General features: G+C 41.1%; 1 protein-coding gene across 1 annotated transcript; it reads left to right on the plus strand.

The window, feature by feature from the left end:
- The first annotated feature begins 2719 nt into the window (after positions 1-2719).
- On the plus strand, positions 2720-52467 carry usp12a (ubiquitin specific peptidase 12a). The gene is made up of 9 exons (XM_067986014.1): positions 2720-2823; positions 16450-16530; positions 23541-23754; positions 31110-31345; positions 31880-31956; positions 32172-32255; positions 40962-41159; positions 49147-49225; positions 51242-52467. Exons 1-9 carry the CDS (start codon positions 2755-2757, stop codon positions 51341-51343), a joined length of 1140 nt encoding a protein of 379 aa, XP_067842115.1. The 5' UTR covers positions 2720-2754; the 3' UTR covers positions 51344-52467.
- Positions 52468-72089: the final 19622 nt, after the last annotated feature.

Raw genomic sequence — 72089 nt, forward strand, 5'->3', positions numbered from 1 at the left:
CTGTACTCTACCACGACCTTAGAAAGCATTGTAAATTCCTGTATAACTCAAAGCCATTCTGTTCTATTCCCCACCAGAAACTCCGCACCCTAATCCTGGATTCTTTCCCCCTCCCTACTTACTTGCTCAGGCTGAACCTGATGATGCGCAACCTCGATGTTCTGTTTGACTCTAAGCTGACGATCAAACCCCATATCACATCGATTTACATTTCTATAACATTTCCCGCCTTTGTCCCTACCTCACCCTTCACCTGAAACTTTCATCCACACTTTGGGCACCTTCAGGTTTAACTTCTCCAGGGTCTGATCATGAGTCTCCTGTGCACAAATCCCACTTTGTGTTTCCTTCTTCTGACCTGGACCTGATAACGTACAAGCATCTGCAAACTCCTTTCACCAGCGATAGTGACCTCTTAAGTGACTTAGAATTTACAGCAATTATACTTTTTGGCCTTAAAGGGACAGGCTAGTTCAAACACAACTCCACTTTAACAGCAGAATTACATTGTGTAGTACATGGTGTGATGCTCCTATTATTATAAAACAACGTATGATCTGATTTACTGCGGGAGATCTGAGTATACATAACTTCCTATTCCTAGCTATATTTAAAAGTTGATGCCACCTATTACTTTTAAATTCATTCTCAGGATGTGGGTGTCACTGGCAAAGTTGGTATTTATTGCCCTAGTTGCCCTTGAGAAGATGGTTGTTGGCCTTCTTTTTAAACCGCTGCAGTCCATGTGGCGATGGTGCTCCCATAATGCTGTTAGGTAGGGAGTTCCAGGATTTTGATCCAGCAATGATGAACAGTGATATATGTCCCAAGTCAGAATGGTGTGTGGCTTGGAGGGGAACTTAGAGGTGATGGTGTTTCATCAATTGAGTTACTGCTAGCCATTATCCCATAATTAATACTTTAGAAGTTGAGTCACACAGTATATTACATTCTTGGTAATTCTGTGCTTGTAAATACATTGCTTTGTCAGACATTGTTTGCTCTTTTGCTTTTTGAGTTCAGTCTCTCTGTGTTTCTGTTGATGTATATTTTAAATGTGTGTATTTATATGTATGTAAAATATGTGTGTATGCATTCATGTATTTTCATAGGCATGTAAATAAATATACATGTATATGTGGGCATAAGTTTATACATATGAATGTGTAAATATGTATGTCTATATAAGTTAATTTGCGGTTTAAATATATATGGGAAATGTATGAATGTTTGTAATCTATTTGTATTTGAATATATACATGTATAATTTAAGAATCCATCCAAGTTCAAGTGCATGTATATAAAGTATTTGCACAAGTATATACTAGTTCTAGTTCATATACATGAGTTACTGTAAATGTATATAAGCATGCATTTATAAATACATATACATATTTGTTATTGTTAGTGTAAATGCATATATGCACACATGTATGCATGTACAAGTTGGTGCATATATTATCTATATATGTATATGTACATAAATACATCATAGTATCATAGTAGGTACAGCACAGGAGGAGGCCATTCGGCTCATCGTACCTGTGCTGGATCTTTGAAAGTGCTATCCAATTAGTCCCATTCCCCTGCTCTTTCTCCATAGCTCTGTAAATTTTTTCCCTTCAAATATTTATCCAATTCCTTTTTGAAAGTTACTATTGAATCTGCTTCCACCACCCTTTCAGGCAGTGCATTCATTGCGTAATAAAATGTTTCCTCATGTCACCTCTGGCTCTTTTGCTGATCACCTTAAATCTGTGTCTTCTGGTTACCGTCCCTTCTGCCACTGAGTTTCTCCTTATTTACTCTATCAAAACCGTTCATAATTTTGAACACCTCTATCAAATCTCCCCTTAATCTTCTCTGTTCTAAGGAGAACAACCCCAGCACCTCCAATCTCTCCACATAACCGAAGTCCCACATCACTGGCACATTCTAGTAAATTTCTTCTGCTTTGACATCCTTCCGAAAGTATAGTGCCCAGAATTGAACACAGTACTCCAGCTGAGGCCTGAACAGTGTTTTATAAAAGTTTAGCATAGCTTCCTTGCTTTTGTACTCTGTCTCTATTAATAAAGCCCAGGGTCCTATATGCTTTTTTAACAGCCTTCTCAACTTGTCCTGCCACCTTCAAAGATTTGTGTATGGGCAGGTCTCTCTGTTCCTGCACCCCCTTTAAAATTGTGCCATTTAGTTTATATTGCCTCTCCTCATTCTTCCTACCAAAATGTATCACTTCACATTTGTACATGTTAGTGTAAGTATATGTGTGATGCTTGCATGTATATTTCACTGTTTGGGTATATGCATTTGTATATCGGTGTAGGTGGAATCAAAGAAATTTCAGCATAGGAGACTAGTCAGTTCATCATGCCTGGGCTAGTATTTGCTCCATATTGAAGCTATATAATCTAATTCCCTTGCTTTCCCCACACATCTTTTAATATTTTCTTCAATGTTCATCTAATTCCTTCTTAAGTGCTGGAAATACTCCGTTGGTCCACATCCTGACACCTGTCTTTTCTGTTTACAGATTTCAACAAAACCTGCCATGTATTTCTAACATTTTCTGTTTTTTTTCACATCCATAAATGCATATACAAATGTGTGTGTGTGTTTAGTGAATGTGTGTGTACACGTTAGTGTTTGTGTGTACAGTAGGTAGGGCATTAGTCTATGCGGGCGCTAGGACCCCGCGGTCTCAGCGTCGGCCGCTCCGCCCCCGCCCACCCCCAATCGGTGCTGAGTGAGCGGATGAAACATGGCGCTGGACGGATGGAAATACTAATGACAGTCGGGAAACTCGCTTCCATTTGTACCATGGTAGGTGTTCAGAGGGAAGGCCCGCGGCCTGGGGATCACTCGCTTTCCGTTCTGCAACCGTCGCAGCGGCGGCTTGTTAGCGGTTTCCCTGTGTAGAGCGGAACCGGAACTAAGCCGCCCGTCCCTGCCGCTGGGTCACCACTTTACTCCCAGTCCCGGGCTCCTCTCAGGCCTGGGCCTGGTGCTGCTGTCAGGCCGAGGGAAAAAATGAGGTGAAACTATTCATTAAAATTAGATGAAGGGGCGAGGCCTCCGCCTCCTGGAGCCGGGCTCCCGCACACGCACCCCCTCCTTCCCACTCCTCTCCTCCCGCTGCAGTGGTGGCTAGAGCGGGCCTTCCCTGTGCCCGGTGGCAGCGTTACCCGAGGCGGAGAGGCAGGTGCAGTAAAAGGGCGCAGAGCAGCGCGGTGTGTTGTGTGCAACCCCGGGAAATCTTCGCCTCCTCCCCCCCGAGAGTCTCGTTGCTCCTTCTGTGTGCGACTCTCGTGGTTTAATCTCCAGTGTGGTGTATTTCATGTATTTGGTCTTAATTCATCCAAGGGTCGTTTAAAAATTGCATGGTATTTCTCTCACGGATTAGTGAAATGCAGATGCTTGTCTCACACAGGAGCTATGTGCCACTTTGTCCAAGGAAACATCCCAATCTATCCTCTCTTGAAGTTTTATTTTTGTATTGAGGTTAATAAAACCTTGAGGTTTAATTGGAAACTACCTGTGATAGTTTTTGTGTTTTCACATTAGATGAAAATCACAGTATGTTGCATATTGGGATTAACAAATGAAATTCACGTTTAATTTTACAGATATCACGTTTATTATTATAAAATCCGGTATGAATTGCGATCTTGTCAAAAGATGACTTTTTCACTAATTGACCTGTGGTCGTGCCCCCGCCTTCAATTTTTGTAATGAGAATTCAATCGGTGGCAAACTCACCTTGTAAGATAGAATAGCTTTGTGTAAAAGAAAAATCTCCCCAAAGTGGCCAGAGTGTATAGATCTGTAACTATCTGCTCTGTTTGTGGGTTTCAAAAACTGTATTAGAAGATAATATGATGAATGGGTGGTTTTAACAATGTATTGTGTCATGCTAGGGCAAATGGTTTGCTGTGGTTAAATTCACAGGATGTGTCCTGGATGTTAATCATTACAGTATAACATTTCCTCTTAGCGAACAGAAAAACTGACACTTCAGATTTAATCAGCAGCATGTTTTAAGGAATCAGTATTGTGTTTCAGCCCATCTAAAAGTGAAGCAATTTCCAGTTGGTTACTATAATAGCAGATTGTATATTTGGTACATGCTTCCCACACCAGCACTATAATTCAAACTCTGATTTTAAACAGTGTTTGTGAGCTGAGTGCTAGCGGACTCCACAAGGAGCTGTTAAAGTAACCAACTGGAAAGTTGTTACACTCCTTTTTTTAAAAAAAGGTGAGAGGAACAGAACACCAGTGTTTTCAGACATGCTGCTGATGAAAATTAAAATGTAAAATAAGGGGAAAAGTTGGCAGGGAATGCAAGAACAGTATCCCTCATAGCTGCTTGCAATAATAAATATTTCTCCTGCAACTGCTTTGTAATTTTCAGCAATTTTATTATGCCAAATCACTTACCTAGCTACTGAGTAGGATGTGACCTCATGACTGGTTTCTTATTTTGTCTGAGTAAGGCTGCCCACTTCTTGGAGGAAAAGCAAATGGGCATGTAAGTTGCCTTCATCCACTGTTTACTAATCCTAGTGGCCAATTATGGTTTGGTATTGGTTAAAAACCTGTTGGTGTCCATTCGCTTAGCTATGAAATGGTGTGTGGCATTTGAAACTTAAAAAGGGTGGAAAATGTAACAAGTAAAATTGGGAGTGGGGATGGGTTGGGACAATATGAAATAAGTTTTATCAAATTGATGCTCTAAAGGCCACCTCAACCATCTTTTAAGCATACAACAAATCCATTTATAATTTTATACATTTTCAAACCAATATTTTTGAGAATTTTTATATCAATTTTTATAGAAATATATTTTACTGAAGGAAAGAGAATTTCCATTTACGTAGCATCTTTCATGTCCTCATCAGTGACCTAAAATGTTTTACGGCCAATGAATTAGTTTTGAAGAGTAATCACTGTTGTTACGGAGGCAAACGCAGCAGCCGCTTTGGGTAAAGCAAGATCCCACAAAGAGCAAATGAGATAAATGACCAGTTAATCTGTTATAATTGTGTTGGTTGAGGGATAAATGACAGCCAGGACACTGGGAGAACTCCCTGTTCTGTTTCAAATAATGCCATGGAATCTCTTATCCGCCTGAACTGGTAGACAAGGCGTTGGTTTAATGTCTTCTTTGAAAGATAGCACCTCTGACAATGGAGCGCACCCTCAGTACTAAGTGCCATCCTAGATTATGTGCTGGACCGGTGCTTGAACCCACAACCTTCTGACTCAGAGTTGAAAGTGCTACCACTAAGCCAAGCTAACATTTATGTTTAAATATATGTACACACTTCCTGCAATTATCTCCCTACCTGCTGTGCTTATTTCTGTCACGCCTATCAACCTTTCTGACACAATTAAACTAGCCTCTTCATTTTGCTTATCACTGAATTCTCACATGACATTATTACTTACCCTGTGAGATCTCCCACTTGTGTCTCCAAGTTAAGTGGTGTTGTTACATTGGGCTAGTGGCTCGATGCTGACTATATCCCTTTTGCTGTTACCTTTTGTGGCTGCTGTTTCCTCCCCCTCCGCCCTGTCATTCAAACCCTGAACCCCACCTCACCAGTTGGACAGAACTATTATGACTGGACCCAGGACTCCATCTATGCTCCCTATAGCTGCGTTCTGGCCATTGTTGGGAACGGGTTTAAAGTTCCTGAATTGCATTTGCAGCCATTTTAAAATGTAAAATAGTTGAGAAAACACTGCAGGATCTTATGGTGGTTTTCAGGTGCCCACTTTTGGGAGTGTATGTGTGAGCTTGGTAAGTGGCAGCAGCAGGAGGAGGTCCAGTCATTTGGGGGAGGGGTGAACTTAGTAGTTTTCAGCAGCAGTGACCTGGGGAAACTTGCATTATATTTAAAATAAATACTCAGCTAAATTTCAAATAATATCTGTATCACCAGGTCACTGATGGGAGAACACTTTTAAGAAATCCCACCAGCACCAAGCTCTCATACCTCCTTATTCTGCCACCTCCCACCAAACCCACCCCCCATGCTGAGCACCAATACTTTTCCCTGCTGCCAATATGTGCTTTTATCAGTAACACCCTGAAGTCCCCTTCCCAGTATTCCCATGTCTTGCAATTCCCCCTTCCCAATGCTTCCACACATCCCATTACCATCCCAGTGCTGTCACCACAACCGAGCCCTTCTCCCATCACTGTTAATTCAAGCATCCTGCTCCCATGATCTCTTCTCACTTCTACCAGATCCTGATACCTTCTTTCCAGTCTTCCTGAACACTGATTACCCCTAACAGTCTTACCATATTTTGCTAACTCTTTGCTCCCCTATTCTCCTCCACCCCCCTCCTCCTCCTCCCCCCCCCCCCCCCCCCTCCCCGCTAGCCCGTTCTCTCAGACTCTTAACAGCTCAAGCTCCCAAATCTCAGACCACCTTCCTAATGTGATGGACGCACATGGCTATAACCGTTGCTATGCAGGCAGATGCAAAAAGCAGAATGAACAAACAGAACAAATTTTATTATAATTATAATTGAAAAAGTATTCATTGCAAATGTAATTAGACCGTTAAATATACACATTTTGCTTAGGGATGTAGAATAACAATGTTCTCCACTTTTGTGTTCCTTTATAACAATGTCTTCATGCTTTGTACAATGGGGACATGAAGGCAGTCGCTTCATTTGGAATGCTCCTGTATAAATCCCTAACAAATTTATATGGCTAATGTTTCATTTTGTCAGAAGAAATGCAGGTACTTTGTCATTACTTTGTTTCTAGTTTTGAAAGTTTTGTAATTGTAAATGTACAGTAAGATTTAAAGGGCTTACAATTGCAAATGCTTTCAATAACTTGGCACATATATTAGTACCACAGTAATTGCCTGTTTATACTACATGCATTACAAATATTTTTGTTTCTCTCTTAAATTGTACCTTTGTTTTTTCCAGTTGTGCCATTATTACTGGCTTTGATGTTTGGCTTGTAAATATTTCCTCCACAATATTTTAGTACTGTACCTGCGTTGATGTATGTGACTACATGTTGGTAGCATGCAAGTTTGCTGCTGTAATTTCCGTACTCAGTAAACATCTCAGCTATATTGTGGAGGAATGGTGAGGCATTTATCTGGAATGGAGGAAAGGAAAATCTGGACGGCACAACAACTCATGCACTTCTGCCAGTTTAATTAAGGGCAATGCTGAATATTCCTCAGTTTATCATCTATCAAACACTTCGGTCCAGTTTTCTTGAAGGGAATTAGATTAATTCCTCATTCAGCAAAGAGGGCTGTGATTTTTTTTGGCATGATTTGTTTTTAAAAAGAAAGAACTATTACTTTCAAAATGCAGTTTGATCCATACAAAGAACTGATTTGCAAAGCTGAAATCTTGTACTTCAAAACTATTAGATTTTAATAGATTCGTTTTTTGCTGTGGTTATCCTATGAACTAGGTTGGAGGTATTTTTCCTTTCTGTAAATTGATGATATTACACTCCAGTAAGATGAGACAGATGATGTCCTGACTATGTCTGGAACCAATTTTTCTCTTTCCTTGTATAAGGAAAGGGAGGGGTAAAAATAACAGTTACAGCGTGACACTACTCCAGCTGTACCATCTGTCAAAGCTATCCAGGCATCTCACACTCCTTTGCCTTGTGCTACAGCTTCAAGTTTAAAGCTACAGTAAAATCAATTGCCTCTGTATTATCCTCCTGGGTGTACCCTTAAATAAAGTGGCAGAGGTGCATTCATACTCCAAGAAAAGTAGAAACTGACTTTTCACCAGAAGATCCACAAAAAAATGAACTCCCCGGAAAAACTTTTATCTTTTGAGATTTTAGTACTTTTAGCATTTTGAGGTAAGCTAATGTAACTTACTTGATTGAATTATCATGTCACATACCTGTTTTTAAAAAAAGATAAAACACTATTTCAGCAGCTTTTCTTCTGCATAATGTCCTGTTTCTAAAATTAATATTTAAAATATCAAATTTTGCAGTGAGTTAAAAGCCATAACTTTATCTCAGAATTTAGGTGACATTCACATTTGTGGTATATGAAATTATTTTAATCCTTCTGAGTTTACAGCCTTATAATCCAGTCCTGTTATTTGGTTAATATAATTTCAGAAATGGATTGTTACTAAAATGCAAAAAGCAGTACTGCACAGAGAAATTAAAGTTATGCTCTCTTGATTTATATAATTCCTGTATCTGTTTCAAGGCACACAGGTAAGGGTGACATTGACCACATCATATCATTAACTTTGCCTTGTTTTACTCTACTTTAAAAAATGATCATTAATACTGTGAAAATAGCTCATGGGAATACTGAATATCTATTATGTATACATGGCGCATGCAAGGTTCTTTAAAACATCTTAACTTCCTTGAGAGGCATCTTAACTTGTTATTTAAGGCTAAGCATGAAGATGATGCATGTCTGACAGAATATTGAAATGGTTTTGGGGAACGTTCTGTCTTTCTGCAAACTTTTTTTTAAAAAAAAACCTTTACAAATGTGAAATAAGTGGTCTGAAATGCCGATGCTGAATGTGGCTTAAATTGAATATCTTCCATTTCTTCATGTGATGACAGAAATTGTTCATTTCTGGCCAGACCCCCTTGACCCTCTAAAAGTACTAGCAGATTTGAGGCTGGCTGGAATATTTTCTGTAACTCATGGTCTTAGTGCATTTGCTTTGGAACAAAAATTGATTCTAAATTTTTATCTAATAAAAATAATTTTGCAAAGTATTTACTGTGACCCTAGATAGCAGAATATCAGATTTCACCTTCAGAATTCTACCTATTTTGCAAAGTTTTTTTAGGACTTTTTAGACAACTGGAGCAGAAAAATTAGGTATATTTTTCTTTGTAAACATTTCCACTCGGTATATGTAAATAACTTGACATCTAAACTGTTTTATAAATAAGCTTAAAAGTAGCTAAAACAGTAGCTGTTATCTAAGATGTGGCTAACTTTAAAAAGAGTACAATATTTTCAAAAATGCAACATTTGCCACTATTTGAATTCACAGTGCAACTACCAGACACTGAGGCATGCTAGAATATCATTTCTGAATATTGCAGTTTGATAAATCAGTAAACATTTAACACTGTAACCGTATTTCCCCTCAATGTACATTAGAAAGGAAGTAACCTGCACCTCCTAGGGGCCTCCTTGCCCAGTCACATGATGCACTGTGCCATTTGTGTTTCAGTATGAGTCAGAGAATGTTTCAGCTTTTTTTTAATGAAACCTAATTTGGGTTTGGCAGTTCAGCTCTATACTGCTTGCATAGTTTATTGGCTAGTTCTGTTCACTGCTAAGCTCTTTGTATTCATATTAACATGAGCATTGGCTGGTGTGAATTTGACTTTTATGTTTGACTTTTGAGCACATATATATTTGTATGTCATCTTTTATCATATATATTTACATATCATCTTTTCCCATCTTTAGGTTTTCCTAAGGTATTCAATATGCCAGCCAAGAGGGCAGGTAGGCAGGTGACCTCTGTGTATATACACTGGTGTCTAGGAGGTGTGCAAGAGTGGCCCAGGATGATTCACTTTTTTAAAACCCTCTTTTCACATGAGAAAGCACCCAGTCTCTGCTCAGCACTTCCCCCTATCGCAGTGACTCCGATCAGATAGATCTTGTATTTTTAATTCAAGTTTCACGTGGGTATTTTGTTCCAACAGAGGGAAAAAAAGCTAGCAAAGAGAGACCAAGATAAAGCAGAACAGCATTTTTCATCTAGTCTGGCTATTTTAAATAAATAATATTACACATTTTCTTTGAGGATTGTAAATCAAAAATCTGGAAATTAAAAAAAAAGCTGGTATCAGTAAAGGTGACCATTAAGCTGTTCTTGTCATAAAAACCCAACTGGTTCACTAATGCCATCCTTACCCAGTTTGGCCTATAGATCACTCCAGTCCCACACCAACCTGGTTGACTCTTAACTACCCTCTGAAGTGGCCTAGCAAGCCATTTAGATATATCAAATTGGTACAATGCAATGGTTCAAGAAGACAGCCCACCACCATTACCTTAAAGGCAACTAGGGATGGGCAATAAATGCTGGCCTTGCTAGCGATGCACACATCCTAAGAATGATTTTTTTAAAAATTGAAATGAGAAAAAAATGAAGTATTCTGTCAATGGAATGGCTGAACAATGGTTTAATTCCCCATATGATGGCCTGACTTTGGGGATGGAAGGCTGTGAGTCAAATCACCTCAGGGTGAGAGGGGAATAAAAACAGAAAATGCTGGAAAAGTCAGGCAGCATTTGTAAAGAAAGGAAAGATGTTGATGTTTGAGACAACCCTTAAAAGGGGGGAGGGGGGAGGTGGCAATATTGGTTAAAGAAACAATTACAGCTGTGAAGAGGGATTATATGTTAGAAGGATCATCAAATGAGGTCATATGGATTGAGCTAAAGAACAAAAAAGGGGCAGTCACACTGCTGGGAGTGTACTATAGACCCCCAAACAGTCAGAGAGAGATAGAGGGGCAAATATGCAAGCAAATTTCTGAGAAGTGCAATAACAATAGGGCAGTAATAGTGGGGGATTTCAACTACCCTAATATTAACTGGGATACAATCAGTGTAAAAGGTATAGAGGGTGCAGAATTCTTAAATTGCATTCAGGAGAGCTTTTTTAGCCAGTACATAGTAAGCCCAACAAGAGGGAGGCAGTTCTGGACTTAGTTATAGGAAATGAAGCTGGGCAGGTGGAAGGAGTATCAGTGGGAGAGCATTTTGCTGGTAAGTGATCATAATTCAGTCAGATTTAGCATAGTTATGGAAAAGAACAAAGATAGAACAGGAGTAAAAGTTCTCAATTGGGGAAAGGCCAATTTTACTAAGCTGAGAAGTGAGTTTACAAAAGTGGACTTGAAACAGTTACTTGAAGGTAAATCAGTGTCAGAAAAGTGGGAGGCATTCAAAGGAGTGAGGGTTCAGAATAAGCATGTTCTCACAAAGAAAAAGGGTGGGACTGTCAAATTAAGAGCCCGCTGGATAACAAGGAGCATACAGGGTAAGATCCAGTAAAAAAGGGCAGCTTATGTCAGATACCGCGAGCTCAATACTGCAGAAAGCCTAGAGGAATATAGAAAGTGCAGGGGTGAAATTAAAAAGAAAATTAGGAACGCAAAGAGAGGGCATGAAAAAATACTGGCAAGTAAAATCAAGGAAAACCCAAAGATGTTTTATAAATACATAAAGAACAAGAGGATAACTAAGGAAAGAGTAGGGCCTATTAGAAACCAAAAAGGTAACCTATGTGTGGAGGCAGAAGAGGTGGGTACGGTTCTGAATGAATACTTTGCGTCTGTCTCCACATAAGAGGGGGACGATGCAGAGATTGTAGTTAAGGGAGTGTGTGAAATATTGGATGAGTGACAGAGGAAGTATTAAAGGGTTTAGCATCTTTTGAAAGTAGATAAATCCGGATGAAATGTATCCCAGGCTGTTGAGAAGCAAGAGAGGAAATAGGGGAGGCTCTGACCATCCCTATCCTCCTGGCTACAGGCGTGGTGCCAGAGGATTGGAGGACGTTGTACTGTTGTTTAAAAAGGGATAGACTGAGTAATTATAAGCCAGTCAGCCTAACCTCGGTGGTGGGCAAATTGTTGGAATCGATTCTGAGGGACAGCATGAATCATCATTTAGAAAGGCGCGGGTTAATCTCTGTACTCAAGCTGTGGCCTAACTAGTGTTTTATACAGTTCGAGCATAACCTCCCTGCTCTTCTATTCTGTGCTTTGACTAATAAAGGAAAGTATCCCAGTGTGCCTTAACCACCTTATCTACCTGTCCTGCTACCTTCAGGGATCTGTGGACATGCACTCCGAGGTCCCTCTGTTCCTCTACACTTCTCAGTATGGATTTTTTAAGGGAAGGTCATGTCTGACGAACTTGATTGAATTTTTTGAGGAGGTTACAAGGAGGTAGATGAGGATAATGCGTTTGATGTCATCTAAATGGATTTTAGCAAGGCTTTTGACAAGGTCCCATGTGGCAGACTGGTCAAAAAAGGAAAAGCTCATTGGATCCAAGGGAAAGTGGCAAGTTGGATCCAAAATTGGCTCAGTGGCAGGAAGCAAAGGGTAATGGTTGACGGGTTTTTTTGTGACTGGAAGGCTATTTCTTTTGGGGTTCTGCAGGGTTCAGTACTAGGTCCCTTGCTTTTTGTGGTATGTATTAATGATTTGAACTTGAATGTAGGGGGCATGATCAAGAAGTTTGCAGATGATACAAGAATTGGCTGTGTGGTTGATAGTGAGGAGGAAAGCTGTAGACTGCAGGAAGATATCAGTGGACTGGTCATGTGGGCAGAAAAGTGGCAAATGGAATTCAATCTGGAGAAATGTGAGGTGATACATTTGGGGAGGGCAAACAAGGCAAAGGAATACACAATAAATGGAAGGATACTGAGAAGTGTTAGAGGAACAGAGGGACCTTGGAGTGCATGTCCACAGATCCCTGAAGGTAGCAGGACAGGTAGATAAGGTGGTTAAGAAGGCATACGGGATACTTTCCTTTATTAGTCGAAGCACAGAATATAAGAGCAGGGAGGTTATGCTCGAACTGTATAAAACACTAGTTAGGCCACAGCTTGAGTACCGCGTACAGTTCTGGTCACCACATTACAGGAAAGATATGATTGCACTAGAGAGGGTACAGAGGAGATTTACAAGGATGTTGCCAGGGCTGGAGAATTTTAGCTATGAGAAAAGATTGGCTAGGTGGGGGTGGTTTTCTTTGGAACAGAGGAGGCTGAGGGGAGATTTAATTGAGGTGTACAAAATTATGAGGGGTCCAGAGTGGATAGGGAGGACCCATTTCCCTTAGCAGAGGGTTTAGTGACCAGGGGGTATAGATTTAAAGTAATTGGTAAAAGGGTTAAGGGGAGCTGAGGAGAATTTTTTCACCCAGAGGGTGGTGGGGGTCTGGAACTCATTACCTGAAAGGGTGGGCGAGGCAAAAACCCTTAACTCGTTTAAGAAGTACTTGGATGAGCACTTGAAGTGCCGTAACCTACTGGGCTACGGACCAAGTGCTGGAAAGTGGAATTAAGCTGAATAGCTCTTTTTCGACCAGCACAGACTCCATGGGCCAAATGGCCTCCTTCTGTGCAGTAACTTGCTATGATTCTATGATATTACAGATGAACAGCTGATTAAATTGAACAGAGCAAGGGAAAGGGAGAAGGGGGAAACACACAAGAAAAGAGAAAAGAATGACCTGAAAAGTGATTAGGTGAACTGGTTAAATGACAGAAATGATAATAGTGTAATATGAGATGAGGTACAGTAAATGTGTGGATATTTAAAGCAGGATAAATTGGAGAAGGAAGAATTAAAAACTGGCAAAACGGAGCAGGCTCTGTGACCCAGGAGTCTGGTGGAAGAGCAAGGCTGGTTGACACATGGGATGCAGACCATGCTGCAGTGTACTGAGGGGATCCTCGTCCCAAGCAGCAAGCAGCAACCCGCTGTGTCCCCCATCCTCGGAAGCATTAGTACACCCATCCTAATTACCAGCACCTCCTGTCAGGGAAAATGGGAGCTGTGACTATGTTTTGAAGTTGTTGAAGTCAATATTCAGATCAGATGACTGAAAATTGCCTAATAGAAAGATGTGCTGTTCCTTAAGGAAAAATTGACTGAGTTACCTCTCTTTGTGAACCTGATGGCAGTTAAAGTGACATTGTCACAATGGAATGTGGGTGCTGCATGTGACCTAAAGGGGGTATAAATAAATAAAAGCAGTAAGCTTATTTTGCACCTCACACCAAACATCATGAGTAAGGATTGTGACAATATCCTACCTCAGGTGGTAACTATTTCTAATACTCATGGGTGATGTTTTACATTCTTCTTTATGTATAACAGTACCTCTGTATAAAGGAGCAATGTGCTATTTTATCTCTGGTGTAATTAACTGCTTATCTGAATTTAAACTTTCACTTGTTTTACTAGTGGTGCAGCAGGCTTAAAGGTTCTTCTACAATCACTGTCTCAATCAGACATCAGTAGATTGCTTTGTCAGTTGACGGTTCAGTTTATTTTACTTTTTTGTTCTCATTTTCCAGAGCTTTCGCTTAAAAAGGTTGCTTAAAAAGCTAACTTTAATTTTGTGCAAACTGTGTTCCCTTTTAAAAATGCTGTGAGGAAGAATTCAAAATGGATGGAGAACCATAATTTCAAATGAGACAGTGGAAAGAGTTGGGGAAAGCAGGAAAACAAATGTGTAAGGAGGGGGAAAAGGAAGTAGAGACACTTTGGGGTTTAGCTACACAAATCTTTAAAAGTAGGACAAATTAATAAAGCTTTTTTTTAAAAAAACAAGAACATGGGTTCGTAGGCTTTATAAATAGACGTATTGAGTAGAAAAGCAAAGAAGTAATGCTAAACCTATACACATCATTGGTTAAGTCACGGTTAGAATATTGTCTTCAGTTTTGGGGGACCTACTTTAGGAAGGACGTCAAGGTCATGTAGAGGATGCAAAAGAAAACCACGGTTGAAAGGTTTTAATTATGAGGAGAAACTAGAGAAACTGGGGCTATTTTAATTAGAACAAAGAAGGTTAAGAGGAAATCTGATAATGGTGTTCAAAGTGAGTGGTTTTGATCAGATAAATCGTGAAAAACTTTTTCCACTGATCAGTGAGTTGGTAACTAGAGGGCATAATTTTAAGATCACCAAAAGAATAAAGGGAGAGGTTAGAAGAATGTTGTTTTGCAGAGGGTCATGAGGACTTGGAATGCCCTTCCAAAAGCAGTGGTGGAAGCAGAATCTATAATAGCTTTTAAAAGGGAAGTGGATAAATATTTGAAAAAGAAAAATTTCAAAGGGGCTGTAAAATTCCATGATTCTGTGTGATGAGAGAAAACTGCAATGGTGGGGAGAGGCAAGGAGCCATGTCAGATAAACAAGAAAGAGATTTGAACGGATAAACAAAGTAGTGATTAAAAATGGTTAGTAGTCGAACCTGAGCAAGATAGAACCTGATATATGCAGTTAAGGAATTGGACAGTATGAAGAGATGGAGGGAAAATAAAAGCATAGTTGGAGACTGTATGGAGCAGATCCTGGCAAGTAAAAACAAAGACAAGGATGGAGTGAACTAAGGAGATTTTGAATTAGAATTACACAAGAAAACATGTCATGTTTTGATTTCACACAAATTAAAACATATATTGGAACTGCAAGGATTTTTTGGTTGGCAACAGAATAAATCTTTTATAATGTGGTACAAATGGCTGCTTCTAATTCCACCCATGTCTTTCCTATTCCAAAATGCTGCCAACTGATGTTAACATCTGGGGTGACATCAATGTCATTCTGTTCTGTTTTTGTGGCCAACGCGGTCATAGAATTTTGGAACTCTGATTATCTATTGTATATGACTAACAATTGGAAGAACATGCAGAAAGTGGTGGTAAAAATCAAGAACAGAAATAAGCGAAGGCAGAAAAATAGCAAAGTGCCATTAGAGTCATGGATAGAAATATCAAAGGCACAACTTATGATGGGTTTTTTAAAAAAAATGTGGAAGGAAGGAAGGATGGCCATGAATTATGGAAAATATTCCAGCATTTCACTGCCAATGCTTCTTTTGTTCCCCTTTGGGAAGTACAGCATTGTTTTATTTTGAACAACATTTTGTTTTGCATATGTTTGAGTCCACATGAGAAAAGTGTTGAACAAAATGGTACACAGCTGGTAGCATAATCCCCAAAGAGAAAAGGTCTTTCACTGTAGAATGCTTCCAGAGCAGTTCATGTGAAAAGCGGTAGAAAAATGGGGATCAGTTACTACATATGAATAGGGAGTTAATGCCACAGGAGCAAAATTATATATAAAAATCAATGATATTTATTATGTTTAAACCATACAGTTGGACTGAAACTGTTTTGGGCGCTGTACTTGCCAAGTAATGCTTCAAAAACTTTCACTCGCTTCGGTTGAGAAAATAGTTAACATTTGATCAGCTTGATTATTCATGATAAAAATCTTTCAAGGACTGAGTTTGGCAGTTATGTAAACGAATAATCACTGGCCGCTTATTCTTCTTGTAGACTCTAAGTAGCTCCAGCACCTACTTAAGCCTTAGAGTAAAGTCCTGTGCAGTAATGATAAAAGAAGGTTCACAAGGAAGTGCACATACTATCAATTTAATGGGCCAGCATGACTCTAATGGTATAGCAGGAACCTGAAGGCTCTGCTCAGACTGAACCCTGGACTTCAGATTCTGTGAAGATACCAGCAGAGGGTTACAAATTCTGTGTTAACTGTTACAGCTTTGTATGTGAAACATAGACTGCTTACATTTTCCTTTTCAGCTTCACCATTGTTTACAACAGATGAGTAAAAATCATTTAAATTATTTCCCCCTTTTTTTTTATCAGGGCATCAATGCCTCTGCTTTGGAGAAAGAGATTGGGCCAGAACAGTTTCCAGTCAATGAGCATTACTTTGGTTTAGTCAATGTAAGTACCTGAAATTTCAAAATGGCACCAACAAATCAATGTTGATTAGATTGTTATGATTTAAATATTTTTTAAAGCAATTTGCTGACTAGAATTTTAGAAATGGCTAAATAATGAGTTCTTAAAATATTTGATTTCATTCATTACAACATTTTACATTGCTCATAATTGATGTTGGAGGATTAATAAGCAAAGTCTTTGACATAGAGAGGAAATGTAATTCACTTACTTGGAAGTTTGCAACTTTTTTTAAAACAAAGTTACATTTTAAAATACAGATCTGGAGGAAATAAAGGGCAGGCTAAAAGTTGGCAGTCCAGTGAGTTTTGAGTAGAGCTGCGGAACTACATATCCAGCATTCTGTAAAGGAACTACTGTTGTGAAGGAGTGTGCACCTTGCAGTAGACAAAGAAGTTATGAGTATGAGAAGTACTAGCACATCTCTTTTAGAGAGTATGAAAAGAAACTTGCAAGGGATATCAAAACCAATACGAAGAACTTTTATTGTTATATTAGGAGAAAGAGGGTGGTCAGGAGCAGTGTTGGCCCCTTAAAAACTGAAAGTGGGGATATTGTCATTGACAATGGGGAAATGGCAGAGATGTTGAATGATTACTTTGCGTCAGTATTTACAGTAGAAAAAGAGGATAGCATGCCGGAAACCCCAAGAAAACTAATATTGAATCAGGTCAGGGACTCAATAAAATTAACATAAGTAAAACAACAGTAATGAAGAAAATAATAGCACTAAAGAGTGACAAATCCCCAGGACCAGATGGTTTCCATCCCAGGGTTTTAAATGAAGTAGGTGAGCACATTGCAGATGCCCTAACTATAATCTTTCAAAGTTCTCTAGATTCAGGAACTGTCCCTCTAGATTGGAAAATTGCACATGTCACTCTGCTTTTTAAGAAAGGAGAGAGAGGGAAGCCAGGGAATTATAGACCAGTTCGCCTAACATCTGTTGTGGGGAAAATGCTGGAGTCTATAATTAAGGATAGGGTGACTGAACACCTCGAGAATTTTCAGTTAATCAGAGAGAGCCAGCATGGATTTGTGAAAGGTAGGTCGTGCCTGACAAACCTGATTGAATTTTTTGAAGATGTGACTAAAGTAATGGACAGGGGAATGTCAATAGATGTTATTTATATGGACTTCCAGAAGGCATTTGATAAAGTCCCACATAAGAGACTGTTAGCCAAGATAGAAGCCATGGAATCGAGGGAAAAGTACAGACTTGGTTAGGAAGTTGGCTGAGCGAAAGGCGACACAGAGTAGGGATAATGGGAAGGTACTCACATTGGCAGGATGTGACTAGTGGAGTCCCGCAGGGATCTGTCTTGGGGCCTCAATTATTCACTATTTATTAACAACTTAGGTGAAGGCATAGAAAGTCTCATATCTAAGTTTGCCGATGACACAAAGATTGGTGGCATTGTAAGCAGTGTAAATGAAAACATAAAATTACAAAGGGATATTGATAGATTAGATAAACTGTGGCAAATTGAAGTCAATGGGAATCAGGGGGAAAACTCTCCAGTGGCTGGAGTCAAACTTAGCATAAAGGAAGATGGTAGTGGTTGTTGGAGGCCAATCATCTCAGCCCCAGGGCATTGCTGCAGGAGTTCCTCAGGGCAGTGTCCTAGGCCCAACCATCTTCAGCTGCTTCATCAATGACCTTCCCTCCATCATAAGGTCAGAAATGGGGATGTTCGCTGATGACTGCACAGTGTTCAGTTCCATTCGCAACCCCTCAGATAATGAAGCAGTCCGAGCCTGCATGCAGCAAGACCTGGACAACATCCAGGCTTGGGCTGATAAGTGGCAAGTAACATTCGCGCCAGATAAGTGCCAGGCAATGACCATCTCCAACAAGAGAGAGTCTAACCACCTCCCCCTGACATTCAACGGCATTACCATCGCCGAATCCCCCACCATCAACATCCTGGGGGTCACCATTGACCAGAAACTTAACTGGACCAGCCATATAAATACTGTGGCTACGAGAGCAGGTCAGAGGCTGGGTATTCTGCGGTGAGTGACTCACCTCCTGACTCCCCAAAGCCTTTTCACCATCTACAAGGCACAAGTCAGAAGTGTGATGGAATACTCTCCACTTGCCTGGATGAGTGCAGCTCCAACAACACTCAAGAAGCTCGACACCATCCAAGATAAAGCAGCCCGCTTGATTGGCACCCCATCCACCACCCTAAACATTCACTCCCTTCACCACCGGCGCACTGTGGCTGCAGTGTGCACCATCCACAGGATGCACTGCAGCAACTCGCCAAGGCTTCTTCGACAGCACCTCCCAAACCCGCGACCTCTACCACCTAGAAGGACAAGGGCAGCAGGCGCATGGGAACAACACCACCTGCACGTTCCCCTCCAAGTCACACACCATCCCGACTTGGAAATATATCGCCGTTCCTTCATTGTCGCTGGGTCAAAATCCTGGAACTCCCTTCCTAACAGCACTGTGGGAGAACCGTCACCACACGGACTGCAGCGGTTCAAGAAGGCGGCTCACCACCACCTTCTCGAGGGCAATTAGGGATGGGCAATAAATGCCGGCCTTGCCAGCGACGCCCACATCCCGTGAACGAATAAAACAAAAAATGGAATTCAATGTAGACAAATGTGAGTTCATCCATTTTGGATCAAAAAAGGATAGAACAGGGTACTTTCTAAATGGTTAAAAACAGTGGATGTCCAAAGGGACTTAGGGTTCAGGCACATAGATCATTGAAGTGTCATGAACATGTGCAGAAAATAATCAATAAGGCAAATGGAATGCTGGCCTTTATATCTAGAGGACTAGAGTACAAGGGGGCAGAAGTTATGCTGCAGCTATACAAAACCCTGGTTAGACTGCACCTGGAGTACTGTGAGCAGTTCTGGGCACCGCACCTATGCAAGGACATATTGGCCTTGGAGAGAGTGCAGCTTAGGTTTACTGGAATGATACCTGGACTTCAAGGGTTAAGTTACGAGGAGAGATTACACAAATTGGGGTTGTATTCTCTAGAGTTTCGAAGGTTATGGGGTGATCTGATCGAAGTTTATAAGATATTAAGGGGAACAGATAGGGTGGATAGAGAGAAACTATTTCCGCTGGTTGGAGATTCTCGGAGTAGGGGGCACAGTCTAAAAATTAGAGCCAGACCTTTCAGGAGTGAGATTAGAAAACATTTCTACACACAAAGGGTTGTAGAAGTTTGGAACTCTCTTCTGCAAACGGCAATTGATACTAGCTCAATTGCTAAATTTAAATCTGAGATAGATAGCTTTCTGGCAACCAAAGGTATTGAGATATGGGCCAAAGGCAGGTATATGGAATTAGATCACAGATCAGCCATGATCTTATCAAATGGTGGAGCAGGCTCGAGGGGCTGAATGGCCTACTCCTGTTCCTATGTTCCTATTTGAAAATAAATGATCCAGTAGAGATGATATTTTAATAGCATATTTTCAGTCTTCTCTAGGTTTGCCATTTCAGACTTCTTCTCTTGTGTCACAATGATTTGTTTATTTTTTTTGGAGCAGAACTTTAGACTGGCCTGAAGGTGCCCCACCCTTTAGAAATTACTGCCTGCTAGATTTTGCTGTGTACTTAAGTAGTGATTTTCCTAGGATTGGTTGGCTCTATATTGGTCTCCATAGTGTCCAAAGTGCTAGACCCTAGCAAAAATCAAATGGAGCAACTGCAGGGCATTCTGGCTACACCTCCCCATCCACATAGCACGTCATTAGAGTGGATTATGAGGAGAGCAGATCTCCGAAATGAGTCTCCATGAGGCCAAAAATATACTACTAGAATGAGGACATCTAACAGGTAGAAGATATCTTGTTGGGGCTTTGGAAGGAATCATCATCATCTTCCCTTCTGAAGGCAGTTACTTGTGCCATGATACAGTTCAACAAGTGCCTGCAACCCTGAAGAACTTTCCCCAAGTGCCCATTTTTCACGTGGAGTAAGATGGCGACTGTTTGACTACACAGGCAAAACAGCAGAACCTCTTCTGTCCTCCTCTGACAATCACTGTTACACTTTAACCATTGATCTCTGGATTGTGATCTGCAGCAGGAACTCTGGCTTATTCCTCCCCTGACCCAGGGATGCTGTGGTCAATTCCAGAGCCCCCATCATTGCCATAGCTGAGATCAGTACAGACCAGGGATCAAACCTGGGACCTTCCTGGTCTGTATAGCTAAGTACTGTACGATTGAGCCATCAAGGAAGCCTTGTTAAATTTTGTTTGAATGGAGGGAGATGGGGGACTACTTCATACAGAAAACACTTCCCTAACCTTTCTTCCCTTAAAACGTGGTTTGTATTTTGATCCATCTGTTGAATACAATCAAACCCTAGTAAGAACAACTCATATTTTTCTAATAAATCTACACTCTTAAATAGACTATGATACTAAAAGAATGAATACTGTGATATGGAAAAATGAAAATATCCAGTATAATTCACTAACACTCTGTGGCAACTATTACATTTGTAACAAAATGTAAATAAGCATCATGGAGGTTTAGGTCTTGTTACCATTCTCCTATTTGAGTACAGTAATATGGGGACAACTGTCATGTTTTACAGCCGACAAACTGCTTGCATCTTTTCAACTTTGGTTGGGCATGCCTTACTGAATGAATGCTAAATTCGTTTTAATTTATTCTTGTAGGCTCTGTTTTAATTTAATTTTAATTTAACATTTTAGCATGATATGATTTATTGTCCAAAAATCTGCTACATTAATATATATCATTAAAATAAAATTTCTTGTGCATCTAGTCTGCTGCCCATCATGACCATCGGTTAACTATTGGTTAATTTTCCCCCCCTCATTGGCTAAGCATTTTCTTTGGTTATTTTGTACTTTGGTGAATAATGAAAATTTAACAAATCATATTATGCAGAATCTTCCTCCCCAATTGTGTTCTGCCAAAATAAATTGTACCCTTTTTTTAATGCTGATCTTTATTCAGGATCTTTCATATACCCTGAAGGGTGAAGAATTTTGTGCCTTTGTACCAGAACATGTAAGAAATGTTCTTTGAGAATTCAGTCAACACAGGCATAACGTAGAGCAGACTGATTTCTAAATATCTCTAAAAGGGACTGAATCATTAAAGGCGTTTTTATGTGTATTGTGCACTTAACGGTGAGGGATAATGGTGCTGGCATGGGGAGTTAGCTATTTTTCCTCTTGTCAAGCTGTGGCAGCATTTAGTCCATCCAGGTCAGCTGGATGAGATGCAAGAGATGTAGAGCTCCTTTTTGTTGTCCTGACAACATGTTTAATATATCATATTCTGAACAACAGTGTCTGTGTACCTGTTACATTTCTTACCCTATCTATCCTTATAGTTGGTCTGAGTAAGATTGCCATATTAGCATCAATAGTATATTTTAGTGCACTCTCATATTGTGCATATCTTGGAAACAAGTTGAGTGTCAGCTACTCAAATGTAGTTTGCTCAAGACCTTTAATAGCCATTTGAAAGAGATTTTCTCCAACTAGGAGAATCAGTTTTACAGGCAGTTTTTCTTTCTGCCTTTTCCTCCCCATAGCCATTGCCAATTGTTAAAATATAGCAAATTATGTGGACACTGGGATAGGGGCGGGGGGAGGATGGAAGCTCATGGTCAGTCTTGAATTGACAAATGATCAGGAGCAGAAGTACTGGAAAAAGTGATCGCTGGCTTACATAATCCAAGTATCTGCATCACTGTTTAAGAATGAAATGGAAATTATACAAACATTTAAAAAAGTAATAATTTTTTTCCTAAGGCAAACAAGGTGGTTTATGATAAGTACATAATATTTATCTATAGAGCTGATTTTGCTTTTAATTGGTTCCAGACTGAAAAATCAATAGTTGTACTGAATGGCCAGAGAATTCATGTAAAGGTTCAGCATAACTATGGTGTAAGACCAGAGTTTCACCATTTGCTTGCAGGAAATTCAAGTGTAACTGATTTATGCCGAAACAACACTACGCGCAAATTTTCACGATCGTTTGCGCTGCCCCCGAGATACGCCTGCCAAAACCCTCTGCCTTCATTTACATAGCTCTGCTCTCATGCAAAAGACCAACTCGTGCGAGGGTCTTAGGTTTACACGAATAATGTGCTGGTGTAGATTTACACGCAAATGTTTAGGTGCAGCACGGCCTGAAGTCACCTGATATCAGCGTAACTGAGATTTCTTGAGTTTGATGGCAATTTTTTATGCAGTCTTTAAAAAATTGTTTTTTAAATTCATACTGAAACCTGCACTATACTTAACCAAAGAGCTGTCAGTCTCCATGCAGCTGAAATTCTACAGACCTCCCCACCATGTGTTCAGAAGGACTGAGCAACTTGAGTTGCCTTCCCATTGGGCATACCCCAGTTTTGCATTATAATGGCAGAGGAGCAGCAGAGGCAAAAGGCTCTGAGAATGAGTTGCAATGGCAGATGACACAGGCCAATATTTCTCTTATTGATGGCACTGCATTTGCACTCGTTTTACGCTGATTTTTACATTCCAATATAAGCAAATAAGGTCCATAGGAAATTTGGGCATAAATTCCCGTCAGCAACATCAGCGCAGAAACTAGCCTAAATTTTGGTGCCATTTCTGTGTAAGTTAGAGCCCGGAAATTCTGGCCCAATGTTTTAATATTTTAAAATAATTCTGAAACTTACAACATTGAAGAACTTTTTGATTAAATATTTTGTGTATGTATACATAGTAATATGTAACAGTACCTCATTATAGTTATTTTAAAACAAGAGTAACCTTTTTTTTGTGCCCTAATGCTACAACAAAAAATTACGGGATAACATTTCGCTTAAGAATAGATTAAAATATCTGTTAAAATTGGCATCACTTCAGAATGACTAGGGATATCTGATTATTTATTCATACAACTGTGTAAAGAGTTTTATTTTTCTGAACTATTTTTGGATCTAGCTTGTGACTGACTTGGACTTGTTTTGTCCTCTCTTGTGTTATTAGTTTGGGAATACCTGCTACTGTAATTCAGTCCTTCAGGCACTTTATTTTTGCCGTCCATTTCGAGAGAAAGTTCTAGCCTACAAGAATCAGCCCAGGAGAAAGGAAAACCTACTCACGTGCTTGGCAGATCTCTTCCACAACATAGCTACACAAAAGAAGAAAGTTGGTGTAATACCTCCCAAAAAGTTTATAACAAGACTACGAAAAGAAAATGGTAAGATTGTTAAACAAGGGAAATAAGGCCAGTCTAAATTGTGAACAAATGTCATGGATATAAACAGTCTGACAACACCTTTGTAATTTTAAAGTCTGACTCTAGGGCTTATTAACAAAATGAGTGGTGATGGTTGATCGTTATAAGGTAGGTAAATGTTGGGCAAGTCAACATGGAGAAAGCTAACAATTTGTCCATTTTTGCCTTGCAATAATATCCTGGCTAGATTTTAATATTTGGATCGCACAATAATTGGAAAATAAATCACAGCATATACAGATTATCTGAATATTGTGTGGAATGCCATTACTGTAATTCTTTAATGGAAAAACAGTATGGCTATCTTGGTATAATTAACAAAGTTTCATTTTTTTTCAGTTTTGGCAATTTTCTTTTGTTTTCTCTCCTCCACCTTTCCTTAAGTTGTTAACTTAGCATCCTATTCAAACTTGAGCTGAGTTTCCGATCCCATATCCTCTCCATTACAAAGACTGCCTACTTCTATTTCTGTAACATTGCCAGTCTTCAATTGCTCCCAAAACTCTCATCCATGTCTTTCTCACCTCCAGACTTGACTATTCTAATGCTCTGCTGCCCATATCCTAACTCGCACAAAGTCCTGCTCACCCATCAACGTTGTCGTTGTTGACCTACGTTGGATCCTGGTCCCCCAGCAGCTCAAATTTAAAATGATCATCCCCATGTTTAAATCTCTTCATGCCCTCGTCCCTCCTCTCCTCCAGCCCTACTACCCCCCAAACTCTCCGGTCTTCTGACCTCTTGTGCTTTCTCACCTCCCTTCGCCCCACCGTTGGCAGCCATGCAGTCACCCTCTTAGGCCTTTCCTTAAACCCCTTCAACTCACTACCTCCCACTCCTCCTTTAAGACCCTCACTAAAAGCCACTTCTGTGACCAAGCCCTCCTAATATATCCTCCTTTGACTCTGTCACTTTTTGATTATGCCTCTGTGAAGCACTTTAGAATTCCTTTACATTAAAGGTGATATATATATATATATATATATTGCAAGTTATTGCTGTGTACGGTTTCCTGGGTGCCAGTTATCCTCCAGTTTCCAGCCCAAATGATCATTCATCATGTGCGGACCTAGATGATGAGTGTTGACTGTCTGTTAATGGGTGTGTTACACTGAATCTGATCCTGATCCTTTCTTCACTTGATGTCCATGTATGTGCACTTTCTAACAGATTGCTGGATTGCAATCAGGAGTGAGCGCCAAAGGTGTTAAAGCTAATTGTAATGTCTATTGCCACCTTGCCTAAGATCATTTAACTCAGCGCAGCCATAGGGGGAGTTTACTATGATGGCCCTAACTAATATTCTGTTGTTTTATGCAGTAATTATGATATTTATCATAGAGGGGAAAAAAGATACAATTACCATAGGTTTTTTGTGTCAACAAGTGTGTGGATATCATAGCATTCTTGTTCCTGATAGTGAACTTATGTTCAATTTAGTATTAACATTGAGCACCCCCTTTTTTTTTTAACTGGAGGATAATATAGATGACACCCCTCCATTGGTTGGGAAGAGGGTTAAACTAATGAAGGAAGATGGTATTTTTTTTAATGTGTAAGGGAGCAGTTTATTTTAATGTGTAAGGGAGCAGTTTATTTTGAATGTAACAATGGGAGATTGATATACTCATTACAGTTATTTGTGTGAACATAAACTTGATTTGGAGCATTTGGTACCAACTTCAAAATAAATTAAACACTGAAGCTGTGAACATTAGGGTTACCTCACATGTATGGTCTCCCTACCTTTCTCATACAGGTGTTAGAAAAGTGTTCAATCATATGAGACACGCGCTTCTCTTTTATTTGTTTTCTAACGTGTAATGGTCAGGATTATGTTGATGATCGAACACGCCTGCCTATATTATTTATTATTGAACTGCTTCAGGAGGCCCTATTTACATTTCAAGGTGGTTTTAATAGCAGCCAGGGTAGAATAATAGAAAGTTATGGCACAGAAGGAGGCCATTCGGCCCATCGTATCCACGCCAGCCGAAAAAGAGCTATCCAGCTTAATCCTACTTTCCAGCACTTGGTCCGTAGCCCTGAAGGTTCAACGGCCCAACCATGGCTAACAAAAGAAATGAAGGATGGTATTAGATCCAAAGAGGAATCATATAAAGTTGCCAGAAAAAGTAGCAAGCCTGAGGAATGGGAGCAATTTAGAATTAGCAAAAAAGGACCAAGAGATTGATCAAGAGGGGAAAAATAGAGTATGAGAGTAAGCTTGCAAGGAACATAAAAGTGGACTGTAAAAGTTTCTACAAGTATGTAAAAAGAAAAAGATGAGTGAAGACAAATGTAGGTCCCTTACATTCAGAAACGGGAGAATTTATAATGGGGAACAGGGAAATGGCAGAGCAATTAAACAAATACTTTGGTTCTGTCTTCACAGAAGAGGACACAAATAACTTCCCAGAAATGCTAGGGGACCAAGAGACTAGTGAGAAGGAGGAATTAAAGGAAATTAGTATTTTTTAAAAAAAGTGCTGGAGAAATTAATGGGACTGAAAGCCGATAAATCCCCAGGGCCTGATAATCTGCATCCCAGAGTACTAAAAGAGGTAGCCATGGAAATAGTAGATGCATTAGTTGTCATCTTCCAAAATTCTATAGATTATAGAACAGTTCCTGCAGATTGGAGGGCGGCAAATGTAACCCCACTATATAAAAAAGGAGGGAGAGAGAAAACAGGGAACTACAGACTGGTTAACCTAACATCAGTAGTAGGGAAAATGCTAGAGTCTATTATAAAGGATGTGATAACAGGACACTTAGAACATGTCAACTGGACTAGACAAAGTCAACATGGATTTATGAAAGGGAAATCATGTTTGACAAACCTACTGGAGTTTTTTGAGGATGTAACTGGTAGAATAGATAAGGGAGAACCAGTGGATGTGGTTTATTTGGATTTTCAGAAGGCCTTTGATGAAGTCCCACATAAGAGGTTAGTGTGCAAAAGTGAAGCACATGGAATTGGGGGTAATATACTGGCATGGATTGAAAATTGGTTAACAGACAGGAAACAGAGATTAGGAATAAATGTGTCTTTTTCGGGGTGGCAGGCAGTGACTAGTGGGGTACCGCAGGGACCAGTGCTTGGGCCCCAGCTATTCACAATATATATCAATGATTTGGATGTGGGAACCAAATGTAATATTTCCAAGTTTGCTGACGACACAAAACTAGGTGGGATCATGAGTTGTGAGGAGGATGCTAAGAGGCTTCATGGTGATTTAGACAAGTTCAGTGAGTGGGCAAATACATGGCAAATGCAGTATAATGTGGATAAATGTGAAGTTGTCCACTTTGGAAAGAAAAACAGAAAGGCAGAGTATTATTTAAATGGTGATAGATAAGGGAATGTTGATGTACAAAGGGACCTGAGTGTCCTTGTACACCAGTCGCTGAAAGCAAACATGCAGATGCAGCAAGCAGTTAGGAAGGCAAATGGTATGTTGGCCTTCATTGTAAGAGGATTTGAGTATAGGAGCAAGGATGTCTTACTGCAGTTATACAGGGCCTTGGTGAGATGACACCTGGAGCATTGTGTGCAGTTTTGGTCTCCTTACCCAAGAATGAATATTCCTGCCATAGAGGGAGCGCAGCGATGGTTCACCAGACTGATCCCTGGGATGGCAGGACTGTCGTATGAAAAGAGATTGGGTCGACTCGGCCTGTATTCACTCGAGTTTGGAAGAATGAGAGGGGATCTCATTGAAACATATAAAATTCTGACAAGGCTGACCGACTGGATGCAGGGAGGATGTTTCCCCTGGTTGGGGGGGTCCAGAATGAGGGGTCACAGTCTCAGGATATGGGGTAGGACATTTAGGTCTGAGATGAGGAGAAATTTCTTCACTCAGAGGGTGGTGAACCTGTGGAATTCTCTGCCACAGAAGGCTGTGGAGGCCAAGTCACTGAATGTATTTAAGAAGGAACTAGATAGATTTCTAGACACAAAAGGCATCAAGGGGTATGGGGGAGAGAGTGGGAATATGGTATTGAGATAGAGGATCAGCCATGATCATATTGAATGGCGGAGCAGGCTCGAAGGGCCGAATGGCCTACTCCTCCTATTTTCTATGTTTCTATGTCTATTTCAAGTGCTCATCCAAGTACTTTTTAAATGAGGGTTTCTGCCTCTAACAACCTTTCAGGCAGTGAGTTCCAGACCCCCACCACCCTCTGGGTGAAAAAATTTCTCCTCAGCTCTCCTCTAATCCTTCTATCAATTACTTTAAATCTATGCCCCCTGGTCATTGACCACTCTGCTAAAGGAGATAGAGTGAATAGGGAGGACCTATAAAGTCCTGTCATAATTTTATACACCTCAATTAAATCTCCCCTCAGCCTCCTTTGTTCCAAAGAAAACCACCCCAGCCTATCCAATCTTTTCTCATAGCTAGAATTCTCCAGCCCTAGCAACATCCTCATAAATCTCCTCTGTACCTTCTCTAGTGTAATCACACCTTTCCTGTGATGTGACCAGAACTGTATGCCATTCTCTAGCTGTGGCCTAACTAGTGTTTTATACAGTTCTAGCATAACCTCCCTGCTCTTATATTCTATGCTTCAACTAATAAAGGAAAGTCCCGTATGCTGCCTTAACCACCTTATCTACCTGTCCTGCTACCTTCAGGGATCTGTGGACATGCACGCCAAGGTCTCTCACTTCCTCTACACTTTTCAGTATCCTCCTATTTATTGTGTACACCCATGCCTTGTTTGCCTTCCCCAAATGCATTACCTCACACGTCTCTGGATTGAATTCCATTTGCCACTTTTCTGCTCACCTGATCAGTCTATTGATATCTTCCTGCAGTCCACAGCTTACCTCCTCACTATCAACCACACGGCCAATTTTTGTATCATCTCCAAACTCCTCAACCAAGCCCGCCACATTCAAGTCCAAATCATTAATATATACCACAAAAAGCAAGGGACCTAGTACTGAGCCTTGCGGGACCCCACTGGAAACAGCCTTCCAGTCGCAAAAACACCCGTCAACCATTACCCTTTGCTTCCTGCCACTGAGCCAATTTTGGATCCAACTAGCCACTTTCCTTGGATCCCATGGGCTTTTACTTTTTTGACCAGTCTACCATGTCTGGCCTCATCAAAAGTCTTGCTAAAATCCATGTACACCACATCAAACGCATTACCCTCATCGACTTTCCTTGTTACCTGCTCAAAAAATTCAATCAAGCTAGTCAGACACGACCTTCCCTTAACAAATCCATGCTGACTGTCCTTGATTAACCCGTGCTTTTCTATATGACGATTTATGCTGTCTCTCAGAATCAATTCCAATAATTTGCCCGCACCGAGGTTAGACTGACTGGCCTATAATTACTCGGTCTATCTTCCTTTTTAAACAATGGTACACGTTAGCAGTCCTCCAATCCTCCAGCACCACGCCTGTAGCCAGAGAGGATTGGAAAATGATGGTCAGAGCCTCCGCTATTTCCTCCCTTGCTTCTCTTAACAGCCTGGGATACATTTCATCCAGGCCTGGCGATTTATCTACTTTCAAAGATGCTAATCCCCTTAATACTTCCTCTCTCACTGTTTAGCCCATCCAATATTTCACACTCCACCTTCTCCTTAACTACAATCTCTGCATTGTCCCTTCTTTTGTGAAGACAGACGCAAAGTATTCATTAAGGACCATACCCACATCTGCCGCCTCCACACAGGTTACCTTTTTGGTCTCTAATAGGCCCTACTCTTTCCTTAGTTATCCTCTTGCTCTTTATGTATTTATAAAACATTTTTGGGTTTTCCTTAATTTTACTTGCCAGTATTTTTTCATGCCCTCTTTGCTTTCCTAATTTCCTTTTTAATTTCACCCCTGCACTTCCTATGCTCCTCTAGGCTTTCTGCAGTATTGAGCTCTTGGTGTCTGGCATAAGCTTCCCTTTTTTGCCTTATCTTACCCTGTATGCTCCTTGTCATCCAGGGGGCTCTTGATTTGGCAGTCCCACCCTTTTTCTTTGTGGGAACATGTTACTCTGAATCCTTTGAATCTTCCCCTTGAATGCCTTCCATTGCTCTGACGCTGATTTACTTTTATAGAGGTGGCCGCCAGGCATGGCCAGCACCCGATTGAGCAGCTGAAATGCTCTTGTCTCCTTTGTACAGATAATAGTGTTTTTTCTGCCACTCACCTGTACAGAGTTTATCCAGTCACTGGAATGTTACTTGAGTGGCAAAAATAGTTATATATAAAAGATTTGAAAATAACTGCATGCATAAGTGATGGGTACATTATAATTGTTTGGAAATGTTTTAAAACAGATATATTTTCTCCCATAAGATTACAGTTACCCAAGTTTTGTATTTTAGCATTCGTGCATCAGTGATTGTTCTGTTTAGGTTGAATAAAATCACTTGCTTGTCTTTACACTCCTTTTAAGAATATTGAAAGATTGAAGAACATAAGAAAGCATGGAACTATAAGGGAAAGACTATTTGTCCCATCAAGCCTGCTCCTTCCTCAGACCTTGTATAGTCTACCCTAATAGTGTTGTCACTTATTCAATGGATTTTACTAATATATGCCATAGGTAAAACCCCACTTAAGCCACTGTGCTTTAATGGTGTGTATAACACTTCATTTATAAACATATTTCATTGATCACAGTTCTAATGGGCACAGCATGAATTTTGCAAGCCCAGCATTATGTTTTCCTGAAATTGTACTGGGAAAGCCCCTAGAATGGGGCTGTGAAAATTTCACAGGCCACCATCGTGGACACTGTCACACCCATATAATTTCCTGAGGTAAAGTTCTGAACCTCAAAGGTTATTAAGCAAAATTCTAGAATATTCAGCCATCCGTCAATCCAACCCCTATTCGACCCTGGATCACAATCTTCCACCAAAACATTCTTTCCCTCCACTTCAGCAGCACGGATGCTGAAATCAGTATTCCCCTGAGCCAGTACTGACTGAAAGCAAAATTATCTTGTAATGGTACATTATACATTTCCAGAAGGCAGCACCTTTACACTTTTCACGAGAAGGCATTACATTGTTACAATACAATTTACTTTCAATATGTGTTGAAGGCAGATAATCCTGGACTCATTCTCCAGCACTCCCACATCATCCTCTGTTCTTTTGATTATGGAACCTGGCTGATAGCTTGGATAAGTCTACTAATTTTTGACTCCGATACCAGGGTAAAGATCACAATTAGGAACTTAAATTGAGTAGCTTGTTCCAATTAGAATTATATTGCAGCACACTTTATGCTCCCTATTAGCACAGACAGAATTGTTCACGTCTTAACTTTTTTTTTGTTTCAGAACTTTTTGATAATTACATGCAACAAGATGCTCATGAGTTCCTGAACTATCTGTTAAACACCATTGCCGATATCCTGCAGGAAGAGAAAAAGCAGGAAAAACAAAACGGACAGCTACATAATGGCTGTATTAACGATGACAATGGCAATGGCAGTGACATACCTGAACCAACCTGGGTACATGAGATGTTTCAAGGAACATTAACTAATGAAACCAGATGTCTTAACTGTGAAACTGTAAGTTCAACATTCAATAAACTTAGTAGTTCCAAGATTCATCAACTTTATTATTTGTAAGCCTTGTAATCACGTGGATTTGTTCAGAACACAAGGAAATGTGAGGGGAAAATGTCAAGAACCTGTTATGACTAATTTTCCAGATAGCAGTAGTAATAAGCTTTTATTTTCCACTCCTTTCTTTATCTGTGGTAGCTTGAACTATGGATGATGTCATTCGATTTGTTATGCCAGTGCTAGCTCCACATCAGAATATCTACTCCAATCCTATTTCCCTGCTCTTTCCCCATATTCTTCAATTTTTTTCTTGAATTCCCTTTCAAATGTGCGATTGACTCGGTTTGAATAACCACTTTTGGGTTTTCGTTTTTGCTTTAAAAACAGAACCACATAATCATTCATTTAACTATCCACCACAGCCCCAGAAAGAATAAATCTCTGTTACATTCTTATGTTGTATTTTAGACAAACTTTTCAGATTATTGTATTACTGCTTCCTGCTATTAGTAATTTTAAATTATCTCTACTTCACAGGTAAGTAGCAAAGATGAAGACTTTTTAGACCTTTCTGTTGATGTGGAGCAGAACACTTCAATTACACATTGCTTGAGGTATGCTAAGTAAAATATTAAAAATGATGTCTAGCTTTGCAATTGATTTTTAAAAAACAATGCAACATATAACTTTTTTTTACTAATTTTACATATTAAATGATCAGACTTGTAATTTATAGATGTCCTTTCAAAGACAGTCATTTTTATCTTTTAAAATTGATTTTATTGATAAATATTGGAGATTAATGCGAGATTTGTCCTTTTTTGCACAGGGGGTTTAGTAATACAGAGACTCTGTGTAGTGAATATAAATACTATTGTGAAGTGTGCTGCAGTAAACAAGAAGCTCAGAAAAGGTAAGAATCTATAATCTGATTTGTTAAAACAATGTGTTTTAATACATTATAAAGTGGGTGCAATAACTATTGAAGTTGATGGTTAGGATTTATTTCCGTTGAGAGATTATATCTTGGAATTAACCATGGAGAAGGAATTAACCATGCAGTAACCGTTCTGCATCAAAAAGGGAAATGTTTAGGTGCAGTTTTCTGGGAATACTGTGAATTGTTTCATGATTCTGTATATTCCTTCAGATTTGCTTTATGTTAGTCATTGTTCCAAATTAGTGAAAATCAGATGGTGTATGAAGAGAGGAGCTTAAATGTCCTTTTTGGAATGGAATAGCTCTAAAGGGAATTGTGAGTTGCCTATAGAATCACAGAATGGTTACAGCACGGAAGGAGGCCATTCGTCCCATCGAGTCAGTGCGGGATCTCTGCAAAAGCAATCCAGCTAGTCCCGTTCTCCCGCCCTTTCCCCGTAGCCCTGCAGATTTTTTCCCTTCAAGTACTTATCCAATTCCCTTTTGAAAGCCACGATCGAATCTGCCTCCACCACCCCTTCAGGCAATGTATTCCAGATCCTAACCACTCGCTGTGTAAAACTGTTTTTCCTCGTATCGCCTTTGTTTCTTTTGCCGATCACCTTAAATCTATGTCCTCTTAATTCTTGACCCTCCTGCCAATGGGAACAGTTTCTTTCTATCTACTCTGTCTAGACCCTTCATGATTTTGAATACCTCTTTCAAATCTCCTCTCAACCTTCTCTGCTCTAAAGAGAATAACCTCAGCTTCTCCAGTCTATCCACATAACTGAAGTCCTTCATCCCAGGAACCATTCTAGTAAATCTCTTCTGCACCCTCTCTAGGGCCTTCACATCCTTCCTAAAGTGCAGTGCCCACAATTGGACACAATTCTGCAGTTGTGGCCGAATCAATGTTTTATAAAGGTTCAACATAACTTTCTTGCTTTTGTTCTCTATGCCTCTATTTATAAAGCCCAGGATCCTGTAGCTTTTTTAACTGCTTTCTCAACCTGGGCTGCCACCTTCACCGAATTGTGCACATATATCCCCAAAGCTGTCTGTGCCTGCACCACTTTTAGAATTGTACCCTTTATATTATATTGCCTTTCCTCATTCTTCCTACCAAAATGTATCACTTCGCACTTCTCTGTATTCGAATACACGTGGCAGATGAAATTTATGATTCAATAAAAGGGAATTGGATTTGAAGGGGAAAAATTTGCACAGCTACGGGGAAAGGGTGGGGGAGTTGGGCTAACTGGATTGCTCTTGCAGAGAGCTGGCACGGGCTCGATGGGCTGAATGGGCTAGTTTTGCTTGCCAGAAATAACCCTTGATTTCAATATCTCTTAATTCCACAAATCTGTAACAAAATCACTAGGAAATGCAGCTGGTAATGAAGTAAAAATCTAGTATCAGTAATGGTGGCCATGAAACTACTGGATTGTCGTAAAAACCATCTGGTTCACTAATGTCCTTTAGGGAAGGAAACCTGCAATCCTTACCCGGTCTGGCCTATATGTGACTCCAGACCCACAACAATGTGGTTAATTCTTAATCGCCCTCTGAAATAGACTACCAAGCCACTCAGTTGTACAATCTTGCTACAGAAAGTCACAATAAGAATAAAACCGGACGGACTGCCTGGCATCGGACCATTAGGCACTGGACATGACAAAGGCAAACCAAGCCCAGTCGACCCTGCAAAGTCCTCCTCACTAACATCTGGGGACTTGTGCCAAAATTGGGAGAGCTGACCCACAGACGAGCCAAGCAACAGCCTGACATAGCCAAACTCTCAGAACCATACCTTTCAGCCAACGTCCCAGACTCTTCCATCACCGTCCCTGGGTATGTCCTGTCCCACTGGCAGGACTGACCCATCAGAGGTGGCAGTACAGTGGTATACAGTCAGGAGGGAGTGGCCCTGGGCGTCCTCAACATTGACTCCGGACCCCATGAAATCTCATGGTATCAGGTCAAACATGGGCAAGGAAACCTTCTGCTGATCACCACCTACCGCCCTCCCTCAGCTGATGAATCAGTCCTCCTCCATGTTGAGCACCACTTGGAGGAAGCACTGAGGGTAGCAAGGGCACAGAATGTACTCTGGGTGGGGGACTTCAATGTCCATCACCAAGAGTGGCTCGGTAGCACCACTACTGACCGAGCTGGCCGAGTCCTGAAGGACATAGCTGCCATACTGGGCCTACGGCAGGTGGTGAGCAAACCAACACGAGGGAGAAACCTACTTGAACTCGCCCTCATCAATCTACTTGTCGCAGATGTATCTGTCCATGACTGTATTGGTAGGAGTGACCACAGCACAGTCCTTGTGGAGACGAAGTCCCGTCTTCACACTGAGGACACCATCCAACATGTTGTGTGGTACTACCACCGTGCTAAATGGGATAGATTGAGAACAGCTCAAAGCTGGGCATCCATGAGTCATGTGGGCCATCAGCAGCAGCAGAATTGTATTCCAGCACAATCTGTAACCTCATGGCCCGGCATATTCCTCACCATGACCAACAAGCCAGCGCATGTCAGGAGCAGCACCAGGCGTACCTAAAAATGAGGTGCCAACCTGGTGAAGCTACAACACAGGACTACATGCATGCTAAACAGCGGAAGCAACATGCTATACACGGAGCTAAACGACTCCACAGCCAACGGATCAAATCAAAGCTCTGCAGACATGAATGGTGGTGGACAATTAAACAGCTAACAGGAGGAGGAGGCTCTGTGACCATCCCCAGCCTCAATGATGGCGGAGTCCAGTACATGAGTGCAAAAGACAAGGCTGAAGCGTTTGCAATCATCTTCAGCCAGAAGTGCCGAGTGGATGATCCATCTTGGCCTCCTCCCGATATCCCCACCACCACAGAAGCCAGTCTTCAGCCAATTGAATTCACTCCATGTGATATCAAGAAACGGTTGAGTGCACTGGATACAGCAAACGCTATGGGTCCCAACAACATTCCGGCTGTAGTGCTGAAGTCTTGTGCTCCAGAACTAGCCGTGCCTCTAGCCAAACTGTTCCAGTACAGCTACAACACTGGCATCTACTCGACAATGTGGAAAATTGCCCAGGTATGTCCTGTCCACAAAAAGCAGGACAAATCCAATCCGGCCAATTACCGCCCCATAAGTCTACTCTCAATCATCAGCAAAGTGATGGAAGGTGATGTCGACAGTGGTATCAAGCGGCACTTACTCACCAATAACCTGCTCACTGATGCTCAGTTTGGGTTCCGCCAGGACCACTGGGCTTCAGACCTCATTACAGCCTTGGTCCAAACATGGCCAAAAGAGCTGAATTCCAGAGGTGAGATGAGAGTGACTGCCCTTGACATCAAGGCAGCATTTGACCAAGTGTGGCACCAAGGAGCCCTAATAAAATTGAAGTTATTGGAAATCAGGGGGAAAACTTTCCAGTGGCTGGGGTCATACCTAACACACAGGAAGATGGTAATGGCTGTTGGAGGCCAATCATCTCAGCCCCAGGACATTGCTGCAGGAGTTCCTCAGGGCAGTGTCCTTGGCCCAACCATCTTCAGCTGCTTCATCAATGACCTTCCCTCCATCAGAAGGTCAGAAATGGGGATGTTTGCTGATTGCACATTTTTCAGTTCCATTTGCAACCCTTCAGATAATGAAGCAGTCCGTGCCCTCATGCAGCAAGACCTGGACGACATCCAGGCTTGAGCTAATAAGTAGCAAGTAACATTCGCGCCAGACAAGTGCCAGGCAATGACCATCTCCAACAAGAGAGAGTCTAACTGCCTCCCCTTGACATTCAATGGCATTACCATCGCCAAAACCCCCACCATCAACATCCTGGGGGTCACCATTGACCAGAAACTTAACTGGGCCAGCCACACACACATTGTGGCTACAAGAGCAGGTCAGAGACTGGGTATTCTGCGGCGAGTGACTCACCTCCTGATTCCCCAAAGCATTTCCACCATCTACAAGGCACAGGTCAGGAGTGTGATGGAATACTCTCCACTTGCCTGGATGAGTGCCACTCAAGAAGCTTGACACCATCCAGGACAAAGCAGCCTGCTTGATTGGCACCCCATCCACCACCCTAAACATTCACTTCCTTCACCAACGGTGCACCGTGGCTGCAGCGTGTACCATCTACAGGATGTACTGCAGCAACTCGCCAAGGCTTCTTCGACAGCACCTCCCAAACCCGCAACCTTTATCACCTAGAAGGACAAGGACAGCAGGCACATGGGAACAACACCACCTGCACGTTCCCCTCCAAGTCACACACCATCCCGACTTGGAAATATATCGCCGTTCCTTCATTGTCGCTGGGTCAAAATTTTTATTTATTCGTTCATGGGATGTGGGCACCGCTGGCAAGGCCAGCATTTATTGCCCATCCCTAGTTGCCCTTGAGAAGGTGGTGGTGAGCCGCCTTCTTGAACCGCTGCAGTCCTGGAATTCCCTACCTAACAGCAATGTGGGAGAACCTTCACCACATGGATTGCGGCGGTTCAAGAAGGTGGCTCACCACCACCCTCTCGAGGGCAATTAGGGATGGGCAATAAATGCTGGCCTTGCCTGTGACGCCCACATCCCATGAACAAATTTTAGAAAGAAGTGATGCAATACTAAGTGTTCGTTCCATTAATTCCCAGTGTTTTGGTTTTGCGCAGTTGCTATGAGAAAGTGAAGAACTTTCACTTCGTTCTACCAAGAAGGTTCTTAGTTCTGAAATAAAAGCTGAAAATGCTGGAGCTCAGCAAGTCAGGCAGCATCTGTGGAGAAAGAAACATAACTAATGTTTCAGGTCGAAGACCTTTCATCAGAACTGGAAAATGTTAAGAGTTAAAGTTTTTGAGCAAGTGCAGAGCCAGGGATTGGTGGGGGGGGAGGGTGGGGAGGACAGAATAAAAGGGAAGGTCTCTGATAGGGTAGAAGGCACGAGTGATTAAATGACAAAAGGAATGATGGTGCAAGGCAAGGAAGGTGGTAAAGAAGTCGAGGAAGGGAAGAGTCAGAGATGGAACATGTGAAGGCGAGGGTATGGTGGAAATTAGAAGCAAAGTTGATGAAATTTTCCAGTTCGGGACGAGAGCAGGAAACGGCACCAATACAGTCATCAATGTACCAGGAAAAAAAAGAGGTGAGGGAGTGGCCCTGAGTAGGACTAGAACAAGGAATGTTGTACGTATCCCACAGAAAGGCAGGCATAGCTGGGATCCATTTGGGTTCCCATAGCGACACCTTTTATTTGTAGGAAGTGAGTGGAGTCAAAGGAAAAGTTGTTCAACGTAAGAACAAGTTCAGCCAGGAGGAGGAGGGGGAGGAGGAGGGGGAGGAGGAGGGGGAGGAGGGGGAGGAGGAGGAGGGGGAGGAGGAGGAGGAGGGGGAGGAGGAGGAGGGGGAGGAGGAGGAGGCGGCGGCGGCGGCCTGGCGGTCCGTCGCCGCAAGGCCGCGGTAGGTGTAACGGCACTGCCAGGGGTGCAGCTGAAAGAACGGAGCGCTGCGCGTACAGAGGGAGTTAGATTAGAGGGGGTATGGGGAGTAGAGACACCGAGACGGGCGATGTCACGCCGGCAGTTCGCAATGCAAAGATCGAGAGGGTAAGAGGCCAGAGGGAGGGGTCCAGGTGGAACGAGAATTCTGAGGACAGGAGAAAGGGTCCGCTGTGTGGGGGGAAGACTCCTGGCCAAAGAAGTGGGGCGAAGGCGACGCAAGAAGAGCTCAGCATCATGTTGCGCTCGAAAGTCATTGAGGTGGGAGCGAAGGGGATGAAGCCAAGGCCTTTGTTGAGGACTGATCGTTCAGGTTCAGAGGGGATAGTGAAAACACGACAAAGGGTGAAATTGGGGGGGGAGGGATGGGGTCAGAGGAACGTGAAGGGGAAGGAGGATCAGGAGGGGTGTTGGTATCTAAGAGTTGTTGAAGCTAGCGGTCCTTGACACCTAAAAGGAAGACGAAAAGTTTTTTGTTAACGTGCCGGATGAGGCGAAGGATGAAATGGAACTGCGGACCAGGTTCTTAGTTCTGCATTGGTTGTCATTGCTTGCTGCAGACTATTTGCCCTTTGTTGTCACCAGATGTTAATGACATGGAACAGAATACACTGTGCAAACTGTGATAGACAAAACTGCTGTACTGTATTAAATGTTCATTGCTTGCTTCATATGTCACAGTTTACAGCAGTAGTTGCTCTGCAAGATGTTTCCAGAAATCCTGTCAGGAGTAAATGTGACTCCTCCAGTTCCAATTTCAGTAATTTTTAAAATAAAAACAGAAATTGCTGGAAATACTCAGCAGGTCAGGCAGCATCTGTGGAGAAAGAAACGGAGTTAAAGTTTCAGGTCGATGACCTTTCGTCAGAACTGGAAGAAGTTGAAGATTTAACAGTTTTTAAGCAAATACAGAGCCAGGGAAAGGGGGAGGGGAGGAGAGGAAAGAACAAAAGGGAAGGTCTCTGATAGGGTGGAGGGCAGGAGTGATTAAGTGACACAAGGGATGATGGTGCAAGGCAAGGAGGGTGGTAAAGAAACAAAAGATGGGTCTAGAGCAGTAAACGGCAACATCAGAACCGTTACCAGCACTTGCTGTCTGAAAAAATGGGGGCAATGATTATGATCTGACGTTATTGAAATCAGTGAGTCCACAAGTTTCTAAAGTGCCTTATCGGAAGATGAGGTGCTGTTCCTAAAGTATTTCTAGCATTTTCTGTTTTTATTTTGGATTTCCAGCATCCGCAGTATTTTGCTTTTGATTCAGAAATTTTTGAGTTGTCTTTGGGGTCAACTGCACTACAGTAATTGCATTTTTACAATGACCCTTAAAGTTATTTGAATACTTATTGTAGTCTGCTCTTAATTCAAAGTGGCTTAATTCAAATAATTTGATAATGCAATTTTTAAGCACTAAATTCCCACTTTACAGTTATTTACATTGCTTAATTCACATCATTGGACATTTTTCAATGCAAAAATGACTAAATTAGGAGCAAACTATACATGATTATGTAGTGCTAACTCGTAGACTGCTGGTGGTTCCAGGTCATTCCAATCTCTTGGGCTGGCCATTTTCCTTCTTCGGCTTTATTACCATTAGCCATGTACAATTAAATAAAACATTTTTTAAGTAAGAAATTTTAAGCAATTTAGTTCACCACGTCTTTCCCCTTTGTCCTTATTCTCTCTTTCCCCCATTTTCTCACTCACCTTTTTATTGATTTAGCTTTATTTCTATTTAATATGTTCTGTTCTATCTATTCCATAACTTCTCTTTCAAAAGAAAGATATAAATTATGTATCTACTTTCCTTGTCTTCCAAGACTCACCTGAGACAAACATTGACCTCTGACTGAATGCTAGTTCTAAACATCATTTTTCAATCCTGTGAGACCATACTATCTGAAGGTTGACATTGTTGTGATTTTCTTGTGAAAATACAGGAGTTGGCTATTGCCAGGGGTCTAATGTCTCCTGAAGAGTTCTTCCACAGTGCACCATGTATTTTTTTAATTAGTGCACAGTTTGGTAGTTGGACTGATTGTCACAGTTTTCAAAATTTAGATTGCTACATTTGATTTAAGATTATACTCTTGATCACTACCCTTTAGTGCAGGAGCTTACCCAATCTCAAAGGGGGAGATTCTTTCAGCTAGCGACACACAGCACAAGGTAAATGCTACAGATGCAGAGATTTCAGGCACATACTTCTCTCTAGAGAGAGTTTCAAATCGCAGCATTTTCTCCCTCATTTCTCTCACCTCCCTGGGCTGTGCACTGATTGCAGCTGAGAAAGTAGGTGGGTGATCTACTCCTAAGATTTTACCAATGCCAATCTGACCTGGCTGACACATTTGTAGAAATTGCTTGAGGACATGTCTCTGATTTATCCCCCCTCCTTGTAAGGAAGCTAGTTGGCTAATGCAGCACAGAGGAGATTGGTAACTTGAGAGTGGAGGATTAAGCATCATTTCCTCAGTTCTGTGGTGCTGTTTAAACTTTGAACTCAAACAAATTGATTTGATCTTAGTCTATCCAGTACAAATGTAATGTCTTATTCCTAAACTGTATAAGTATTTCTAAACTCTGCCATTACAATAAATATCAAAATTGAATTTTCTATATAACAGATTTTATGCTGTAGTATGCTTTGTACCAAAAAGTGTGTGTGTATGCTAATGCCAAGTACATAAAAACATGTTTGCCTGCTAGTTACATAATAGACGAGGAATCATTTACTTAAATGTCCAACGTACTAAATAATAGCTTTTGAGTAGGAAGTAGGGCCTCTTTATTGGAACTAATTTAACTTTCAGAACAATGTTTGTCTGTTAGATGTAAAAGGAAGTATACATGAGAATAAGTTTTATCTGTACAAGAGGAGTTATCAAACCACAGATATAGTCTGGTAGCATACACTGTTGAACAACCACATGGCACTAGCAGATGTCATTTGGATGAAGTAAAGTTTGGAAAGAAAGAGGGGTGGGGACCTTGGAAAAATGTATTTTTTAATAAATTTTATGATCTCGTTGTTAGGTGCAAAATTTAGCTCTATAACTAACACATGCAAATAAAACATTTGAGCCTAATCTGATAGCTCTAAAACAAAGCTCAAAAATTGAGATTATATTATCAAAATGGTACTGTATGCTATTTGTATTATAACATTTGTCACATGTCCTTTTGCTGTCATTTTGCAGGATGAAAGTAAAAAAACTGCCTATGATTTTAGCTCTTCATCTGAAAAGGTTCAAATATATGGATCAGTTGCATCGATACACAAAGTTATCCTACAGAGTAGTCTTTCCTTTAGAACTCCGACTATTCAACACATCAGGAGATGCCACCAACCCAGACAGAATGTATGACCTGGTTGCTGTCGTGGTGCACTGTGGAAGGTAAGCACTCAATGTACCATTCACATTTAAGCATGTAAACAAAGCATAGAGCAAGAAAAATCCATCAAATCCATTTCTTCTTTGGTCATATATACTTTGCTGTATCTTGGACTCTGTCCAATCCATTTTACCTTCTGAGGAAAGGGTCTGAAAAATCGTCACTAATGCCCTCTTTTCCCCCTCTCCCCCCGCCCTCCCACACTGAAAAAAAAAATTAAATCAAGTAAAACTCCAGAATAGCTCTCTAAGATTGCATCCTACATTATACACCCGTGCACAATTTTTTTTTTTGGCTTTGGAATGATATTTCCATGGTCTCAGCAGCTCCAAAACAATTATGCTAATTAAATATTTAATTTAAGGGTGATGGAGAGGAGTAGTATTAAATCTAACCGAGTTCCCAAAAGTTCTAGATTAGGCTGCTGTTCCAAGGCTCTTAATGAACTTCAACAAAAGTGCAGAGGTTAGCTGATCTCAGCTGGGCAATGGTGGAGCAGTCTAATTGCATTCAGCATTTCTGAGCGAGGAAGGGGAAAAGCAACCTGGATCCCAGCTTCTGATCGTGATCCACTGACCTCTGCTAAAAAATGCGCATCCACGTTTGCAGGGTGAGGGTAGGATCAGGCTCCGCTTCCTGCAGCCCCTCCATATTCAACATTTATTCTTGGGCATCTAACTATCATGGAATTGTATCTCAGCATTTGTCACTGCCAAAGTACAGGAGTTCAGGGGCTAGAATTTTGTCTGTCCCACCTGGGCATAAATTAAAGCCTGGGCAGAATCAAGAGTGGAGAATTGGACCGGGAGGAATGTACACTGGTAACTGAAAACACCCAATTTTCCTTCCATTTAAATCATTAGAAGAAAAATTAGGCAGCTTACATTAACAGGTGTGCATTCCTTCGTGCCCGATTTTCATTTCTGCATTCCACTCAGGCAGTAGACATGAAAATTTACCCCAGTGTGTTTAGGATGATGTGAGTTTACTGACATGTTGCTCGTTTAGTTTACCTTCCAGTAACAAAAAGACCTGTCGACCATTACCCTTTGCTTCCTGCCACTGAGCCAATTTTAGATCCAACTTGCCACTCCCTTGGATCCCATGGGCCATGATAATGTATGTGGTGATATGAATAATTTATTTAAAATCATGCTGATAACTGCTGCCATTCAAATATGAAATCTCGCTCCACTGTTTCCTGCCCTGTGACTGTTCCTGAGCTTCGATTTAGCTGCAACAACTTTATTTATGATGTTCACTAAGATAGACGGCGGGGGAGGGAGGAGGAGCAACGGTAGCTGCAAATTGGCCAGGGGCAACCTGCCAGAGATGAAGAGCATGTTGACCAGCGGCCAATGGTTGGAGGTAGAAAGTAGTGAGGGCCGCAAATGGGTCGATTGGTGGGGGAAATAGCTCTTAAAATTTAAAAGCAAGCAGAGAAAGTGAGGAAAGAGGACACTGGGCCATGGGAGTGGCTGTTTGAGGGTGAGGAGGAGTGGTAACCGAGACGGAACCAGCAACCAAGTGGGGAGCAGAAAGGCAGGAAATTTTAACACGTTTTAGAGCAGCAGCAGTCCAAATGGGTGAAAAAAGGAGTTATGAGAATGGAGAATGAGACAGCCCAAGGGCTGCCCAAACAATCAAATGTTTAAATTCCCAACCTAAATTTAAATAAATTAAAAGCGTATAATCATTTATTTTAATTTTAATAGAAGTTAATACTAAAGGATTACTTATAAATTAAAATACAGGTAGTATTTAGAGCTTCCTACATTGAACCCTTTTGTATTTAATTTGGGGGGAAAAACAAATTAAAAGAAGAGAGACTGCTGCTGGGAGTTTCCTCGAGGATTTGCCTGATCGTCCACCGTAACCTTGGTGGAAATCCCGTTTGTGCCTGTTTGAGGTTTTTGCCTCAGATTGGGAGGGCCACCCAGGAAATTCTCAGTGTCTGTCTGCCTCTTTTTTCAATAGCTGTTAATGATTAGAATGTTTACGTTTTCTGATTATCAACCGAGCATGGACCCGAGCCCATCGCTTCCATTTCCCCTTTTTTCACTATTTTTCTTCTTTTCTCTTTACCCCTCCTAGGCCCCTCTCTCCTGTCGTCATGCCTCTTTTCATTTCTCCCCTTTCGGGTACTCTACCCCCCAAAATCCCTACCCCTACCCCAACCCTTCAGCACTCCTCGACCTTCCTGCTCTTCTCCGCCGTCCCAGGCTTGATTCCCTCTTAGATAAACTTATAGCTTTCCTCTGTGCCTCCCTTGGCATCCTCCGAAGGGCCCATCGAAGTACTCGTCGCTGCCTTCTTACGAGCAGCAACCCCAGCTGCGCCATCCTACTCTCTCACCAACTTTCCCTCCTAGCGTGCTTGCTGGGGGCTAATCTTGCCAATCTCCTTCCTATCCCACTCACCCCTCCCAGCGCTGACCCTATGGACTCTTCCAGCGGATCAGCTATCACTGCCCCTTTCCGCATCTCCCTCCAGAATGTCCGTTCACTTGAGAACAAGGCCCTTGCCATCCATGAGCTTATTGTGGATGATTGCATCGACATCATGGCCTTGACAGAAACCTGGCTGACGGGTGATGACGCCTTCCCCCTCAATGAAACCTCCCCGCCTGGCTATATCTTCCACCGCAGTGGCAGTGTGGCCCTTATCACCAAATCACACCATGGTCTGTCCCCTTACTCCTCTGGCACCTTCTCCTCCTTTGAGCATCTCACCTTGTTCGTCTCCTCTCACTTCTCCTTTAAAACCCTCATTCTCTACTGCCCACCCAAGTACCATGCCAAGTTTCTCACTGAGATATTTTCACTGCTTTCCTACCTCAGCCTCTGCATAGAGCAATTTCTCATCCTCGGTGATTTCAACCTCCATCTCAACTCATCATGCGCTCTCTCTCTTCTGAGGTCACTGCCCTCCCATCCTCCCTTAATCTCTCCCTCTGCATAAACTCCCCTACCCATATTCACAGCCACCCCCACGACCTTGCCATCTTACATGGCCTCTGTACTCCCATCGTGTCAATCACCGATAAGGCCATCTCTGACCACATCAATGTATTCCTTTCCACCCACATCCCCCTTCCCCCTCCCAACCCCACTTCCTTCTGTGACCGCCCCGGGGAAAAAAACTCTCCCCCAGGTCATTTACAACGGCACTTTCAAATTCCCAACTGTCTGGCCTTTGGCCCTCCATTCACCATGACATTTCTGCAGCTACCAATCTGCTCAATCATGCCCTCACCTTCACCTTTTGATGCCCTTGTCCCCATTAAAACCATTACACACTCTTACCCTGGTCGTTCCCTCTGGTATGGCCCTCATTTCCGCTCCCTTAAGTCCAAAGGACGCAGACTTGAATGTTTATGGCGGACAACTGGTTTAGCCATTCGTTGCCAGATCTGGCTGGACCACAAGTCCTGCTCTCCTCAGCCAAAACTGTTCACTATTCCAGGATCATCCTGGAATGCAAAGATATCTCCCGGCTTCTCGTCACTACAAACCGTCTTCTTAAACCCCTCTCCCCTGCCTCCTCCACCCTCCTCTCCAAGTGCGAAGAGCTCATGGACTTCTTCTAAGATTGATACGATCCTTTCGGCTGTCTCTGCCGCTTCCCTCCCTTCCCCTAGCCCACCAAGCCAAGGTTCCCCCCTGCCCTGGCCCTGAGCTCACATCTTCCTCTAGTTTCTCTCCTATCGCCCTAGAATATCCTAGGCCCCTCAGGCCCTCTCCGAGCTCATCTTAACCATGAGACCCACCTCCTGTTCCCTCGAGCTATTCCCACCAAACTGCTGACCACCCAGCTTCCCTTCCTGGCCCCCATGTTACCTGATATTGTTAACAGTTTCCCATCCTCAGGTACTGTCCCTCTCCCCATCAAAACTGCCGTCATCATCCCCCTCCTCAAAAAACCTATCCTTGACCAACTGTCCTTGCAAACTACCGCCCCATCTCCAACCTCCCATTCCTCTCCAAAGTCCTTGAACGTTTGTTGCCTCCCAAATCCATGCCCATCTTTCCCACAACTCCATGTTTGAATCCCTCCAACCAGGTTTCTGCTCCTTCCACAATACTGAAATGGCCCTTATCAAAGTCACAAATAACATTTTAGGTGACTGTGACCTGGTAAACTATCCCTCCTCATCCTTCTCGATGTGTCTGCAGCCTTCGACATGGTTGACCACACCATCCTCCTCCAATGCCTCTCCTTCATCGTCCAACTGGGCGGAACTGCGCTTGCTTATTTATCCAGTCGTAGCCAGAGAATCACCTGCAATGGCTTCTCCTCCCACTCCCACAACAATACCTCTGGAGTTTCCCCAAGGGTCTATCCTCAGCCCCCTCCTATTTCTCATCTACATAATGTCCCTTGCCGATTATCATCTGAAAACATGCCAGATTCCACATGTACGCTGATGACACCCAGCTCTACCTCACCGCCACCTCTCTCGATCCCTCCACTGTGTCTCATTTGTCACACTATGAGTAACAATTTCCTTCAACTAAATATTGGGAAGACTGAAGCCATTGTGTTTGGTCCCCGCCACAAACTCTGTTCCCTCACCAACTCCATCCCTCTCCCTACCCACTGCCTGAGGCTGAAATAGACCATTTGCAACCTTGGCGTCCTATTTGACCCTGAGATGAGCTCCCAACCACAGATCTGCTCCATCACCAAGACTGCCTATTCCACCTCCGTGACGTCGCCAGTCTCTGCCCCTGCCTTATCCATGTCTTTATTACCTCAAGACTCGACTATTCCAATGCTCTCCCAGCCGGCCTCCCATCTTCCACCCTCCATAAACTTGAGCTCATTCAAAACTCTGCTGCCCGAATCCTAATTCGCGCCAAGTCCCGTTCACCCATCACCCCTGTGCTCGCTGACCTACATTGGCTCCCGGAATGGGAATGCCACACTTAAAATTCTCATCCTTATTTTCAAATCACTCCATGGCCTTGCCCCTCCCTATCTCTGTAACCTCCTCCAGCCCTACATCCCTCCAAGATCTCTGCGCTCCTCCAATTCTTGCCTCTTGCGCATCTCTAATTTTAATCGCTCCACCGTTGGTGGCTGTGCCTTGCCCCTAAGCTCTGGAATTCCCTCCCTAAACCCCTCCGCCTCCCTACCTCTCTCGTCCTTTAAGGTGCTCCTTAAAACCTACCTCTTCGACCAAGGTTTTGGTTACCTGTCGTAATATCTCCTTATGTGGCTTGGTGTCAAATTTTGTTTGATAACGCTCCTGTGAAGTGTTTTGGGACGTTTTACTATGTTAAAAGTGCTATATAAATGCAAGCGGTTGTTGTAGCACAGGTGATGATCAGGAAAGAGAGGCTGTTTACTTCAAAATTCATCTTTTTAGAACTAAATTACAAGCTCTTTCTGAGCTTAATGTACTTTCTGAAGTTTATAGAACACAAAACAAAATCTACAACAGGGGTGTAATCGGTGGGCTGTCTTTTTCACATACACATGCACACCTAGCTTCTTTTTTCAAAAAAAGCTTTGTTTTATTAAAAAAATAAAGTAAATTTTACCTGAATAAAGATTTTGAAATTTAACCTCCAACTTTTCTTCAAATAATTTTTTTAAATGTTTGAGCAGAAACTGGTATGGTATCGCCGACTGTTTCGTGCCAGTGTGCTATTGACTGAACAGTAGCTTCTCCAGCTTCCATCTTTCTACACGTGCATTTGCCTGTCCTTTGCCTTAGCTAAAGACACTAAATCCATTTCATTAATTAGATTGTTATGGTTGTGAGGGCATATCCTTCTGGAGAATAGGGGCCTAAATGACCAGATCCAGTGATATGGGATAGAGCCAAGATTCTCCAATTGGGGTGAGGGGGTGAAAATAGAAGAATTAATTTCATTTCAGAGCAGATAGGAGTCTAAATCCTTTAAACTATCTTAAACTGACCATCTGGGTGGGGTTATGATTCTAGTCATGAGGACAGATCCATAAAAGTGGTGTCTGTGAACTGTACAAATAATTACATGTTGTCATTTAACTTAACTATGCTTCATTAGACATTTGCTTGTTTTCTTGAGATTTAGTGATGTTCTAAATAAGAACTGATGTTCTCCAAATTTGCCCTGGTTTTCTGGGCTCTTTTCCCCCTGATGCCTTCTTAGATTTTGATGCTAAAAGTAAGAACTGAGTAACACCCAGAAAAACATTGACTTTAAAGGTTCCTATTTATAATAAGAAACTACCTATGTAACCTTGTCATGCTGTAATTAGACCTTTTCCCCAGATTTAGTGCAGCACCTCCACTACACCCAGGGGGGCGGGAGGTGTGTAATTACAGTGTGACAAGTTTACATAGACCCATTCCATTATAAATGTAGACATAAAAGTTGCTAGGAAGTGCATGCAAATGTGAGATTTTTAAATATGTGAGATATATAAAATTTTGAGTGTGAGTTTACAAACATGCTTTTTGAGAAAGAGGGGTCATTTGGTTAAAGTGCTTTCTGAAATGTAATCCTTTTACAATTAATGCAATATACATTATTGCATTAATTGTAAAAGGATTACATTTCAGAAAGCACTTTAACCAAATGACCCCTCTATTTTTGATGCAGCTATCTTAAGGAACATGTTTATAAACTCATACTCATGTAAGTAAGATAAATAAATACAATTTTGTATCTTTCAAGTCATTCATTAGGATCCTGGGTCACCTGTGCAAGCTCCCAACTCCTGCTGTTACAGGCAAAGCTGACTGTATTGTTCCAGATAGGGCAGTGATCAATGCATTCAGGATTTTCCTGCAACATTGTGAATCGGTATAGGTGATCCAGAACCTTCTCAAACAGATCTGAAGTAATTGAAAGCATATTATTTTGTGGGTATGAAAAGCTTATTCAAAAGATAACTTAATGAAACCTGTATGAACATATTAGCATTTTTTCTTTTGCATATTAAAAAAAAGAAAATGGTAGAGGAGTTATCTTTATAAATTGAAATTTTACTACTGTGGTATGGAAAAGTGTAATGAATCAATAATTTTTTTAAAAATCTATCTTTTATAAAATAAGTGCATTGAAAAAGCTCTTATATATCATCTTTTTTAAAGATATATATTTTTGAATTATAGCAATTACAGTAACTAAAACAGCTCAGCCAGGATCCCAAAGCAGTGCTGTTGCTAGGATTTTGGTAAAGTGTAATATTGGATGTATGAAATTTGTGTGAAATTTTCCTGCAGCAGTACTGTAGATGTTCTCTTGTGCACCCTGCCCCACTCCACCCCACTAAGAATTCAATGAAGTGTAATAATGGATGCAAAATGTTCGTACTATATTCATTTGAAGTTTGAAATGCATGCAACAATACAGTTGTTTTTAATGAAAACATTGTCAGCTATGTAACACGAGGGTGAAATACTGCTGGGTACAAAGCTGAAGATGGTAATAGTGTGAACAATTTTAGGTGATGAGTTCAGGATATCACAAAGCATTTTGAAACAGCATTAAAGCATCTTTGTTTAAGTGTGCTTTTTTTCCTTCTAGCATATTGATTCCAGTTTACAAAATAAGCTCAGTGGCAATACTGAAAATTAGTTCTTTATTAGCTGAGAACTGGATCATAACCTGTTGATACCTTCCTTTATGACTACCCGTAATCTAATGTTTTGTTAAATACAATGCATGTTGTCTGTATATTAAATAGTCAGCAGCAGTCTTTTGAGAATTGAAAATATCCTTCATAGCAATTATTTTTTCCTGCAAAGTTGATTAAAGCTGTGAATTGTTCATTATACTCTGGCTCCCTGCCAGATTTTCTGGCAAAATGTAATAATGAGCTGAGTGAAAAAACAACTTAGAAAATGATGGGGACAGGCAAGTTCATCTTCAGTGGCTAGAATTTTGTTGCAACTCTTCTTAATCCTTTTTATTGGTAAGAAATGTATCTGATGCTGCAAAAACATTGAAAGGAGCTTTTGTGTTAATGCTAATTGTTTCTTTTATTTAGTGGTCCTAACCGAGGACACTACATTGCAATAGTAAAGAGCCATGACTTTTGGTTGCTGTTTGATGATGATATAGTAGAGGTATGTTTATTTGAAGTCATTACTGATTTTGTTATTTAATACTATTAAACTTTGTCTTCTATAATTGTATGTTATCTGTTCAATTGTATTTACTCTATTTGATTATGCTGTGAGTTTGTCAATTACTGTAGTTATCTTAGAACATAATTTTACTATTTACTTGAAACTTGGGATAAAAGGAATATGGAAGTTTACAAGGATGTTGCCAGGACTGGAGAATTTTAGCCATGAGGAAAGATTGGATAGGCTGGGATTGTTTTCATTGGAACAGAGGAGGCTGAAGAATGATTTAATTGAGATGTATAAAATTGAGGGACCTAGATAGAGTGAATAGAAAGGATCTATTGCCCTTAGAAGAGGGGTCAGTGACCAGTGGGCATAGATTTAAAGTAATTGGTAGAAGGATTAGAGGGGAGCTGAAGAGAAATTTTTCACCCAGAGGGTGGTGGGAGTCTGGAACTCACTGCCTGAAAGGGTGGTAGAGACAGAAACCCTCAACTCGTTTAAAAAGTACAGGGATGTGCACTTGAAGTGCCGTAACCTACAGGGCTACAGACCAAGTGCTGGAAAGTGGGATTAAGATGGATAGCTCTGTTTCGGCTGGCATGGACACAATGGGCCGAATGGTCACCTCCTGTGCCATAACTTTCTAAGATTTGAAGTTTGTAAACTCCGAAATACTATATCTGGGACCCTGAACAGTGTTAACTCATCTTGATGAAGTTTTTAACCAAAATGCCTGGGACCCTAAACAGTGTTAGCCGATAACGAGATCAGGTAAATTTTTCTCCCAGCTATTGCTGTGTGATCCACAGAAACCTGAAAAAGAAAAAATAATCTGAAAAACAGAGGGTATGTACCCTCACAAAAAGGGGGGGGGGGGAAACGGACTGAGTTACAAGACTGTAGATTATCAAAGAGAATTCTTAATAGTTCATGACACTTTTCTGAACTCAGATTAGGTCAGTCTCTAGCCCTGTTTTACATAGATATAGTTTATTTTTCTAGTTAAAGATTCCCCTGATTACTATTTGAGGAGCGATGAGATCTTAAAGTTCAATATAAGAACAGGAATAGCCATTCAATCCCTCAAAACTGCTCTGGCATTCAGTGGGATCATGGCTGATCTATACCCCCACTCCATTTATCCATCTTAACTCTATTTGCCTTGATGCCCATACCTATCAAAAATCTATCAATCTCAGTCTTGAAAGCTCCAGTTGTCCCAGCATCCATCGTCTTTTGGGGGAGAGAGTTCCAGATTTCTAGAATATCATGCAAGTGTTTATTCTGAATAATGTAGAATATTGTGAAATACTTAAGGGGTGGAGCTAGAAAGAAACGCTCCCAGACTCCTGCCAACAATTCATTGGGAGATCAGCAGAACCTCCAGAGAAATGGCATAACTGGCTACAGTGTAGTTATCGTCTAGTCTGTACATACGGTTGCTATACTTTTGTGCGTAAATTCTTAAAGCACTAGGCACAACAGCTGTTTTGCTATCATTAGAGTGTTTATTCAGCAGTGCATGGATTAGAAATAGGTTGGCAAAAATATTATGTGGTGAATATAAACGAGGTCAAGAAACATTGGGGGTGAAATTTGTCTCTGGTGATAGTGAATCGGCCGCCCGTTTCACACTGCCCGATTTTCTTTTCCAGTCAATGTACAATGGGCTGCCGATTTGCTATCACCCTTTTTGCACCACTGCCCAAGTCACATTTCACCCCCATTGACTTGTTAAATAGAGAATTCTCCCACCCCACAGGGTATGCTGTTATCCAGCTATAGTAAGTGAGGGCCTTTGACATTAATAACCAGGACATGTACACAGGACGTTCTGTATTTATTGTGCAGAATATTTACTACTTGGGCAAAAGCTTTGACTTTCCTGTGAGACATTCAGGACCATAATTGCACTAAATTTGTTTGGTAGACAGAGCTATTAGAATTGATCCAAACTCTGCAGCCCCTTTTTCTCCATTGTTAACCATGTTTGTGTTGTCTACTGCACAGAAAATAGATGCACAAGCCATCGAAGAGTTCTATGGATTGACGTCAGATATCTCAAAGAACTCTGAGTCTGGTTATATCCTTTTCTACCAGTCCAGGGATTAAATGGATCCAGAGTGCAGGAGAACAGTTCCACCTCATTCACTTCCCAATGCTCACTCTTGCAGAAACAAGGCAATGAGATCATGCAAAAGAAACAGAAGATGAGAGAACTTTGTCTTGTTTGCAGAGCTTGGGTCACACTAGAGTAATACTGATTGTAATGGCAAAGCAAAAATATCCATGTAAACAAAGCAGTTTTACTCCTTGTGAAATCACATTGAAATAAAGCTGCAGCAGCTCTGTGTATAAGGGACGCTTGTCTAAGTGGCGCTGAGCTGATGCTGTGTGTTAGACCCAGAGCTCGCATTGACATAACTGAAAGTGATAAATGCTAAATGCATGTGTATGAAACCAAAGTGAACTGATGTTCAATCAGAATAATCTCCCCTGGCTTCATCCTGTTGGCATTTTAAGTTATGTAATTTTTATGTCCTCAAATTTGGGAACTACTGGGATTAGATTTTTTTCCTTTAAAGTAAAAGACCAAAAACAATGACAGTTGATATTAACAAATTTGAGCAAAATTTCCCACCAAAGATGAACATGCTATTGTGGTCTATGTAAGGTTTCTACACCTCCTTAAAAACCTATTTGACTGACAGCTAGCCTTGCAATTGTGTCTACTTTCAATTTGCACAAGGTAAATACGTAATATTCCAGTAGACTTGATGTAAACTTGCGTTAAATTTAAGTATATGTTTTGTTTTACCATCTGTTCACACATTGGCACTCTTTATTCACAAATAATCTGGTGCTGATTGCTGGAAAGTTACCAAATGCACAAGAGGCATCAAATATGAGTAGATGATAAATGCAGGGAAGGAGCAATGGCAGGCAAAGAGTGGTAGAGCCTTGTAAATACAACAGTGAAACAATTTGTTAGTGTCAAAGAATTAAATACGTTTTTGTAAAGTATTTTTGTTATCCCAGAGAAATTGTAAAGTGGCAAAGTGTTATAAAAGTAATTCCAATTTGTTTTCTGACTCAATGCATATATAACATCATGAAAAAGTAAATAGACCATATTTTAAATGTCTCACTAGAGCGAAACACCCTACTGTTCTGCCATATTGGAGTGTGCACTAATTATTTTCTGTTGTATATAGTATATAAATAATGTGATTACACATTTTAAGATTCATTAGTTTCTTTATAAACCATTTCGGTTCCTATAAATCTTTAGTTGCTCACTATTATGTACATTATAATTATTCTTTGTTGTAACATCTTAGAATTTCTCTTGCATTGTTGTGTCTGCATTGTTAACCTGATCCAGCACACTTCAATATAGTAATTGAAGTATCTGAATATTTGCCTGAAAAATATGGTCTGTATTCCCATGCACTTAGTTGAACTCACAGTCACAGATGAATGTAATATCTCAAGCCCCTGTTTACACGCCATGTGTACGTTCGGATTTGTTTTGCATTTCTGTTTATGGGAATCAGAGCACACTGTTCATATGGTACCCATAAATTACTTTGGTAGTTTTGTGTAAAAGTTCATACCACCCCCTATTAATTTAAAATTGGGTAATGAATTTGAATCAAACTGATGTAATTTTATGAATCCTTGCTTGCCTCCTTCTCATGGTGCACACCAGCCCATGCCTCTGATGTAAGGTTTGATGCAGTCTGATTACATATCCTGGTTTAAAGCAGCAATGTTGTGTAAATGGGAGATAGATTGGCTGCAGTTCAGTTCAGCAGAATCTGAGCAACCATGCTGACTGGTGATGTAGATGGATATAGTAGACTCTGGTAAAATTAATTTTGAAGTGGCCTGCATAAACCGTAAACTGGGTTTTAAGACCAGAATCACCGTTCTTAATAAACCAGGTGGAGAACTGTTTGCCACCTTTCTTTTGTACAGTACTTCATATCAATACTTTGAATTCCTGTGAAGAATGTCTATCTGCTGCTAAAACAAACTTTAATTCATCAGAGAACACTCTGTAGCTTTTAGAATAATGCTTTTTGATTTGTTGGCTCAGGAAATGCTGTGGTCTTAACATTTGATGCCATTTAACCCTTAGCATTTACCTTTAGGTTTGTTTTTTTTTTAAAGGGGAAAAGTATCATGTTATTGTGACAAGATGTAAACTGGTGGGACAGGAGTTCAGACTGATTGCTTCTAAGTAGATAATTGAAGTGCCCAAAATATTTTTTTCTAAATAGTGTTTTTTTTATTGAAGTCCGTTAGGCTTTCTCTATAGTGCTTTAATCAACCCCTGCATTAAAACATATTTTGGGATTTAGGAATAGAGAAGCCATTTACATTCTGTTGAATGTTTTTTGCCTTCCCTTTCCGCCTCCCCCCTTTCATGTTTGGAAGGATCTATACTTAATAGTCGCTATAGTTTTTAAAAAAAAGAATGCTTCAAGATAACAACAAAATAATCAGTGCTCGAGTGAGAGATCTTAGAATATTGCAGCATTATACATTTGTTTCTGTGTTATGCTCGGGTTTTGTAAAAAGAAATGTTTTTGGGTGTGGATTTTAGTGAATGCTAGAAATTGATTTGGCTATTGTGCAGCAGTCAAATGGTGCATAGTTTGATAATTTTGGATATTTTAAGTGCTACAAAATAGCATTTTAGCCATCAGAAATCAGGGTGATGGGGAAAAAAGTAACCAGTAAATAATGGAACTGATTCATGTCTTTATGTCAAGAAGTTCTTTGGGACACAGCAGCTGAATATTTTGTATATTGGGTCAGAAATTTCTACAGAAAAAAAGTATGTTCTTTGATAGTATAATATTGTATGTATATATATTGAAAAATTACTCTAAATTATAAATTGTTGCACTTTTGATACTGATTTTTAGGTGTATTTAAGGGGTTACTTGAGACAGCCTGTTGTTTAATTATGTTTTTGTCTTACAGAAATAAAAAAGATAATTTACAGGCCTAAGGAGTGCTTGAATTTTATGTTTAACTCTCTGTGGTAATTACAGATTATTCTTGAAGTAAATCTTTTTAACTCTAATTGCATTATATTTGACAAGGAAATATTTTGTAAGTTCTGTTCTGTTTAACCCCTGCTTTGGATACTCGCTCAGCACCAGCATTACAATTACATTTTATAGTGGTTGTCAAAAAGAACTTGCTTTTTGTCAAATGGCACATTGGGGCTAAGATGTCTATTTCAAAGATCTCTGTGACTTCATATTCAGAAGAAAAATCAATCTGGAATTGCATTCAATGTCAAAGTTCTACAGCATACACAGCTTAATACTCATGGCCTAAATCTGTTATAGCTTTGGCATATACTAGCAGATCTCATATGGTGTTGCTTGCAGTAAGTCATGTAATGTATAATGTAATATATATAAAATATATATATATATATATAAATAAAAAACATATTGCGTATACCACGCACTTCCTGTCCACAAATCTTATCTATTGTAATACTTCTGATTGTGAACTAGATGATCTCCTCTGCCATTGCACAAGGGAGTCAAGACCAAGCATAGTCTCTAGGTGAAGTGGTGTTGTAGGGCAGGAGCTAATTAGGCCACAGCTTGCAGCTGTACTTCAGTCCCCATTTTAAAGCCATATATTCTGTCTCTTTCCATTTCCATTATAAATCCCTATGTCTACATTTATAATGGAACTATTTATGTAAATTTGTGCTGTAATTACACCCTCCCGCCAGAGGTAGTGCCTTCACTGGGAAGGGGGAGGGTATAAATAGTGTCCAGTTCATATTGGCATTTTTCATTATAAATGTGAACATTGACATTTTTTTCATGATAAATTCTGAAGTGTGCACAGCCTTAAGGCTTTTAATATATTACAAGTTGATATTGTTTGGCAATGCACACAGGCAGTCAAATGTGATTTCTGTAGTCGGTTTCAAAGTGCAGTAATAATTGAGCCAGATGTGCAGATTCAGTCACCATTTTAAAGATATACATTCTGTCCTTACTTTTATATTTTATATATTTTATATTTCCATTATAATATCCAAGATTCACAGTTATAATGGAAATGCGTCATACTGTAATTATACCCTCCCACCAGTAATGGTGCTGTGGTGCCTCCACTGGGGTGGTTGGGTGGGAGAGAAGGGAAAGAGAAGAAAGACGATGTAATTACAGCCTAACAAGTCTTCGTAATAAATGTGGACATGGGAACTTATAATGGAAAAGGTTGACCGGCTAGGGGATGTGCAGATATAAGATTTTTAATATAAATATTAATAATGAAAACTTACTATGTAAACATTTGTAATGCTATTCTGTATGTAAGCATTTATGTAATAATTTTATAATGGAAAACATGTAAACATTTAGCCATCATGGTTTGTCAATGAACCAATTGAATCACTCAAGATACTTTTAGGAAGTAAAATTGCCTTTTTCGGCAACTGACATTTCTAATGTTGAAAGTAAGGTTTAAAACAGAATTTAAAAAAATACATATTTCACAATAACATTGGGTTTATCCACTTATTTTTTTACTGCTTGTTTTTAATACCTTCAATAAAGTTTTTACTTGAAGACTTCATCCTCTCCCAAAAGCCTTGCCTTCGACTCAAAAGTGTCACCACGTTAGGTAAAAATGTGTTGGCTGAACACACGTCCTGCAATCTGGACATGTGTAGTGTTACAGCTTCTCAGGATAAATGAATAACATTTAAGATGAGCAAGTGATAGATGGATGGAGAGAAGCATTCTATTTGTTTTTGAAAATTATTTGGGAAAAAAAGCTGGAGGAAAAATTTTCAAAAGCTTTATTCAGGTAATTTTTTTTTTTTAAAGTTGCTTTTTTTGTGTGATAGGAATAAAGAAAAAACATTACTGATTACATGTCTGTAGTAGCTTTGGTGGTTGTTTGAATTATAAATACTCTATATAACTTCAGAAAGTATTAAGTTAAGAGGGACAGACACATGTAGACTGACGAGTCTGTCCTCATCCTAACTGCTGAAAGGCAGCAGGAATCCTTCAGTGAACAAAACCCCATACTCCCCCATACTGCTAACCTCCAGTAGCTCCATTCCAGTTCTGTCAAAACCTAGGAACATCCCCAATGCTAACAAAGCACAGAACTGCCTCCAGTGCAGCTAAACTCCACTTCCCATACCCAGTCCTGCTAAATACCAGATATCAAACTCTGACTGCTACATCATGTATACCATCTTGCTGTGTATACTCATGTTTAAAACTAGAAAGGGATAAAAAATATATATACATATAGGTAAAGGAAAATAAAGGCTGCTCACTTAGTTTCTTCAGCGTAATGGGAGGTTGTGGAATTCAATTCCTAAAGCAACAGTAAATAGCCCAGAACACAGTTTAATAAAAATTAAATTTGATTTAGTCAGTCATTGTAAATCAGTGGCCCTGATATTCTCTACATGGCGTAAATACCTCTGATTACAAATCTGCATACCCTTTAACTCATTGTGAGCAAAGCCACAGGAGTTCTGCTAGTATGTGTGTGGACATGTTATGCCCAGTAGCACATGGTGGAGGACAAATTGCTCTTCAGCAGTAGAGCAAAATGGCGATAACGAAAAAGCAGTCAATGGAAATCGGATGGGATGTGAACTGGGCTGCTGACTTGTCATCGCCCACTTTGTGCTACTGCCTAAGACCAATTCACCCTGTGTGTTACATATTAAGTTGAACTTGGCAGTATTTATTTCTCTATGGCTGTCGCACACTTTGTACTGTTTGTATCACTATATCTGGCTCTCGTTCCTCCATTATCTTTCTATAAATCTCTCCTTCTGTCTCTTCTGTATGTCTCACAATGTATGACTTCATATTTGTTACTTTAGTAATGTATTGAATATTTATCTTTTGTTCCATGGTATGTTACAAGTAACACGTGGGTGCAGGCAATCCATGAGAGCTGATGCAAGCCATGCATTTCAGGGAGAAAATGGGGCTGAGCTTGCTGGAATGTTGGGCCTGGGTGGGAGGAGGTAACCCGGGGCTGACAGTGGACCAGAGTTTTTTTATGGCATTCCTGGTCCTGGGCCCACAAAAATAATTTGAAAAAAAATTTCTTTGGCTGTTTTTTGGTCCCTTTTAAGGACCGCTGGTTAGGCCGCTCAATGCCTGATGCAAATAGGCAGAGCGAGCGCTACACTTGCTCCGTCCATTTGTACCTGGAATTTGCAGTCTGAGTCCTACAACTGGCATAGGACCCCAATTTGCATATTTAAGCAACCTTACACCTGTTTTAGGCAGGCAGGCTGCTTGCCCATTTACAGGCCGGCCTGAAAATTGCATCTGGGAGGTGGGTGGAAGCATCTGCTTTCTGAAAGTTCTTTTTTAAAAAAATCTTACAACAGTGGTGCTTAAGTGCCTACAAAGTCCAATGAACATTCTTTAAACCTGGCTTGACAGTGCACTGTTCAATGAGTGTCCAGCTCAAGTGGTGTAAGATGACCTCACCAAGGATTCCTAACAATGCTGCAGTCTAGTCACTCTTGCTGCACCACAATACAAATGTGATAGTCTACATACAGCATCTGTGTCTAAACATAAAAAATACCCAATAATAACTGGCTGTGCCAGATAATGTGCAGCTGGAGTAACAAGAATCATTTACTGTAATATTGGTGATGCTTCTGCCTGGAGCATTTTTTTTGCATACATGATTTTAATGCAAAGTAGCTCAATTCAGCTATAAGAAATGTCAGAAATGGATCCTGTATTTAAAGATATATATACAACATACACAGCAAAAGTAGTTTATTATTTCTTCAGAACAATGGCAGAGGGGATGCTGATTCCAAACCGTACACTAATTCAAATCTAGAGTGCTATGAGGAAAACAATAGTGTAACAAACAATTCAGTGGGGTAATTTTCAACTTCACTGCCTGGGCGGTAACCTGGTGCAGTGGTTCACCTGCCCGTTGTAGAACATGTCTTCCCATTGAAATCCCATTTCTACTTCAAATTAGGGTTCTATGTACATCACAGGACTCTGGTTTGCATAGTAAAGTGGCCTCCCACTTGAAAGAGGCGTTACTCTGGCTGCACATCTATAGGTCCCTACCATGATGGCGGTGGCTGGTGTGCCAGCTTAAACAGGCCGCTAAGTGGCCCGGCACTATTTTTAGGCTGCCACAGCCCAGTTTATGCCATGTGGCCACAGTTAAAGTCAGCCCCAGTGTGTGTGTAACAAGACTTCATTTCTTCCAAGTGTGCCATTGGTGTAGTGGTGTATCGGTGAACTCTACAATCGTGTTAACTGTCAAGTGATTAGTTTTAGTTTATAGAAACTGCTGTACAGTGCAACGACATTCTAGATGTTTCCATTTGTTGCTGTAAGTGCTTATTGAAGGCAGACGTCTACACAAAGCACGAGCAGATTGAGCTTTTTTATCAGCAATCTATATTTACAACAGGTAAATATCTATTGTTTTGTCTGCAGTCAGTTTTAACTGAGTGTGATTTCCAATAGTAAATTGTGTACCAAATGGAGCTACTAAGAATGCAGTTTTATTTGAAGTGTAAAGAAATATTTGTGATATTCAATAATTGCATGTATGGAAAATAATTTGTGCAAATGTTCTGGAGGTGCATGTACCAGGAGTGTGGTGCAGTGACACAATCTGTTTGCACCATTCTGTGCCACAGTGAGGTAGGCTGCAGGTTTTCACTCACTAATTTCTTATACCGCAAGTTCTGATCTTGCTCGTACTATGAGGAGGGAGACAATAACTAACAATTGACAAAATGGCATAACAGCAATATTTTAACATTTAAGTAATCCTTATGGACCTCTTGAAACTTGCAGCGGTATTTGCTTGCTAATATTTTTTTAAAATGATCTACCCGATGTATTTTTGAGAACATTCTGACTATCCCCTTTCTGCATTATATAAGAGGTTTTACTGGACAAGTCCTTTGGTAGTGATGCTAGGAACATAAGTCATATTGCAACTACTTCGTCACAAGAGTCCAACAAGAATTATATTTTTATTGTTTTCTGCTAAGCTTTGACAAGACTGCTAGATTTTAGGTAATATATAGTCTACAGATAATCCTTCAGTATTGTATGTCTGATGGCCATGGTTTTTAACCACAGCTGCCTTCACTTTGATCCTAATGCCATCGCATCTGAATCTATGTGCATTGCCAGAAAAGAATGAGAAAAAACTTCCTCAGCTGTCATCTTTCATCCATGGTAATGGTTGGCACAAAAAAGTCATTAGCAGGATCACAAACCAACTGAACCATGACTCCTCTTCCGGTACTTTTGACAACAGACAGAAGGTGCCATTCATCCTTTAGCATCCCAAGTAGCCTTTCTGTCAGGAATAGGTGCAACTCAGATGAAGGAGGCAGTACCCGAGAATTTCATCGCCATCCTGAAAAATATCGCCATTTGCTTTAGTGTCTGGCCTGAATAGTTTGATATATCGCACTATCTTTAGTGCCAGCTTATTCATGTAAACCCACTGCTTTCGAGAAGTGAGTCTAAACTTTCAGAATCAGTGAGGTTGCAAAATAATGTCCTAGAAATTGGATCGCGCCTGAACCGAGGTGCGATCCCAGTGCAATGTACACTGCACACACCTAATGAGGCTAGTGGTGAGACCACGGGAAATTGGTTTGCTGGCCTCATTAAGATAGTACTGGTGAGCTATGGGTGCCATTTGCGACTCCACAGGCAGCTCACCGGTTGTGCGGTGGGGGAGCAGGGGAGTTCCCACTGGCTCCACAACCAGGTAATAAAGAAACTTTTAACTTAGCTTTTGGGTGGCAACCTCCAGCAGTCCCTTTAAGGACTGGTACTTTGGCTGCTGAGTGCCTGAAGAAACTGACTGCAGCATGCACGATGGTGGGCTCCTTAAGCCAACCTTCTTGGCTATGAGTGTTTGTCCCGACTTTAGTGGCAGTATTACCAAACATTTTGAACTTTACCGGTACTGATTGAATGGAATTTTGTCAATTTCTAATTTTCTTATGGTATCAAATACAGCAGTTTTGTTTAACATTAACCAGCAGATATGGAACGAGGATGTCCTTGGTGATTTGAAGTGTGAATTAACTATCCACCGAGAGACATGCTAGTACTAAAACTGCTTAACAATGTAAATTTCTGTAGATTTGAAACAATGATACCTGTGGTTTTTCCCAATCAGTTGTAAGTTGAATCAATGGCAAAAACAGTTCTCATTCAATAGGCCCAGGAGAGGCCTTAGCTTAACAATGATTTGGATGTCTCAGACTCCTACGTCAAAGGGGAGGCATTTCAATCAATGTGGTAACTTGATTGACAGCTCAGTATGCTAACGCCCCCACCTCCACAGGGCCTCACATTTTTAAGGGACTTTTTTTCTCCCTCTCTGAAACACCGGAATAGTGGAGGAAATCAATACTGCCTGTAACTGAAATATAGTACAGTTAGCTTGGGATTAACTAGATTAAAAATGGGCTTTGGCCCAGAAGCGTCAGCAGAGTTTGTTTTTTAAAATTATTTCCCTGGAATGAGCAGTAGGAAATTGATGGATTTCACTGTATTCTGTTCATGTATTTTATGTGAAATAAATCAAGTTGTTGGTTTACAATTATGTCTCTTCTTGCTGGAGTGCTCTTCAGTCCGCCTTGCTTAAAGACAGAAGAACATACGTGGCAGCAAGTATAGATAACAAGGATTCTATGTTGCAATCCCTGCGTCATGCTCTTGTTTATATTGGGTAGAAAAAGGTGCAATCCAGATCTGAGGGGAATTGAAATTGGCTTACAGGAGTGACTGGTGATGCTGAACCCAAGAGACTAATTGAAAATTTGTAGCATAGATTAAAGGTTGATAGAAAAGTCCCAAAAACCATGAATATTACAGACCGACCTCAAAATTGCCCTTTGAGGCAAAATTTCCTTCTCAGCAAATTTAAACACTCACATGCTGATACAGACATGCCCATAGAAAAGATTTTGATTCTGCTTAAAAAGTTTCTATCAAACTGAGTAGGCCATATATCCATTGTATATATAAAAGTACCTACAATTTGAAAGATGATCTGACCTTTTTTAAATTAATGCACATTAAATCTTGCATAAATAGATTGGACAGTTATAATTAAGGCTCACGCCAAGTACTTTTTTATTTATGCTCCATGAAATAAGCAGCTTCCATAGGCAAGTATACGTTTCCTGTGAACCAAAACCTGGCCCAATCCAAAATACATAGGATAGCAGACCTCCAGGTGAACACTTCATCGTTGATTTGTACAATGGAAATAGTACATAATACCACCAAATACCCCTGATCCTTCCAAGCTTGGTGGAAAGTAGACAGACCATATGATTCAGGCTGGAAATTATTATCTGTTTTCATTAAAAGACAGAAACTGCACTGAAGCAAAATAGATCAATCTGTAGAATGAATACAGTAATAGAATACTTGATTTCGCAACACTACCTTAAAAGCATTTCATAACATTAAAAGTCCTGACCATAGTGATTTTTGTGATATTGAACTACAAGTACATGAAGAAAAAGCTTTTGTAAGAGAAAGATAACCTACAGAGTCCTCTGTTTGCCTTCAGCCCCTTGTAATGGTACAGCATGAAGCGAACTAAAGAACATCGGGCATTCAGCTAGTTTATAAGCCTTTCTTTTCTTTTGATGTCAAGCCAATACAAAAGGAAGATTGAAAGGTACCTTCACAATTAATCAAAATCACCAATCAAAAATAGATTTCAAAAAGCAGCAGAACAGCCTCTCAGCATCCAAGTAAGCAATTCACACATCTTCAGGATAAAGCAAAATTGCAAGAGTCATATTCACAGAGCCCCTGATGAGACAATTGCGCAGGCTATAACTCTAAACATGGCAGATGAAAGTCCCGGTGATCAATATTAATTATTTTAATGACCTGGATTAATTTGGCATCTACTAACTTTTGTTAGGCAGAATGAACAGCTCTGCGCTAAATAACACATATGCTCACAGTCAAACTATTTTGTTTTCACAGAGGAGCTGCACGTAGGCAGTTGACATAAACCGAGATGAATGATTTCCTTTTGGGAGCTGCAGCCCACTTTATGTTTCCATACCTTCCCCCATGCTGAGAAGATAACCAGCTCTCCATGAAACCAAACAGATTATTTTTTAAATTGTCACAGCACTGGAAAACTACAAATTCCCATATATACATGTATAAACAAATACACACATAATATATATATATATATATATATATGTATCAGTATGATCAAACAAAATAGACCCTGGGTCTGTCACATAGATTGATCAATCCGATGTAGATAGAAAAGATGGGATAAGTATAGTTGCTTCTATCTTCATGATGCTTCCTCTTAATGCAAGTCCATTTTTTGTTAACAAAGAATAATGTGCTATGAGCTGGTTAAGTTGCCTCTTGTGGTATATAATGTGGCAGTGAAATAGTTGCTATGTTTCAAAAAGACCTCGGTATAGCTTTTAAAAAATTTCTTGGCAAGAGATAGGATTAATGATTTATTTCGTTTGAATTATCTAGGCATGTTTAGATTCCAGGGGCCTTTAAATTATTTAAGAAAATTGACCGCAAGAGTTAGGATTAATCAGTTAACTAGAGCTTGCAAGGCCATTAGAATCAAATACATATGAGATTGAGACATCAATATATTTATCTAATAACTTTGGATGTGTTTCTTAATGAGTCATTATGTTGACCTAAAAGGAATTCACCATATGACGTACAAAGCTTTAGAGTTTTCAATCATAGAATGATACAGCACAGAAGGAAGTCAGTTGGCCCATTGGCCTGTGTGGAAATGATCTATTTTTATATGAATATAGCATATGTTGAGGTTTTTTTTCATTCGTTCATGGGATGTGGGCGTCGCTGGCGAGGCCAGCATTTATTGCCCATCCCTAATTGCCCTTGAGAAAGTGGTAGTTTCCATGCCTTTAGATGTTAAAGCTAATGTTATGCATCTGCCAAATTAGTGCCCTCTTTGCCTAAATAACCCACCTAAGCAACCTTCCTTGTTGTTAGGTTATAAAATATGAAAATATGCTTTTTTCCATCAATCTCTCTTGAAGGTGCTGATCCCTGCTGGGGTACAGTTCCATGAGCACCAGTAGCCTCCCAGTACATTTCCTAAGTGTCTATTCCTCAAGGATAAGCCCAAACAGTGCGTGCTGGCAGGCTAAGTCTGACTGAGGGGGGCATTGCAGCAAAGCCTGATTGTGTTGGCACCCAACATCCACACGCATGCACCTTGCTTCGGTGGATACTTGATAACGACCAGGAGCAGGCATCCTGGTTGATATCTCCCCCCTCCCTAGCACAAGGTGCTGAAGCCAATTGTAATAGTAAACTGCTAACCCATCTGCCTATAACTCAGGCTAGTTTCAGCCAGTTATATGACCGCATTTAGACTTTGAAACCACTGTGGGACAAATCTAAGGACAGCATGATTGTTTTCAGATGGTATTTAATAAGGTACCACATAAGACACTTGATGCAAAAATGAAGGCACATGATGTTAAGGGACTGTAACTGCATGGATAAAAAGATGGCAAAGGCACACAAGCAGAGAGTAGGGATAAATGGATTTTTTTGGATTGGTGGGATTGGTGCTGGGACCACTTTTCTCTTCCACTTAAATAAATTATTTGAACATAGGCACAAGTGGATATCAAAGTTTGCTGATGATACCAAATTAGGGTGCATGAATGCTGTGAGGAAGAATCGAAAAGATTGCAGTTGGGCACAGGTTAGCGGAGTGGGTAAATAAGTGACAGATGCAATTGAATATGGGGAAATATACAGTACATTTTGGAAAAGAGAACAGTTCATTTTGGTTCCCATTGGAGGTTCAGGCCCACAACTGGCCTCTGGGTCCCCCTAGCCGAGTGCCTGTGGGTTGCTCTGATTTCCACCAGCAGATAGAATAGAATCATAGAATCATAGAAGTTTACAACATGGAAACAGGCCCTTCGGCCCAACATGTCCATGTCGCCCAGTTGATACCACTGAGCTAGTCCCAATTGCCTGCACTTGGCCCATATCCCTCTATACCCATCTTACCCATGTAACTGTCCAAATGCTTTTTAAAAGACAAAATTGTACCCGCCTCTACTACTGCCTCTGGCAGCTCGTTCCAGACACTCACCACCCTTTGAGTGAAAAAATTGCCCCTCTGGACCCTTTTGTATCTCTCCCCTCTCACCTTAAATCTATGTCCCCTCGTTATAGATTCCCCTACCTTTGGGAAAAGATTTTGACTATCTACCTTATCTATGCCCCTCATTATTTTATAGACTTCTATAAAATCACCCCTTAACCTCCTACTCTCCAGGGAAAAAAGTCCCAGTCTATCCAACCTCTCCCTATAAGTCAAACCATCAAGTCCCAGTAGCATCCTAGTAAATCTTTTCTGCACTCTTTCTAGTTTAATAATATCCTTTCTATAGTAGGGTGACCAGAACTGTACACAGTATTCCAAGTGTGGCCTTACTAATGCCCTGTACAACTTCAACAAGACATCCCAACCCCTGTATTCAATGTTCTGACCAATGAAACCAAGCATGCCGAATGCCTTCTTCACCAACCTATCCACCTGTGACTCCACTTTCAAGGAGCTATGAGTCTGTTCTCGTAGATCTCTTTGTTCTATAACTCTCCCCAATGCCCTACCATTACCGGAGTAGGTCCTGGCCTGATTCGATCTACCAAAATGCATCACCTCACATTTATCTAAATTAAACTCCATCTGCCATTCATTGGCCCACTGGCCCAATTTATCAAGATCCCGTTGCAATCCTAGATAACCTTCTTCACTGTCCACAATGCCACCAATCTTGGTGTCATCTGCAAACTTACTAACCATGCCTCCTAAATTCTCATCCAAATCATTAATATAAATAACAAATAACAGCAGACCCAGCACCGATCCCTGAGGCACACCGCTGGTCACAGGCCTCCAGTCTGAAAAACAACCCTCTACAACCACCCTCTGTCTTCTGTTGTCAAGCCAATTTTGTATCCAATTGGCTACCTCACCTTGGATCCCGTGAGATTTAACCTTATGTAACAACCTACCATGTGGTACCTTGTCAAAGGCTTTGCTAAAGTCCATGTAGACCACGTCTACTGCACAGCCCTCATCTATCTTCTTGGTTACCCCTTCAAAAAACTCAATCAAATTCGTGAGACATGATTTTCCTCTCACAAAACCATGCTGACTGTTCCTAATCAGTCCCCGCCTCTCCAAATGCCTGTAGATCCTGTCTCTCAGAATACCCTCTAACAACTTACCCACTACAGATGTCAGGTTCACCGGTCTGTAGTTCCCAGGCTTTTCCCTGACGCCCTTCTTAAACAAAGGCACAACATTTGCTACCCTCCAATCTTCAGGCACCTCACCTGTAGCTGTCGATGATTCAAATATCTCTGCTAGGGGACCCGCAATTTCCTCCCTAACCTCCCATAACGTCCTGGGATACATTTCATCAGGTCCCGGAGATTTATCTACCTTGATGCGCGTTAAGACTTCCAGCACCTCCCTCTCTGTAATATGTACACTCCTCAAGACATCACTATTTATTTCCCCAAGTTCCCTAACATCCATGCCTTTCTCAACCGTAAATACCGATGTGAAATATTCATTCAGGATCTCACCCATCTCTTGTGGTTCCGCACATAGATGACCTTGTTGATCCTTAAGAGGCCCTACTCTCTCCCTAGTTACTCTTTTGCCCTTTATGTACTTGTAGAAGCTCTTTGGATTCTCCTTTGCCTTATCTGCCAAAGCAATCTCATGTCCCCTTTTTGCCCTCCTGATTTCTCTCTTAACTCTACTCCGGCAATCTCTATACTCTTCAAGGGATCCACTTGATCCCAGCTGCCTATGCATGTCATATGCCTCCTTCTTTTTGACTAGGGCCTCAATCTCCCGAGTCATCCAAGGATCCCTACTTCTACCAGCCTTGCCCTTCACTTTATAAGGAATGTGCTTACCCTGAACCCTGGTTAACACACTTTTGAAAGCCTCCCACTTACCAGACGTCCCTTTGCCTGCCAACAGACTCTCCCAATCAACTTCTGAAAGTTCCTGTCTAATACCATCAAAATTGGCCTTTCCCCAATTTAGAATTTTAACTTTTGGGCCAGACCTATCATTCTCCATAGCTATCTTAAAACTAATGGAATTATGATCACTGGTCCCAAAGTGATCCCTCACTAACACTTCTGTCACCTGCCCTTCCTTGCAGGTGTTTTGCTGCTTGCCCTAACTATTTAAATGATGCCGTTCCCGTAATTTGGGTTGAGGTCTGCATACTTCACTGTGGTGTACAGGGGGTCCCGCTCTGCCACACTTCTGCCACGGAGAAGGGACCCTGGAATTTTGGGGCCAATGAAAGGAAGTATACTCTAAATTATAATTTTCTTAAGAGTGAAGGGATGAAGAGAACTAAGGGTTCAGAATCATAAATTTGGATTTTTTGATTGACTCCTACATTGTCTCTGTGTTGTCAGACTGCTTGCCTGACATCCAGACTTGGATGAATCCCAATTTCCTCCAGCTAAACATTGGGAAGACTGAAGCCATCATCTTTGGCCCCCACCACAAACTCACTCCCCTTGCTGCTGATTCCATCTTCCTGGCCACTGTCTCAAGCTGAGCCAGACTGTTTGCAACCTCTGTGCCCTATTTTACTCTGAGCAGAGCTGTCCATCACCAAGACTACCTACTTCCACTTCTGTAACATTGCCCACCTCTGCCCTTACCTTGGCCCATTTACCTTCATCCATTCCTTTGTCACCTCTAGACTTGGCTATTCTAATACTCTCCAGGCTGGCCTCCCATCATTCACCCTCTGTAAATTCAGCTCATTCAAAACTCTGCTGCCATTATCGCATCCCGCACCAAGCCCCAGTCACTCATCACCCTTGTCCCCGCCAACCTACATTGGATCTTGGTCCTCCAATGCCTCAAATTTAAAATTCTCAACCACATGTTTAAATCCCTTCATGGCGCACCCCTCCTTATCCCTGTAATGTCCTGGAGCCCCACGACCCCTCCCACCATGAACTCTCTGTTCCTCTGGCCATTTGTGTACCCCCTTCCCTTTGCCATCATTGGCGGCTATGCCTTCAGCCACCTCTCCAACTTTCTCTCTTCCTTTTAGGCCCTCATTAAAATCAAGCTTTTGGTCACCCCTCCTAATATCTCCTCCTTTGGCCCACCTTCCATTTTTTTGATTACACCTCTTTGATGCACCTTGGGACATTTTTCTCCTTTAAAGGTGCTATATAAATGTAAGGTCATGGTAAGTTTCCTGCCTTGGCTACCTGATAATGCCATTTCATGTTTTCCCTGTATGGGGAAATAGGAGGAAGTCCTCACTGGTATTAATTCCTCTTCCACAATATGAAGCAATATTGTGGAAGAGGAATTAATACCAGTGAGGACTTCCTCCTATTTCCCCATGGCTGCTCTTCTTAGGGACTTCGGCTGCTTACTGCTGAACAAGGACCACCTCACTTCCTCAAGGAGAATTTTCTTGGCCCCCTTAGAGAACCAAGCCACACTGTGGCCCCTCTCCTAGAGGTTGAGCACCAATCAGAGGCAGTTCCTATGCCTGGAGCTTGCATGTCAAATCTAATTAGGCTGACCCAAGAAATTCACAGAGTCAGCTCCTTGCAGGTCTGGAGGGCACTGTTCAACTTACACTTGGGCTTCTGCCTGATCAACATCAACTTGGGCAAGGAATCACCTGCTGCTCCAGGATTTAAAGTCCTGCAGCAATTTAAAGATGCAAGCTTTAAGATTGGAACATTTTACGAAGGAAGGGAGCTTCTGGGGGAAAATTGTCTGAAATGAATGGAGTTAGACCACAGAGGATTATTAGAACATTGAATGATTTACGACAAGCGGCTATTGAAGCATAGACTATAACACAATTTAACAGGGAACTGGATAAATATTTGAAAAGGAAAAATATTTAAGGATATGGGAAAAGGACCAGGGAAATGGGATTAGAGTAGAGAGCTCCATTGAAAAGCTATTGCAATGGAACTTTTCTGAGTAACCACCTGGAATTTCCATAGGGTTTCTACGTTGGGAGATTAGCGGAACCCGTGAAGAAATGATGTATAAGGCTAAAAACACAGTTTACATTGTTTCTCTGGAGGTTCCATCGATCTCCCACCAAAGTTACAGCAGGAGATCAGGAGAACCATGGGGAAAGTCAGGGCCAATTTTGTCCTTGATAATGTCTAGCACAAGTATTGTATCTACAGAAATAGACATTGAAAGCTTCAAGCAGATGGTTTAAGATATCCCTTCTCTTGATCCCCTGACATCAGTGAGGACTACTGGATCTCCTATTCACATCCCAGAAACTAAGCAAGTTATCTGTTGATAGAGCTCATTGTTCAGCTGGTGCTGATGCGACAAGGGTTCATCAGTCACAGGCCTAGATATTCGTTGGCGCGAACTTGTTTTTCAGGCGCAAAACCCGAAGCATCCAATATTTCGGGCGGCACACGCTTGCACATTCCATGCCAGAAGTGTGCTGTTTGCCATATTGCCGACAGGCCGACACAAACCAATTTCTAAGCCACAGTCTTTTACTAGTGGGCACTCACTGGGGTTACAAAGGGAAATTATGGTATGAAGATTAGCCAGATACATTTTATAAATTTGGTATTGAATAATCTGGCACTTCATTCCTTGTATTTTATTCAAACTAAGGCCTCAAAAATCTAAAAGTTACATGTGTATAATAACTAAGACGCACACTTATCTCTCTTTCATGTAGGTTATTTGAAGATTGTATTTGTGTTGATATTTTCATAATACTACGTGGCTTTTCCACATAACTCAACATAGACAAACTATAAACGAATAGATTCCTATAGCATTGTTCATGAGTAGTCTGAAAGCTGGAATGTGATTTTTCATGCTTACTGCTGTTCCATGGCAGCCTAAGTACAACAGTCATTGGCCCATTGCTGTAATACAGCTGATTTACTGAAGCAATATATTGTATGACTGACATAAGGTAAAAGTATTACATAGTTTACTGAAACTGAATGATACACGCCTCACAGATAAAATATTCGTCATACCCTTTACACTTTACAAAACTTGTAAAAGTCAAATTCTAATTCCCTCATTTCTTTTAAAAGCTACTGGTGGTGATCAACAACGTAAGTGCTTCAAAACAGTTCACAAAGTTTAATATCTTGTTCCGAACCTAGACTCCCCTGCATTCTCAAAGGCAACAGTAATAACTTTGAACCCTCAATGTTTCATGATAGAAAGAGGCAATCTTTTTGTGCTCTGTCAAAAGCAAAATACTGTGGATGCTGGAAATCTGAAATAATAACAGAAAATGCTGGAAATACTCAGCAAGTCAGGCAGCATCTGTGGAGAAAGAAATAGAGTTAACGTTTCAGGTGGATGGCCTTTTGTCAGATCTGGAAGAAGTTGAAGATTAAACTGTTTTTAAGCAAGTACACAGCCAGGGAAAGTTGGGGTGGGGGGGAGGAAGGGGAGGGGAGGAAAGAACAAAAGGGAAGGTGTCTGAAGGCTACTGCTCCCATTTTTCCAACACCAAGTTATAGTCCAACGATTTAATTTTTAATCCCACAAGCTTTCGGGGGCTTTCCCCTTCCTCAGGCGGTGTGCAATTGTTAACCCCAGTCCATCACCGGCATCTCCACATCATGCCCATTTTTCCAGACAGCTAGTGTTGGTAATGGTTCTGCTGTTGCCATTTACAGCTCCTCCTGACCAATCTTTTGTTTCTTAACTCGTCCCATTACCACCTTCCTTGCCTTGCACCATCATCCCTTTTGTCATTTAATCACTCCTGCCCTCCACCCTATCAGAGACCTTCCCTTTTGTTCTTTCCTCCCCTCCCCTAACCCCCCTTTCCCTGGCTCTGTACTTGCTTAAAAACTTTAATTCTTTAACATCTTCCAGTTCTGACGAAAGATCTTCAACCTGAAACATTAACTCTGTTTCTTTCTCCATTGATGCTGCCTGACTTGCTGAGCTTCTCCAGCATTTTCTATTTTTATTATTGAAATCAGTTTGAGTCCAAAAGGTTGTAAGGTGCCTAATCAAATGATGAGGTGCTGTTCCTCCATCTTCCGTTGAACTTCCTTGGAAGAGACCGAGGACAGAGAGGTCAGAGTGGGAGTGGGACAGGGAATTAAAATGGCAAGCGACCGGCAGATCAGGGTCACGCTTGCGGACTGAGTGGAGGTGTTCAGCAATGCGATCAACCAATCTGTGTTTGGTCGCCCCAATGTAGAGGAGACTGCATTGTGAGCGGTGAATACAGTATACTAAATTGAAAGAAGTACAAGTAAATCGCTGTTTCACTTGGAAGGAGTGTTTGGGGCCCTGGACGGTGAGAAGGGAGGAGGTGAAGGGGCAGGTGTTGCATCTCCTGCGCTTACACAGGAAGGTGCCTTGGGGAGGAGAACGGATGTTGGGGGTGATGGAAGAGTGGACAGGGTGTCATGGAGGGAGCGGACCCTTCAGAATGCTGAAAGGGGAGGGGAAGTTGTGTTTGGTGGTGGGATCACGCTGGAGGTGGTGGAAATGGCGGACGATGATACGTTGAATGTGGAGGCTGGTGGGGTGGAAGGTGAGGACAGGGGGGACCCTATCATGGTTCTGGAAGGGAAGGGAAGGGGTGAGGGCAGAAGTACGGGAAAAGTACATACATGGTCGAGGGCCCTGTCAATACAGTGGAGGGGAATCCTTGGTTGAGATAAAACAAAGACATATCGGAAGCACTGGTATGGAAGGTGGCATCGTCAGAACAGATGCAACGGAGATGGAGAAACTAGGAGAAGGGAATAGAGTCCTTCCAGGAAGCGGGTTGGGAGGAAGTGTAGTCAAGGTAGCTGTGGGAGTCGGTGGTCTTATAATAAATATTAGTTGACAGCCTATCCCCAGAAATGAAGACAGAGAAGTCCAGGAAGGGAAGGGAAGAGTCAGAGATGGACCATGTGAGGGAAGGGTGGAAATTGGAAGCAAAGTTGCTCTGTGTCTATGATAAGATAATCACTCTGCTACAGTAGGACATCCTAAACTGTTGGCTGAAATAGTTTACATATCTTGCTGCAACTTGGACTTCATGAATATATGGTGGACCTTGCACACACCAGAGAAGGAATTCACCTCGACTGAAACCTGAAAATTCTATTAGAATAAACTGCTTCTTTCTTAAGCAAATAATGAGCTGCTCATGGTAGTCTCAAGCTACACATTCATCACATTTTAACTTCACCTTGGACAACCTACCCTCTATTTCCATCATTTGATGCCTCAGTCTCTCCATTCAGGAATGTGCAGAGTTTCTGGCTTTCCTACAGTCCCTTATTCAGATTCTGTCACAGGTTGAGAATTGCAGCACCATATGTAACTGCTTACACCTCTCTCAAGAAATATGAGGTGTTCTGAACCCAAAGTGATCTATAGCCGAGGGTAGGAGAGCTAGGCATAGAAGGAAATGCTTGGAAAGGCACTGAAATGCCCTATTCCAAGCTACACCTAAACAAACTGCCACCAATAAGTGTAGAAAAGCTATTCAGGCATATTAGGGTAAAATACTGTGAACAGGGTAACAAGCTTAAACCATAAGACCATAAGAGATAGGAGCAGGAGTAGGCCATTCGGCCCCTCGAGCCTGCTCTGCCATTTAATGAGATCATGGCTGATCTGATTTGAGAAATTAAGCTTGAGAACCTTATCTGATGAATCCAGCATCAACAAGCCCAGAGCTGAGCAG

The sequence above is a fragment of the Heptranchias perlo genome, chromosome 6 (assembly GCF_035084215.1).
Source record: "Heptranchias perlo isolate sHepPer1 chromosome 6, sHepPer1.hap1, whole genome shotgun sequence".
NCBI lineage: Eukaryota > Metazoa > Chordata > Chondrichthyes > Hexanchiformes > Hexanchidae > Heptranchias > Heptranchias perlo.

Coding starts and splice junctions, on each gene's coding strand:
- usp12a (XM_067986014.1), top strand. CDS start 2,755: ATGAAACATGGCGCTGGACGGATGGAAATACTAATGACAGTCGGGAAA. Junction 31,957..32,171: donor TCAATTACACATTGCTTGAG/GTATGCTAAGTA, acceptor TTTTTTGCACAG/GGGGTTTAGTAATACAGAGA. Junction 32,256..40,961: donor AAACAAGAAGCTCAGAAAAG/GTAAGAATCTAT, acceptor GTCATTTTGCAG/GATGAAAGTAAAAAAACTGC.